The 70649-nt window shown below is 40.4% G+C and overlaps 5 protein-coding genes across 10 annotated transcripts in view; 3 read left to right on the top strand and 2 right to left on the bottom strand.

Moving 5' to 3' along the window:
* Window positions 1-1871: 1871 nt before the first annotated feature.
* On the bottom strand, window positions 1872-8824 carry LOC140947754 (uncharacterized). 2 transcript variants are annotated; one of them, XM_073396935.1, is made up of 5 exons: window positions 7851-8824; window positions 4338-4421; window positions 3644-3754; window positions 2472-2694; window positions 1872-2228 (listed from the first exon to the last, which is right to left on the bottom strand). In XM_073396935.1, exons 2-5 carry the CDS (start codon window positions 4417-4419, stop codon window positions 2222-2224), a joined length of 423 nt encoding a protein of 140 aa, XP_073253036.1. In that variant the 5' UTR covers window positions 4420-4421; window positions 7851-8824; the 3' UTR covers window positions 1872-2221. The 2 variants fall into 2 exon arrangements, with proteins under 2 accessions (XP_073253036.1, XP_073253035.1); XM_073396934.1 differs by lacking the exon at window positions 7851-8824 and adding an exon at window positions 6114-6238 and having other exon boundaries at window positions 1875-2228.
* A 1860-nt stretch (window positions 8825-10684) lies between these two features.
* Window positions 10685-39230, top strand: LOC140947197 (tolloid-like protein 1). Of its 4 annotated transcripts, XM_073396259.1 has the most exons (17): window positions 10685-10742; window positions 11111-11153; window positions 12322-12601; window positions 12975-13112; window positions 22051-22168; window positions 23078-23256; window positions 24852-25085; window positions 25880-26212; window positions 26857-26966; window positions 27584-27815; window positions 28638-28760; window positions 30367-30533; window positions 31340-31511; window positions 33683-33808; window positions 34482-34621; window positions 36121-36331; window positions 37666-39230. In XM_073396259.1, the coding sequence occupies exons 3-17, from the start codon at window positions 12487-12489 to the stop codon at window positions 38052-38054; spliced, it is 2787 nt and encodes a 928-aa protein (XP_073252360.1). In that variant the 5' UTR covers window positions 10685-10742; window positions 11111-11153; window positions 12322-12486; the 3' UTR covers window positions 38055-39230. The 4 variants fall into 4 exon arrangements, with proteins under 4 accessions (XP_073252360.1, XP_073252361.1, XP_073252359.1 ...); XM_073396260.1 differs by lacking the exons at window positions 10685-10742; window positions 11111-11153 and adding an exon at window positions 11927-12045; XM_073396258.1 differs by lacking the exons at window positions 10685-10742; window positions 11111-11153 and having other exon boundaries at window positions 12076-12601.
* Window positions 39231-47463: 8233 nt separating this feature from the next.
* Window positions 47464-51716, top strand: LOC140947905 (monocarboxylate transporter 10-like). Its single transcript, XM_073397122.1, has 4 exons — window positions 47464-47719; window positions 48577-49157; window positions 50553-50925; window positions 51253-51716. Exons 1-4 carry the CDS (start codon window positions 47515-47517, stop codon window positions 51432-51434), a joined length of 1341 nt encoding a protein of 446 aa, XP_073253223.1. The 5' UTR covers window positions 47464-47514; the 3' UTR covers window positions 51435-51716.
* A 3799-nt stretch (window positions 51717-55515) lies between these two features.
* LOC140948332 (monocarboxylate transporter 10-like) lies at window positions 55516-64716 on the bottom strand. 2 transcript variants are annotated; one of them, XM_073397561.1, is made up of 6 exons: window positions 64586-64716; window positions 63933-64071; window positions 61366-61583; window positions 58406-58980; window positions 57231-57603; window positions 55516-56563 (listed from the first exon to the last, which is right to left on the bottom strand). In XM_073397561.1, the coding sequence occupies exons 3-6, from the start codon at window positions 61562-61564 to the stop codon at window positions 56322-56324; spliced, it is 1389 nt and encodes a 462-aa protein (XP_073253662.1). In that variant the 5' UTR covers window positions 61565-61583; window positions 63933-64071; window positions 64586-64716; the 3' UTR covers window positions 55516-56321. The 2 variants fall into 2 exon arrangements, with proteins under 2 accessions (XP_073253662.1, XP_073253663.1); XM_073397562.1 differs by lacking the exon at window positions 61366-61583 and having other exon boundaries at window positions 55517-56563.
* Window positions 64717-70277: 5561 nt separating this feature from the next.
* Window positions 70278-70649, top strand: part of LOC140949046 (uncharacterized) — a 20592-nt gene continuing 20220 nt past the window's right edge. The window contains exon 1 of the mRNA XM_073398298.1: window positions 70278-70392. Within this exon, the coding sequence (XP_073254399.1) occupies window positions 70332-70392 (61 nt within the window). The 5' untranslated portion in view covers window positions 70278-70331. The remainder of the gene's footprint in view (window positions 70393-70649) is intronic.

Raw genomic sequence — 70649 nt, forward strand, 5'->3', positions numbered from 1 at the left:
TTTACAATAAGTACAGTGAACGTCATTGATGTATCTATTTGCGTTTCACTTGCATTTTCGGAGACATGAGCAGAGTTGGGACGGACGCGAAGAAAACAACATTAAAGAACATGTGCAAGACGCGATGGGTGGGGAGACACCAAGCTTACGAGGTTTTCTTCGCCCTCTTCTCGTGTATCATGCAAGCGCTTGAGGTAATGGCAAATGAACGTCTATTTGCTGGCCAATATGGCGACGCAGCATGGAGCTGGGACACAGACACCAAGAATAAAGCGAGTGGACTTGCGAACACCATTTAAAGCTTTTCTTTTCTAATCACCTTGTTGACGGCAATGAAATGCCTTTCCGTCCTGAAACTCCTGAGTGTAAAACTTCAGAAGAGAGATCTAGATGTCTACGAGGCGTACACTAACAGTAATAATGTCACGGACGATCTCCAGGACATCCGAGACAACATCGAAGACATCTGGACCTAGTGGTTCGATCTGGCGGTCACTACCGCGGTAAATGTAGATGTTGTGCCTTCCATCCCGCGCCGGACCAATCAGCAGCAGCATCGCGACAATGTACCAGCCCAGACACCATCTGATTACTATAAGAGGGCAGTTGCTATTCCCCTTCTAGACCATCTACAATCAGAGATGAAAACATACTTCAATCCTACTAATGATGCTGTCTTATCCAGCCTCTTTAATCTTCTTCCTAAGCTGGTAGCCGTCGGAGACAGAAATCCTGACATTCAAGCAGCGCTGGAGTTTTATGGGAACGACCTCATCCACCACATCTCCTCATGTGGTTGATGTTGAGCTCCTGCGATGGAAGAGAAAGTGGTGCAGCCCTGAGGATGCGGACCTTCCCACCAGTGCAGTTCAGACACTCGCAGCATGCAATCGAGAGTTCTTTCCTAACATCCACACCTTGATCCGCATTTTGTGCACGTTGCCGATAACGTCAGCTGAATGTGAGCGCTCATTCAGTACACTAAGAAGGTTAAAAACATACCTGAGGTCGACCATGTCAAGCGAGCGAGAGTCTGGACTGGCGTTGATGAACATCGATTACCACCGAGACATAAATATCGAGGAAGTGATAAACAAGTTCACGCAACTAAGGCGTCTTCTGTTTGCGTAGCGTAAACGCCAAAGTCTTGTACGCACGTAATGTAAGGATTTTAGAACAACCGTTTTCGTTGGAAGTAATTTGGAACCCCCCCTCCCAGAAATCCTGGCTACGCCCCTGTGTTTGAAGGAGGGTGAAGTTCGGCGGAAAAGTTTATCAGACAAAATCATTGTCACGCTTGTCACACAAGGTTTGCAGTCTTCTTTCCTGCGTAAGCTCACTATCTCGACATACGCACTCTGACGCATGAACCAATTGTTAAGGATAATGGCATATTGTCGTCTTAACTGTTGTTTACTTCCGACAAAGTTCTGTGTACGAATTGTTCGCCCCATGTATGGTAAGGTAATCCAAGGCAATCCTGGAGTCTGAATCTCACGCTGGGGATGCCGGATTTCAAAGGATTCCTTATCAGTGGCTGACTTAGATTTCGGAGCTCAATCGTTAACGGGATTCTGGATTCCTTGAACTCCGCAGCCCAGAGCCCAGTTGTTCAAATGCCGATTAGAGCTAACCCGGGGTTAAATTTTAATCCTGGTTTCTTCTTCATTTGTTCAAAAGCATTTTCTCAGATAATTTTCTCTATTATTTTTAGAGCATCCAATAATCAATTCTAGGCAAAAAGAATAAAACTGGATTGGTTTTTTATGCTTTCATATCTGAAATCAAATTTTGCAGTAATTCACCACTATCATTTAATGGAAATGTGCTTATAATGATAAGTAGGCTGATGACGTAACAGAGTATTGGTTAAGTTGTTTATTTATTAATTTATATATTTATCAATTTTTCTTCATTCAGTAATTCAGTATCATTTAATTGCTTATTCTTAGCACCTAAGTCCAGTAAAAGATAAGCGCAAGTGATAACCAATATCTTTGGGGGGTTTTTCTTTCCCGTTGTCGCCGAAGCAAAAAATGGGGAAAAGAGTCACAAATTCGATCCACAGTCTACAAGATTCGGCGTGAATGTGAGTTGTTTTCCTGTTTTCCGGACACAGAAGATTAGTTGAAACAGTTCAAACATCCAAAGCCGTTTAGACGCTTAAGTCCTACGCGTAGTATAATGTCCCTTTGAGTGCTCTTTTCACGCATGCCATGGTTTATTTGCTGTAAAGAAAGCAAAGTGACGTTAAATTAAATTGATCTTGAAATAAAAGGAAAGTGTTCTTTCATTTGATTTGTGTTATTTGGGGGATTTTTTCATAATAACTTGTAATGTGACTCCACTAATGATACTTACTGATTATCTATACGCGCAAGAGAAAATCGTTCAATTTAACTTTCCAACCCAACGTTTTTTATGACACTTACTGACTGCCTGCTTACATAACACTTTACCAAAATGCTTACTTTGGGTTCGAGCATGCAAATACAACTACTGCTCCGTTTTTCAAACTGTAATCGGGCCCCGTTGAAAAGAGCCCAAAGGCTGGCTCTTGATTTTCATTTGATATAAAACCTCTCTTCAAGGCCATGGGAATGGCTGCCTTCTTCATAGCATCTGGAATTAGGTCCTTTCTGTACTGAGCCTTGTAGCCATTTGTGCAGTGCAGAGTTTGTGACATTTCTTCTGCTAATAAACGTAAGTAAATGTTTCATTAAACAATTTGAAAGCGCCAACACGGGGACTAAAATAGATTCCTTTAACGACCCTTTAACGGGTCACATTTTGGTTTTTATACGGGCTTAATTTGAAGATTAGGTCAATTAATTCTGAAAACAAATGGCGTGACAGATATCTTTCTGAAGCTATAACCGTTTCATAACTTTAGATTTTTGAGCATGAAAAGATGAAATCCGCAATATGCCGTTTGCATGATGAAGTCATTAATTGCTACAACCAGAATCCTTCAGGGCTTTTTTTCTGGTTTTTGTTATTTAAACCTCACTGGGGTTACTGAATTTAAATATGAAAGAAAAACGAAATGAATTCTGCTCTTAGTAGCAAAAAGACACCATTCGGCAAATGGCCTATTCCGGAAACATTTGTGTAACAAATAAATATCGATGAAAACCTTCTTCGTCATTTGTGTTCCACTTCAAAAAAAGTTGTCATGACAACGACGTTATTGCACTTTTAAGTAAGAGAAATATAGAGATATCGTTTGGTGTCTCTGTGTGAGGACCGAATTTATTACTTTATGTTTTTTCTAAAAATGGTTTACAATTTTGGAAAACTGCGCCAGTTGGTAAAATGGTGGATAACGATGTCCAAATCTCTATCCACTAGATGATGCAATATTGGTTTTCCCAATTCTTATCCCTAGGATAGAGATTCACCCAATGAATAGCGCTTCTTTTGAACAGCCATGGCCAGGTTAAAATGGCGAATGGAAATGACGTCAGTGCGAAATTATTGTGAGCACTCTTCTCTAAATAGACGGCAACACCTTACAGACTATGTGTCCAAAAATGTAGATCAGAACAGCTATGCGTTTTTGGACATGATCAAAACGGTGTGAAGAGACTTCATCATTTATAGGGACTTGAAACTGTTATTTGTATTTCAGTTAATCACTTACATGCCGAACCACATGTGTAATAAAAAACGATATCAAGTCCAGAGGTGTCTGATCGTGTCCAGTGGAATTGCTTTGTTGGAGGACAGCGAATTGACGTTGAAAATGGCTCGACTGTGATAAAATAACAAAGGCAGAAAACAATACAAGGCAAAAGATACGTTAAAAGGTATAAATAGTAGGAATAAAAATTAACAGTATGAGTTTATCACAGTTTTTTGAAGCCGCATGAGCCATCTAAAGAGTGCATGGATTGGATGCTAGACCGTCAGCGGCGGTAATATCCAATAGAACTTATTGTGGTACTAACAGTAGTGTTTTCGACAAACTCCCGTACGTTAGTTTGAAAAATTACTTAACTTTGTAATTAACATGGAACGAGTAAGGGACATGAAACGAGGCCTCTCTTCTTAATTAGGGACAGGTTTAGTTCAAACTCTACCCGAACGTCCCTTGAGTGCCGCCCAGAGCCACCCGCACGTACAACCCTTCCTTTCAACCCCGGTCGCACGTGACTTGACTGTAAGTATTGGACTCACGTGGCGACACTGATCCAATTCACCCACTAAGGAGGATAGTCGAAAGTCTCCTGTAATGCTTGGAATTTAGACTTTGTGTTCAATATTATTCAATAGACATCATTAATTTCACGGTCTAGCTAGAACAGTTTTAAAAAGCGATTCAGTCTTTCACTTACTCAGAGCTGACGGTAAAGGGTCCGTTAAAGCAGACACTTGTGCAAGAATTGGTCCAAACACAACAATGAGGAGAAACCACATGGCTAAAAGAAAAAAATGTATTCGGAATTGGTATGATAAGTGTAACATTTCGATTTGATTTTTGATAAGAGGCTTGTGTGCAACTTGATAATTTAGATTATGCATGAATAGACTTCGAATTCAGGGAGACAGGTGTGCGCGAGTACTTACGACACAATAAGCTTACACACAAGTAACAGTGAATCATTAACTGCCGAGAATGATGTTAATATAAACTAGTTTTAAAGTGTTTTTTCTCTATTCCAATTCTGATTTTTCCGCATTATTAGTTGCCATTTCAAGATTTCCACACCATGCTCTAGTTCCTCCATAACGGTATTCTGTAAGACGGACTTTTTCCTGACAATTGTCGAGTTCCCGTAATTTACGGCAGACACACGGACAACAGATTTGGGTTATTCTTGATCCAGACAACTCGGGTGACGGAATTGGGTCAGGTTCATTAAAAGGAATTATTTTGTAGAGTTTTTGCGGAGCTCGGCACGGCGAAATCGCGAAGTAGGGTACCGCGTAAACTGGTGTGAATTTCAACTGCATTCCCGTATTGCCAGCCTGTGATTTTTTTACAGGAATCTCATGTCCAGCGGCATAAAAGCAAAATGAAAATAACTAAAGGCAAAACGTTTTTAATATCAGTAGGAAATAAACCTATATCACGGCTATCGCTTTAAAGAGGAAATTTTACTTAGTTTGCTTTCGAACGATATCTGAACTTGTATTCAGAAAGTTAATCTTACAACTTTGAAGCAACGATTGGACACCGAAGTTGAAATGAGCCGTCTTTTATCTTTAAAAATGTTAACTGAGGGTCGCATACCCAACAATTTCATAACATATTTAGTCAGTAAAAGGATTTTTTGTTAACATTTTTCACCCATAAAACAGAAAGATTATCATGAGCTTCACAGCTTTTGTATGACGTTAGACAAACACCTTCAGAACGCCTATCAGTGCACGGCCATGTGAAATTGCGAAGCAAACGATTATGACTAGTTTCACATCTACTCTTTGGCGTTTGAGAAGCACCTAGCTCTCGTCATTTTGAGCCTTATTTCTGTTTTAACATCTGTTTAAAAACGCTTTTCTCAGTTCAAAGGAATAAATACATATAAAGCACAACACTCTTTGCAAAGATGTCTAGGATATTCAGTGAGTCATGGTACCAGCGACTGATCAATGGTACCTGCTAGGCAAACAACGTCGGACAAAGTTTCAACAATGACACACTTTTATTTCACATACATAGTTTATTTCCCGGAGAAAGTCACCCAAAGAGATCAATTCACGCATTTTGTCGGTCCAAATTCGTGAATTAACATGTGCACTGTACGCTATATAAGCCGAGTTTTTAGATCGAGATTTCAAGAGGTCATTAATTGAACTTCAAGTACCCCGAAGCAACGAGAAAGATAATTTTGTCGGCTATTTGGTGATATTCTAGCTTATCGTTTAAACTGAAACCCTTTAGCTACACAATGTTACGTGCGTTAATGAAATTAGACTTCGAATCAAAATTCCCTCTGTTTGAAAAGGACAACTGAAGCAGAAACAAGGAGGAGGAGTAACTAGTCCCAGCGTTAAATAACAGCACACGAACATTAGCTTGGCAAGAACAAATAACACACTAGGGTAAATTAAAATCACGAAATTTTGACACTTGAAACGAAAATTAACATCGATCGTACTCTACTCACCTCCAAGGAAAATATTTTTATAGAGGATTCCAGCAATTATCAAAATAGGTCGGAGTCGAATATTTAATAAGGAAAAAAATCTGATCTTAACCTTTGCCACCTAAAGCGCAAGCTCGCATGCGCGATGCTAGCTGCCGAAGCTCCACCGTCATATTACCTGACTTAGTCTAACATTCCGCAGTGGGTCTTTTACACCCCGGAAACAGTCAGAACAGCGTAAAAACTGAGACCAACAGACCGTTACGGGTTTCGATAAAATGATATCTTCACCGTTCGCGGTAATATTTATCTCCCCCTTACGAAAGAGAAACTATTGGTTGTCATACAAATTTAGACATCAGGGTAAATTTATATTACTCTAAATTTCAAAACAGTTAACTTCACAATAGTAGAACACGAAAATCGCCGAGACTTCGAGGGAAGTAAGCCAGCCCAGTATTATCTCCGGAATTTGCGAAAATTTCATGAATTATTTTGCTGTAACTAGCGAATCTGGATTTCCGTAGAGATATATATGTGCATGCTAAATATGTGCATGAATCAATGCTAAATAAAAGTTGTAACACCGTGCTTATGACAAATTGTCGTTCTTTGTCTTACAAGTGGTAGGGTTTTGAGGTCGCCGTACGTCTACTCCAGATCTACTATGCCTCTTATTAGAACAGGGGTGAAATCAATTTTTTGAACGGCTCCAGCGCCGGAGCGATTTTCCCCTAGAAATTCGCATTGCTTCGCTATGAAACCCCACAGCACAAAGGCTGTACTTCCCGATCAGGAGTCCACCCAAATGGACCGGAGCTAGCCCCCGATAAAAATTAAAATCCCACAGTTTACGAGCGTTCAAAATGCGTTCCAAGATTTACGCGAGCCATCCACAAACTGACCTGCTGATTTTTTCCCGGCTCGTAACTACAAAAGATGCATCTATAACTGAATGCGATGACCTTTTACCTGATTTAACTCTTCGTCCTGCAGTTCTGGCATGATTTTCTATTTAGTTAACTCTAGACCTCGCCTTGAGGTCACTCACCTTGCTATTGCGATACCCCATGCAATAATAAGGACAGCAGCTTAATCGCTGGCAAAATTAAATTTAGTCATACATTTACCTGAAACATTTACGTACTCTTTCTATAAAGGACACCAGACCTGCAACAACGGGATTTGGCTGTAATTTCAGCACAGGAAATGCTGCGTGCAGCCAAACTTGAACAGATTACATAAATGGACTTTTGTCAAACCCCAGTTTCCTGTGGAGTACCACAGGGAAGCAATCTTGGACCACTTTTATTCCTAGTCTATATTAATGAGGCCTTATTGCCTCAGTTTACCCTAACTGGGAATGTTCGCCGGCGGTGACTCATATAAATTCTCGCTGCAGGTATAATGACCGACCTCGAAAATGTCGTAAATTTTGAGTTACGAAACCTTAATCGCTGGCTTATATCCAACAGACTAAACCTTAATCAGGTTGCCAAAACTGAATTTATGGTAATTGGGTCAAATCAAAGAGTATGCTCTTACGAATAATCATATTAATATCGTGATCGACGGTAAATCGATCCAAACAGTTGATGCAGCCAAATCTCTGGGCTTGTTAATTGACGAACACCTTTCATGGTCAAAGAAAGAACAGCTCTCCAAATGAAGAGCCATAATGGCTCTTGTCCAAATCTAACAAGAGTTCATTTTAGCCCACTTTGACTACTATGCCTTTTGGGATGGACTCAGCGTTACCTTGAATGATGAGCTGGAACTCCAATATAGGGCTTCAGGAGTCATAACCGGGTCAAGTTACAATACGAAAGCCAGCTTTCTCCTTAACAGAACCCACTGGGAAAATCCCTCCACTCTTCGAAGGTAGCTTAAGGCCATGTTAATATTTTAAACAATCAAATGAAGGGCTTTCCCCCTTGTACTTGCAGGACTTATTTAGCATCCGGGAACAAAATTCGACTTTCCCAAAACAGCCACAAACTAAAACCATCGTTTCACTGTTCCACCACTCTTTATTATCCCTGAGACACTGTTCCACTGTTCCACCACACTATACTATCATTGTGACTCTGTGCCGCTGTTCCACTGTTCCATTATATTTTACTATCGTTTTGACACTGTGCCACTGTTCCACTGTTCCACCACTCTTAACTCCCCTCGTAAAACTGAGCCACTGTCCCACAATTCCGCCACTTTTTACTGTGGCTGTGACACTGTGCTAATGTTCCACTGTTTCACCACACTTTACTATCACTGTGAAACTGTGCCACTGTTCCACTATTCTACCACCCTTTACTGTCCTGTGATACTGTGCCACTGTTCCACTATTTCACCACTCTTTACTATCACTGTGACACTGTGCCACTGTCCACTGTTCCACCACTCTTTACTGTCACGGTGGCAGTGTGCCACTGTTCCACTTTGCTGTACTTGTCACACTGTGCCACTGTTCCACTGTTCCACCACTTTTTGCTATCCCTGTGACACTGTGCCACCGTTCCACTGTTCCACCACTCTTTGCTATCCCTGTGCCACTGTACCACTAGTCCACCACACTATACTATCGCTGTGACTCTGTGCCACTGTTCCACAGTTCCATTACACTTTACTATCGTTGTGACACTGTTCTACTGTTCCACCACTTCTTGTTATTCTTGTGGCACTGTACCACTTTCCCACTGTTCCACCACTTTTTTCACCCCTGTGACACTTCGCCAGCGTTCCACTGTTCCACCACTTTATACAATCACTGTGCCTCTGTGCTATTGTTCGACTGTTCCACCACATTTTACTATCGCTGTGACACTGTGCCACTGTTCCACTGTTCCACCACTCTTCGCTATCCCTGTGAAACTGTACTCTCACTGTGACTCTGTGCCACTATTCCACTGTCCACCAAACTGTACTCTCACTGTGACATTGCGCCACTTACTGTTCCACCACACTTAGAAACTAGTTTCTAAGGAAAAAGCCCCTGGGAATCTGGGAAAAAGGCTGGTTCTTTTTATAGGTATCCTCAGACCGCAGGTTAGCTTTTGACTGCCTGAGTAGCAAACCTCTTACCCTAAGGTAGCTTATTCACTGCAAAGATTAACAAAATAGAAAGTATTAAGTATGATGGCATTACATCAAAAATAATATGAAGGTTACATAGTTGAAGATGGGAATGTCACTACGTGTGGATGTGCTACCGTTTCAGCTGTAGATGTAGATAAAGAGGAAGTCGTACTTAACCGGACATGTCATTTGAAATGCGACAGAAGATGGGCCACACTGTACAAACCAAGGAGCCAGTAAGGGAATCCATATAGTGCCGTGTCAATAGGTAAGCAAAATGCTATTTAGAAAATAGATGGTATTTAACACTTCGGTTCCTAATGTGTGACCTAAGACAAATTCGAAGCCTACCTTTCAAACCTTTTTTTTTTTGCTGCGTGCCAAAGTGGGACAACATCCATATCACAGTGCTTTTTAGCAACTTTCACGCAAATATAATACGTATCTTTACCATTGTCTTTAATTAGCAACCCTCGTAAAAATAGTCTGTGGGAACGTTATTCAAGAAACTCTCTTTTGCCCTGTAGAGTCTGGTGTTTACTTGGGGAAAAATTGAACTTTATCCGTCGATGTCACGCTGAAGTTAATGATGACGTCCGGCTTACCACTTTAAGTCCAAATTTAGTCAGATTATTTTTAAGCTGTTTAGATTAAAAGAAAAAAAACCTGGTGGTTTGGCGGCCTTAGTAGTCATGACAGTCACTATTAGAAAAAAGAAGAAGAAAGTGTTTCACCGATTCATCAAATTTAATGGCCTACGCACACTTACGTTATGCGCGACATTAGTTTCCGCCTCATGCTTGAACTTGAATGGACCAATCAGAAGCTTTTTTATTGTGTTTAATAAAGCCTACCTGACAGTCATGCGCACAAGAGCTCTTGGTCGGGATTGGTCGTCTGGCTAGTTCTTTTGAGGCGCATATGCCAAACCCAGTGGACAAATGACGTCAAATGACCACAAATGTACAGCTAAATTAGACAACACAATTAGGCAGGACCAAACAAACCAATCAACAATTTGGAAATGAAGAGCCATTTCTAGCGACGAAAGTGCCTACAGAGGCTCCTTCTCGAAAGTTCCTTATTCTTCCGGCCCTGTTAGATATTCATAATCTTCAGGGAATCTAGCTTGCGTGAGCTGTTACACCAAGGCATTTTCACGTTTTTGAGGAAGTTTAGGCCAAGAAAAGAATGGTAAGACATAAAATTTTGGTTGCATGTTACGTTAATAGACACAGGCCGCCTCAATAGGCGTACACGTGTGGGTACAAAGGCAAACGAACAGGCACGAGCTGTAGAGTTTTCCAGACTTTTGATTCTGTTGACGACACCCTATGGTGTGACTATTCACTTTCATTTAGCTCGAATCCTATTAGTACCTTTCTCCTCACGTGTGTGTTCATTTTCGCGCGCATCACTTATCTCGCGCCCCAAATTCCTAAACATCTTTCCCGTAGGCTGCACTTTCATCTACCACAATTTATTTTTGTGTTATGTGTTGTTCTGGGTGAATCTGTCGACGAATCCTGTGGAGTAACCATTGAAATAAATCCTCCTTGACAGCTCTCACACAAGGTAGCATCTGTCCTTCAGAATTATACTATATGAAGCTTCCACTTTTTTTTTTACTGCAGGCCACACGCAAACACACGGGTCATCAGTACTCCCTTTAACCCCTTTTAAGCCCTTCTAACCGTTCTAAAAGCGTAAACCAGTCACAATTGGACACTGACCCTTTTCAGTGTCCACAGGAGCCAAAACACGAAGAGACAACATGCAAATCTTCTACAAAAAAAGTATATTTCTTTGATTTTATGTGAATATCAGTGAAGCGAAAAAGTATTGTTACTAAGTGATAGACAAATTGTAATTAGTACGGAAGTAATTCTCTCCTGATATACGTCAATAATATCGATTATTTTTTCATCCTTTACTTCCTGCAGTTGCTTCCATGAGAGGACACTTTCCATATTTATGAGCCCACAGGTAGGCCTGATTCCGAAGTGTCCGCTTACTGGACATTAGCCCGAGACTTCACGTTAGACTTCATGATCATGGCAGACGGTTCTAAGCCCAGTGACTCGAGCAGTTCTACGTAGTCCGCTTCTTTGAAATGAGTCTCTAACTGGTAGAAGTTTAAAACGTCGCTTTTTCAGATAAATTGCCAATTACTTCTAGGACAAAATTTTCTAATTTGAGCATCAGCTTCCCAGTGGTGTTGGCGCAGGCTTTCTTTGGATCAGTTTCTGATCTCCTCACTAAAATTCCGCTCCAGTCAGTGTCTCTGTTGCCCTGATTGACAGATGTCAGCCATCTTTCCGATGAGCAACAGAATTCTGCCGGTTACAGCTAGTATTTTGTCAAAAACAATATTTGGGGTAAATAACTAAGACAGAGGGAAAAATACAGATCATTGCCAGAACCGCACTTTAGTGGCTTTTGTGGTGGATGACCGCTTAAGAAGATGTTTATTGAACAGCGTGAGGATGCAGGAAATCTTGTCAGTTTCTAAGAAGTTGGCCTCAAATGAGGGTTCGTCAAACTTTAAAAAAGGCATGATGCCATTAAGCAAACGCTGAAAAAGGAAGTGCTAAATGACATCCGGTGTTTAATAACCTCGTATACTTGCGTTATTTCGTGTGGAGAGTGTCGACAGCATTGATCGTTCAAAGATTTCGCTATTTCCTTTGCAGACCTAGCGCTTTGTTCAATAGGAATAGAGCGGAGTGATTGGAACATATACAGGGATATACATGCATTCCACGCGAGTGCGTCAAAGACGCAGTGTGACTTGGAGATAGGCACGAATCCAGATTGAAGTTATTTTTAACGCAGCGTTTTAATTGGGTGTCGGGTTTCAGGAGAAGTGGGTGTTAAGGCATGAAACAGTCTTCTATCATTTGTCATTTAATCAATTAAAAACGAGTAGCTTAGTTGATTAGTAGAGGAATGCGATAACTTTTCGCACCTAAGCCGCACAATATTTCGACTGTCTTCACGTGAACAAAAAAAACACCAGTCGGATATTCTCATTACAGGCGACGTAAAAAGGGGATTGTCAAAAAAATCAGTCTTGAACGCCCAAGACACTTTAAAAAGGGCCTATCCCATTAAATGCATCATCAGTTGAAGTTTCGTTGAATCCTATCCATAGGCAATTGTCTGAAGATACAGAGGGTGTTGAGAGAATCCGGTCATTGAAAGAAGAAGCCTAAAGCAAAAGTCGATTCCTCTGCCTGCAATAATTTGAGGAATTCGACTTCAAGTTGTAGAGATACGGCAAGCCTTGGAACTTAACCCAAATTTTCATCTCTGGAAAATGCTATTTCAGACTAACAATATGCCTCGCATGTTGTTTTCTTTGACGTTTTTTTTTGCATTTTATCTCTGCGTGGTTCACGCTGGCGATGATGACTACGACCCTTGCAAGGCGGGTAAGTTTTCCAATCTTAATTACCTCCAACCACGGCATATTTTGTCTTCGTACACCATTAATTTAACCCCCTTCGTTTGCGAGCCTGTGGCAAATCCTTAGTAATTCACAGGAGCAATTTGGTAATTGATCGTTATAGAAGTTTGCAGAAAAAATATCTGGAAAATGTCTGACAAATTATGAACAATAATTGCATAATGGTTTTAAGACTATTTTGTGTTCTACACGGTCTTGACACTACCCTATTAATTGTAATAGACAGTTTCCTTGCAAAGCCAGCTCTGTTCGAAGCAGATTAATCTCATTGAAAAGATGTTATCTCCCTCTTTGTAATGATACGGGTCGTTAATACTCCATCGTCATTCCTTCTAAAGACGGCATTGTCCAAGGAGATATAGCAGTATCAGCCGATGAGCTACTTCGCCACAGACCGAAAAGGGCCGCAACTGCTTACAATAAGAGGCTATGGCGAGACGGAGTGATCCCGTTTATAATCGACCAATCCTATACAGGTTAGTGTAGTAAAATTTATTGTCCTGTTGTTTTTAACCTTTCTGTCCAAATAATGTTACAGAAGCACAATCCCTTTGACAAGTAAGCTTATTTTCCAAGTGAATTTCGATTTTCATACTAGCTTTCTAATGTTATTATCTACGGACCTCAGTTATCATCAACTTGCATGGTTCAATGTTTGTTTCATTTTTTTTCTTGTAAACAATCGAAACTTGAAGCCTGCATTTCTTCGCACAGATCAACAGAAATCAGTTGATCGTAATTTTATTATCATTAAAAAATGCGCTCTCATCACCTTCGCGACATTTTCAGCTTTTCACTATCAAATATATATCAACGAGCGCATGATCGTGCCGACGCACTGGAGGATAACTTAAAAACAAACCTGGGTAAACGGTTTTCAGCAGTGCTGAAAAAATTCTTCCGTTATCAAATTCCTTGTGTCGATCAGATAGCAGCTGGAAATTTTTGTTTTGCTGAAAACATAATTAATAGTTTAACTTTGATAATAGAGTAGTATATCGATTACATGGCACGTTTTATGGAACATGTACTCATATCTTAAAAGCATTTTCACGCTTCTTGGCCATTTCAAGGGTTTTCATTGTCATGCCGGATTGAACACGCACATCATTTTTGTTTATTTAAATTGAGTACTCTACCTAATCAAGTATTACAGAGGTGAAGCCCTGTAACTAGAACGTAAACAACAAATGTCGTTGATTTCAGTCATTAAGTGTGAAGGTCTATTTGAATGTGTCATTTTTCCCACCTTTACCCTTAAAATCAAAAAACAGAAACACCAAAGAAAACAGAATTCGATGCCCATTAACAGAAGGTTCCAAACACAATTTTAACCATTTCCCTTAGTTTATTCCTGTTACTCGACAATCATTGGCTCAGCTGGATTTGTCCTTTCGTATGCTGAGGAAGGGAGGGGGGAATTCGTCAAGAGAATTCCACTACTAATTATAACTGTCCAGCCATCTGTTTCTAAATAATATGCACGGGAGTAATGGAGTTTTAGTGAAATCTCTCCAGCTTACTTTATTTTCAAACTGACCGGTTTGGTCCACCAGTTCTGACTTTAGGAAGCGCCCTAAGGGTGATATTGCGACATTGGACATTTTCAAACGTGCGGGATCAGGAGCCTAGCTCCTGGCAGGATGTGGTATTTTTTCGTCGGGTCGATTTTGTCGGAGTTGCACTTGCGGTAATTGCCTATTTTTCTCTTCGGTATTGCGATGTTCCGGACCCCTCAATACTCTCTCAATACCCGGGCTGAAAACGAGATATCAGAAACTCAAAAAATATTTTGTGAAATCGTTTGTTAAAAGGTTCTAGCAAGGAAGTGGTAAAAGTGAAACCCGAAACGATTTTGACTTAGCCCTCACGTAATTTTTTTAGGCTTTTTAATTAGGTTTGACACCTTCATAAAAGTTTCATTTTTCTCCATTTCCTGGAAGGCTTTTAAAAGGAGGAATTTAGAAAGTTTTCCGTGAAAGAATTTTTAAGTTTGGTAATTGCTTTTAAATTGATCTAAACAAATTTTATTGGCTATTGATCACTGTGGCGCGTGCATATAAAGAGTTATAAATATTTATGGTTGACCTTGGTTCACCTAAACTAAAAAGAAAACGGAACACCAAACTCGGTAAAAAGGAAATATTGCCTGCAGTTGTGCTTATTTGAAATCCGGTCTTTTTTTGAGGAAGAGAAAAAACAAATGGTCCGCTGTTTTTTAGGAAAATGCTGACCCGATAAAAGAGGGGTATCCGCATTTGCTGCTTCCAGTTCATTGGATATTGATATCATAGGCGTTCAATACAACATCGCGAAGCTGAAATCACGATTGAGGCCAAATGTTTACAATAAAAACAGCATTTTTGTTTCTTTTCGTAGGGATAAACATAGTAATCTGAACTTCATCGGATTTTAGACTGATAAGCTTCTTATTCAGGTCTTTATTGAGCTGCCTTTAAGTTATGCAATTATTCATAGTCCAATGTCCTCTTCCCTTTCTTGGGGGTGGCCTTTCTTCTTCTTCTTCTTCTTCTTCTTCTTCTTCTTCTTCTTCTTCTTCTTCTTCTTCTTCTTCTTCTTCTTCTTCTTCTTCTTCTTCTTCTTCTTCTTCTTCTTCTTCTTCTTCTTCTTCTTCTTCTTCTTCTTCTTCTTCTTTTACTTCTTCTTCTTCTTTACCTCCTCCTCCTGCTCTTTCCTTGAACGAAACAGCTGTCTATGGCTGCAGCCCTAAGGCCCGTCGATGTCTTGCCAAATATGAAATTCATATATTCGTTATTTCATCATCATCCTTCCCGGGTATATTACGAACCAATATAATGACCATCTCCCAGTTACCGGTATCACAGCGCGAGGTCAGGATTCGAAAAGGCCCAGCAAGCTAAAATTTATTTTTGCAACAGCATAAGTTGGGTCTCTAACTGTGATGATCTTCTTTACATTTATTAACCTAATTGTCGGCCTCGTTTCCTATTCGTCATTCTTTTTGAATGATGAGAACCCGTGTAGAATCCTAGTATACATACAGCATTTTCGTTTGTACTCTTTTGATTACCTTGCTGTCAGTTTCATATGTCTAACGGCCGCCATATTCTTCTGCGCTTGGCAGCACGCCCGAGCCCGGCCAATACGCCCAAAGAACTGAAATTCATCATGGAAACAAAAATTATAAGCACTGGGTGAATAGTCGAAACTGCGTCACTTTGGTGTAATTTACAGTACGTGTGGTTTTGTTTCGCGACAATTTGGTTGGGAATTCCTTGCATGCAGTGTGTCAGTCTTCTTCCGTAAACGTTATGGAAAAGGCGCATATTTGACTAGTCAAGGGCTCGCACGGCCGTTCATAAACCCTGCCCCTTTTTATCGTAAAGTTCTGCTTTAACTGGTTCAATTCGGTGCTGCGTTAACACTCAAGCTAGTCGCCTGAAGAAGACTTTATTACTCTGTTATTTCTATCGATAGAGAACGAACTCCTAAAACAGACTTTGGTGAGATTTATGGCCTGAAAACATTAAATGAAGGGACGAATCTGGGAACACTTGAATGCCTGGCATTTCCACATATTTTGGAGAGTGAACGGTATGACTTGCCAAGAAAGACATAGAAAGCCTCTGATCGAGATTTTTCGAACGCCCTCCCTAATCACACAATCTTATAGGTTAGTTGCAAGCTAATTGTCCGTTAAATTTTTTGCCCGACCTTTTTATCGAGTGGTGGTCTGCTAAAAACCGTTTTAGACTACTTTAAAGCTAATGACTTAAAACAGTGAAGAGACGGGATGCTATTTGCTCGCTTCCGACGGAAACGTGAAGAAATTTCTCCTGTACATGTGACTTGCGCAGGTCTTCTTACTTGCTGTATAATTGACTACTGACTAATTTCGGACAAGGTTAACTTCACCCTACCTCTTGCGAAAAGGCGGGCTATGCCCCTGCTAAACCATTATAGTTCCTTATTCTTTGTTTGACGAAATTCATTTTAAAAGTTTCCTTAATTAAATACGATGAGAGATACTGAGTACTTAAAAATACCGTGACTTAGACCTAGTAACTGGACCTCCAAAGTGTAATTATAAGTGGGTTAGTGTAGCATGCTGGGCTACTGAAACAACTTGATTCCTTTTCCAGCCTGCTCTATAAATATGCCTTCTTAACAGCGGTCATAATAAACAATGTCTTATTAGGATTGGCCAAATTGAAAAAAAGAATTGTGCTGTTTAACACTTGCTTAACTCATATTAAATTGCAGATAATTTAGGTGTTCAAAAGTAAAAATGGTAGCTGTAGTAAACATTTTTTAAAAAATTAGGCAAAACTGTATATAACGAAGGTTCGAGATCTCACTGGTGCCCTCTCATTGGCCTTTCAGTCGTTGCTGTTGCCATATCATCTTCTTACTCCTAACAGTCTCCTAGGCATGTTTAATAAAGACCTATGTTTTTCTCTTGTGGTCCTGACCTCATCGCAGAAACTTAAGTTACAAAATAAGCGACGAAAAGAATAAAATTTCTCTTGGCTACACAGCAATCTACAAGCATTGAACCTTCTAATTCGTCCTCACATTTGAGGGCCAAGGTCATTGTAACAACGCGTTCGTGGCATTTCCTGGGGTACTTTTCTTTCACATGTAAAAATCAACTCGAGCCCGACTGCAAGGAAAAAAATGGAAGAAGAAAATAACAATGAAACTTCAAGCTGAACAAGCAATTATTTCTTTCTATGTATGCCTGCAAGGAAAAGAGATTTATTTTTAAGGAGTTTACTTTAATATAATGTTGCAGTAGCCTTTTGACCATATCAATTTATTCTTTATCACTGATATTAATTAAGACTGGCTCCAGAGGTCCGTTCTCGAAACATCGGATGAAATAAACCGTACTCATTATCTAAGGTAGTGTTAACTTCGACTTTCCTCCTTCAATAATTTCCTGATTATCTATTTAACAACAAGTCAATTATTAAAACAAATAAAACTAATCCTAAGAGGAATTTCCTATGTACATGTATCTAAAAGACTGTTTATTTAAAAACGATTTAAATCCCAAATATTCAAGGCTAGACTGATTAGCCGGTTTGCTTGGGATTAAAAGGTTTACTGATTATAGATTTGACTAAATACAGGGGGCGGGCGGATCTAGGGAGAGGATTCAGGGGGTGCGCACCTCCCCCCCCCCCCCCCACCTCTAAGATGTTTGTAATTTTAGTTATTTGGAAATAGTTGATATACTTTTTATTGTATAAGACTCCAAATAAATAAAACATGTATGTAAGTATGTACGTGTATGCTGACCTGTGGCTTTCTTATGCAACTGTTATTCTGCAAAAAAAAATCTTTGTGGTTTACTGGTGTTGAAGTAAAAAATGAGACGAAGTTGGTACTGAGTTGATATGTTGATATGTATTCTCAGCAGTTCACATTATTTTATTGCCAAGTCAAAAGCCTCCTTCTTCGTATTCGCTTTTAAAATTTGTTTACGTCACCAGTCGGTTACGCCATTCCTTGGTGGGGCATCCTCTCCCAAGAAAAATCCTGAACTGATCAACCTATATCTTTTCAAAGGGGCTGTGATCACGGCTAGCTACAATAGTTCATTTGGCCAATGACCTGTCCTTATGTGTCAAGCAAATATGTCTTCCAAGGCATTATTTTAAACTTTTCAAACAACAAAATTGAACCTTGAAAAACTGTTAGGCTAACACGTTTTCAAAAGCCACAATTGCAATCCATTTCAATCTTCTTCAAGTTTGTTTATCCGTGTCTCTTTTTGTACTTTTAAATTCTTCTAAGATTTTCAGTATTTTTTATGTTTCACTCAATTTGGTGACAGTTCTCATTGGTTTCTCTTTTTTTAAATCATAATTTTGATAAATTCGTGAAACAGCTCCTTTAAGCTATTGACGGAAAATAGCGATCCGGCCTTGCCAGACCCTTACCAGTTTTCTTAGCAGGAGCTATAAAGACTGATCAAGGCCAAAAAAACCCTCTAGGTAGAATTCGTTTTTTCACTGTACAGTCTTGACACCCTTTAACTTTATTCGTTAAGTTAAGGCCCGGTTCAGACGCCGAACTTTTCGTGAGCCGAACCTAATTCGAATTAAGGCCGACCCAAATTATTTAGACCGGCTGAACTGAACCAAGTTAAAAGGCGGAAATGCTCATTTCGATCAAACTGCTTACAAAATAGGTTATAATAATTTATGCATTAGGTTCGGTACGTGAAAAGTTCGGCGTCTGAATGAAAGCCGTTCCAAAGTCGCTCCTAAAGCGAAATTCCCGGCCGGGCTAGGCGAAAAGAACGGCTGAGCAGTTCCAAATTAATAATTGATTGAGACGCCGAACTTTTCATGAACTTAATTTAACGTATTAGGTTCGGCTCATGAAAAGTTCGGCGTCTGAATCGGGCCTAAGTCACAGTTAATTAAGAAGGTATCGCGCCAAACAGAGTCTTGATTCCTCAGGTTACTTCCCGGGGTTACTTAAACAAAAGAAGCAAGAATATCTCAAAGATGAAAGTAATCTATTTTGAATTAATAGCCGAAATGCTATAAAAAGGTGTTTTTTCCTTAAAACTGCTTTAAGTTGGATTTTTGGATTAGTATTTCAAAGTACTTAATCCAATATTCAAGCCTATAAACTCGAGCTCCTTTTCATCGACTTTAATGCCGTCTGCAATGTAACGGTATTTCAAAGGTATATATCGTCTCGACATCGTCTGATCATTTTAACCGAGCTCTCTCAGAATCCGCTTACAGTATTTAAAACATCTTAAATCAACACTTAACATTCTTCCAGCAGAACCGTTGGCGACGAAGCCGCGCGTGTAGCTCCATTATTATTGCGGCTATACAGTCTAACTGAAAAACAACAATGGAATGAAGTCAGTCTATGGAAAACGCGCGATAAATCCCGCCACCTAACTCTATATCAACAAAGTTAGTGTCCCTTTGTTAAGAGATGCGTGGTTGACAATAATAGAAAGGTTAACGGAATCATGTTTACGGCAAACGGCACTCGTCAAATTCGATTTGATGATTATTGAAAACAGATAGATACGTATTTATTGTTATTAAATATTGTTATGTAGTTGTATTTTATATTGTACCAAAAAAACCTGATGATGTTTTTTACGGTGTTAAAATAAAGATTTAAGATTTGAGATTTAAAGATTTGAGGTAATGAACAGATAAAGACTGTACAGACCGATTATTATGGTGAAACTGGCATGAAACTACTATTTTTTTTCGCAAAGAGATAATGAACAGTAAACGCGCGATGGGTAAAGGGTCACGTGGTACAAATTGGCGTTTGCAATAAACGCAATTCTAATAGTTTCTAATGGAGACTAACTAAATTAAATAACGTGTAGAGGGCCAACCTTGCATCATAAGATATATATAACTCATTATGACTATGCAGGAATCCAGAACTTACTACACGTATACCTAATTCATCTGTTAGGCCAGTGGCCCATAACTGGCTCGGCGTTTGAACCCGACATGCGCAGTTTCCTGAGTCAGAAGAGGCTGTACTGGTAAAGAGTTTTGTAACAAAATGCCGTCAAACCCCTATAAAATGAAACTCCAGTATACTCCAGTGTTGTTCGGCTTCAATAATGCTAACATGTATGGGACTGGAGCCTGCAATAGCTTAGCCTGTACAAGGGCGTTTCTGGGGCCTTAAGGCTGGTTTGGGGCGCGTGATCGAAGCGCTGAAACATGCGAGAGGAGGGAAAAGAGAAAAATAACTAGTAGGTTTTTTTCTTTTGCTGTGATCCATGCAGGCTAGTAATAACGTTTTCACGTTATAACGAACATTATTCCGGGAGGAACTCAGGTGTTTTCGAGATATTTAAGACTGGTATCAGTTCGGATATTCTTAACAGTTTTCCTTTTCTTTTCCCTTGAGCTCGTAGGTTATGTAATTGGTATTTTAAGGCTGCTTTAAATCCAGTTAAGCTTATCCTCCTAATTTGTTTGTAATCTGCGCTTACCGACAAGCTATCGTCAATGATTGAGAAGAATTTGGCGGCATTTTATTTTAGTCTCGTCAAATTCTTTCACGAAGATCAATTATCCGTGATGACGTATTGCTTTCACAAAGGATATCATTTGCTGGGCTTTTGATGTGTTTAACTTTCAATTTTCGCAATGGTATTTTGTTCGTAGACAAAATACAGTCATTCCTTTCTCGTGGAATCCAGTGAGGAAAATCGTTTTTTTTGTATAACCTACAGCTTTTATCAAAATAACGTTGTTGCAGCGATCCCTTGGCAGATAACTCCACTCATATATTGTTTCGGGGACTGAGCAGAAGCTAAGGTCAACTTTGACTTCGTTTTAGTGCCACGGAATTCCACTGATATGATAAACTATACGTTCAACACTTGCATGGCCAAACTAAATGGCATCACAGGAAAGTTCGGAAGCACAAAAACTTGGCATATAGGTTATTTTATACCTGGAATTCGCTCTCCCTACTTGCCGCTATTATTATTTTCCAAAATTTAATTTGTTTAAACCTTTGTTTTTATAAGGGCGTGATCAAGCTCACATTGACCTTGCAATTCTAAAAGCTTTGTATTTCTCCGCGTAGCTAATAAAAGCATGTTTAAGAACTTTCCTGGCCCGCGCGTACAAATGAGTGTACATGATTGAAACTCACCCCACGTATGTCTGTAATTTGTATGTTTAATCAAATGGTGACGAGTGAAAAAGACTCAGGAAATTATCAGAATTTGCACAAAACGTGAGTGAAATTATTTCCTAATAAAAAGGAGAAAAAAGCATTGTACACAAGGGTTTGTGTTTGTACATGTGGTTTTTTCGAAGAACGCACACTCTCATTGGTTACTTCGAGGTCACATGACATCTATCAATGAATCTGTTTCAGCCTAAATCTCCGAGCGGGGCAACATTTCAAAATCCATGACGTCAGAGGATACCGCGAATGTTGGCCGGTGACCGCCGTTACAGCGAGGTTTCAGTAACGAATTTCCAGCTTCAAAATTTCGAACTATATATATAACAAAACACTTGAAGACTGGTCCCTCGTAGACTGCGAGCAGCCTCTCTTTTTCTTCAGATTTAGTAAGAGGAGTGCACGCGCGCGAGCGTTTAGCGGTGAAGCCGCGAGAAGCGAGAAACGTGGGCGGCAGCCCGGGAAGAAAAAACAGAGTATCTCTTTTGTTGTGCCTCTCCCGTCTCGCGCCTTCAGTCACGCGCGTGGTCATTTTTATGTCTCGGGCGTTTTGGTCGACGGACCAAGAAAAAAGAGAGGCTGATCTTAGTCTAGGTCCCTCGAGAAACAGTTAATTTTGTTTCTCTCGAATGTCGATGTTTCCCGAGGCGGAGCCGAGGGTAACGTTGAGACTCTAATTTTTCTCAAAAACGTTAAGTGATAAGTATTTTTACTTTTCAGGTGACCAGAAAGCCACTCTTATTCAGGCAATGCGCCACTGGGAAAACTTTACATGTTTATCATTTATTGAACGAACAACAGAGAAGGACTATGTCTTTTTTCACAAAGGTCGCTGCGGGTGAGTAATGGGATAGTCAGAGTATACAGTCTTGGAAAGTGCAATACAGATTAAAAACCGTAAACTGAAGCTTAACAGCGCCCCTGCCCCTCCCCTCCCAACTTATAAGCTCTCCAAATTATAGCCCATCTACCTGTAGCCTGTGTACAGACACCCTTCCCCCCTCCCCTCAGGAATAACCCCTTCTCCGATTTTTTCCTAAGGGGAGGGGGGGGGTCTGTACACAGGCTAATCTACTTGTAAACCAAAAAATACATCCGATTATAACCCCCCTCGTACTAATTGAAGCCTTGCTTATTATGACGTTTTGAAGCTTAATCAAAAAACAAGTAAATGCAAAACGTATTTTGATCATCGCTGCTATAGTTTGTTTCAAAGCGCTTTTTCCATTCCGGTTATAAGCCCTCCTAGTGAAACCTCTTACGAAGATGTATAAGCTGCAGTTTCCAGTATAATTCTTTAAGATCACTTATGCATTGAATTTGATCAATGTTCACCCAATTTCTTCAATTTCCCGACATGGTAAATGTCATATATTATTCTCACTCGGGGAGAAACACGCACAAAAGCCAAAATAAGCATCAATGCACTTCCTACCATTCTCAGCGTGGCCCGGGAGAATACAAGGCCACACCCACAGATCATGTTCCTCCTTTTAAAGGGCAGCCTCAGCTTGATTATTCAGCCAGTTCTGGTAAAGTTTAGGTCTCGGCACCCTCGAAAGCAGTTCTCGCCCCACCCTCCTCACCGCTGCAATAGGGCATACCTCATATTCACTCCTGGTCTACAGACTCGCAAAGCCTCGGGCCGATTCTCTCACATCTTATGCATTTAGGCTCATTTCGCTTTGTGTGCTGGTGTTCTGGGTGAGAATATATTGCAAACACCATCAATTTATTTCGTAAACAGGTGTTGCTCGTATGTTGGACGGAAGGGAAATGGACGTCAGGGAATTTCCATAGGGAAGAACTGTGACAAGTTTGGAATCGTAATTCATGAGATAGGTCACACGGTTGGCTTCTGGCACGAACATACGCGACCTGACAGAGGACAATATGTCACTATTATCAGGGACAACATTAAGAAAGGTGATCTCCTTGTTGGTCACTTTGATCCTCTTCGAAACTACCTTTGATTTTTCTTTTTTGTATATCAAGCCACTAGAAGGCTGTTTTCAGAGTCATTTTTGAGACACAAAAACGTGCTATGGATTTCCATGTTCTTGTGTTTTTCTTTTCCACGCTATATGCATTGATTTACTAGGCAACTATTCGCCAAACCTGAAAATTCTTCAGACGACTTTGCTTGCTTTATTGCCACGTTATATTTTACAAAAAGACGATTACCAATCGGCTTGAAAACGGGCTCCCCAGGCAAAATACCGAGCCAGGATTCATGTCAAAAGCGTCAAGAGAGAAGAAGTCGTTATGTCCCATTACCATGCTAGCAAAATTTCACAACAATACACACAATAGGGAGCTTGAGCAACGACGACGCCGTTGGCAACGAGAACGGCAGAAAAGCATTAGGTTTACATGTATAGAGTGGTTTTCGTTTGAGTGTCGTAAAACCAAAACCAAAGTAATTACTCTGACCAATCACATAGGACACAGACAATACATTGAACCAATCAAAACTCGCAGTAATTAAATGTGGCTGACGCAAAGCGCGGGAAAATGCATGCGAGCGCGTCACAATTGGCTTTGGTTTTACTTCTGATTGGATGAAAAGGTGGCGCGAATCTTTTAAGCCAATCGCATCGTGTAGAAAGTGCAAAACCAATTACTTTTCGACACTCAAATGAAAACCGCTCTATTAACAAAACAACAACTGTACACGTGCATCACGTTTTTTTGTACATTTCTTAGCCGTCGTTGCACGACTTCGACATGAAACTTCCTCATTTTTACGCGCCCGCGGTATGGAGTAGGTAAATACAACACGAAAATTTTCCTCTTTTTTTTCTAAACTTAGAAACGGTCCTTTCGTATTCAATCCCAGAACATTTCACCAACATTTGACAGATTGAATTAAAATGAATAAGATCGATGAAGTTTGAAACTGCGAAATCACTTTTAAGGTGACGTTTGCGGGTTGTTGTCATCCAGAAATTTTGCTACCATGGTAACGTGACGTAACGACTTCTCCTCTCTATTGTCTCGTAAATTATCGACTGTTAGGAACACTTACTATGAATACTTCTTCCAGATATATACAGCTAGAAAGTACTGTATCCCTTGGGAAACAAAAGAGTTCATCAAACCAAATCGAAAAACAAATTGAGATCGTACACCCTCTTTTGGAGAAGATTTTAGATAACAAGTACTGTAATTGCAAACGCTGGCTCAATCGCATACCAAATCTGTTGCTTAAGTTACCACTATAAAATTTACATTAGACGTGTCCTTCAGTGCTATTAAGCTGATTTAGCAACAGAACGAGAACATCTGTTGACGACAGCGCGCGCAAATCAGACAACTGGCTTGACCAATAGCAGAGCAGCAAGTTGGGCACTGGAAGTCGCGTTCAGTCCTTTCCGCGCGCTTTCCCGTCGTCATCTGACGTTCTCGTTGTGTTGCTAAATCTGTTGCTAAATATTGCTTGCGGCAAATGACTCTTACAAGTCAGCTTGTTTCTGCCTGACTTTTTCAAAAGATCTTTAATTTCCTTGTTTGCTTGTTAGGGGAGGAACACAACTTCCTTCAACTGAGTTCAACAGAAATCAACTCGAGAAACGAGCCTTATGATTATGGATCCATCATGCACTACGGGAAGAGTACGTTTGCAAAAGAAGTCAATAAAGTCACTATTTTACCGAAAAGAGATCCAAGAACATCATTTATTCCTGACATTGGACAAAGAGAGCGTCTTAGTACAGGCGACATTAGACAGATATCTAAGATGTACCGCTGTACAGGTAGGAAAATGTTCTTAAAAGTCTCGCCTTAACCCTTTAAACCCTAAGATCAAAATGAGAATTCTCCTTTGTTGCCTCTATTCATTTCCTACAGAAGTAGTGGGGAGAAGTTGAAAAAAATCAAGCAGGTTTATCTTGTGTGATCATGTCCGTAATTCTCATGACCACTCTGTTTTAGAAAGCCTTGATATTACAAGGAGAAATTTGATGCTGATCACTCTTAGGGCTTAAAGGGTTAAACCACTGTCACATAGAGTCACAGTTATTCAATACTGTTCCAAAGCTGTATGTTTTGCCGTTTAATTGTAGGTTATTGTTACATCAATTCCGGAATAAACCTTATTGACTTCGTTTCATAGTAGCCTCAATTTGAATCACGTAACGGTAATCAAGGGAGAAAAGTTTAATCTCTCAAAACAGATACCTCTTCTGCTAGTTCAAGACGGAAAGTCCAAGGAATATCACCTCCCTAAAAAGAACAATAAACAAGAAATACATGTATCGAAGAACCTCGCGAGGCTCGGCGGGGGATAAATAGAATAAATTGGGTAAATGGGCCACACCCTTTTCTTTGACTCCTAATAAGGCAAATACTTTTCTTAGACAGACATTTAAGTGCCACAAAAGGTCATATTCATTTTCAATTGTCTTTATCGACAGAAATCTTCCAGCCAAGAATGTCACGTGATCTACAAAGAGCAATAAGCTTTTAGAGCCAATGAGGTCAATTATCCTACCATATCTTTTGCTGGCTAGTGTCACTTATCACGCATATTTATTACTTTTATCTTCAGAATGTGGAAGAACACTCCATGAGCACTCTGGTACATTTACATCGCCTGGTTTTCCTAACAGTGGAAAGTATAAATTCTGCGATTGGCGTATTTCTGTGACACCAGGCCAGCGTATATCTCTGAATTTTACCGCATTTGGTCTCAAGCGATCTGCTAAATGCAAAGATGAATACGTGGAGTTAAGAGACGGTCATTCAAGAACGGCACCTCTGATTGGCAAGTTCTGTGGGAAAAAAGATCCACCTCCTTTAATGTCTACAGGAAGTAGATTGTGGATAAGATATTCTTCTGGTGATGCTGAGACTAGGCAAGGTTTCAAAGCAAGTTATAAAGGTATGTCATGTAAGAATCACAGGCAATTCGCCAATTAAGGAAGGAGAACGAAAACTGGGCTTAGTTAACTTTCGCTAAGACTTCTTTTTTTAGTACAATGAATGCAGATCGGCAAATTTGGCGATTTTCGAACCAAAACGGCTAGGCAGCAAGAAATTTTTCAGTTATTCTGTTGGGATTTATTTGCGTTATGAACAAAGCCCACCGCTTTTTCTTTTTGGAATTTCTGATGAAATGATAAATGAAATGATATGCGTGGAGAGAAGAACACAGAAAAAAATTGAGTTCTAGATTGGAATTGAGCCCACGACCTTCCGGACACCAGTCGGATGCTCTAACCACTGAACTACTGAGAACTAAGTGGTGAGCAGGTCAATTGTGGGCTGACATAACTACCGCATCGCGCAGTCACATTATGTCAAGTGAACAAACAATATTAACTGCATCGCCCAGTCACGTAAATACTCTATGAGCTCTCTACTACATTGTTGCTCTCTACGATAGTTTGCTCCTGTTTTTCATTGGAAAAAAAACTCTCAACCTCGAGGCCCATTTTATAGACTTAATAGTCTAGACCCTTGTGATATTTAAGAAAGGAAAGGAGACTGAGGCCTAACTCTGGAAATTATTCTGACTTTTTGCAGCGGTTTGTGGCGGGCCAATATCCGGTCGCCAGGGTACCATTCAATCACCTTACTACCCTGAGTGGTATCCGCCAAACACGAAATGTACTTGGACAATTTCCCTGCCACAGGTATGTAATGCGTAATAATGGGGTAATTAGGCCAAAAATATATATATATAATTAAAGAAATCTCCATTGAAAATGTCAGTGGAGGGGCCCCCTGGGGGGCCGGCCCACCCCCCTTCTTTTTAGACCAAATTGAGGCCTAAGGGCCCAAAAAAAAGTTTTTGGAGACCGCCCCTCCCCCCCCCCCCCCTCCCCGAACTTACCTCAGAGTCTGGATGACCGGTTGGATTTTTGGTGCCAGCTGGTGTAGAATAGGGTAACAAAATTACAGCTGACCATGGTCTAGTATACGGTAAAGGTCCCATGGCCCTCCGGGCTCACATAACTAACTCCTCCTGTGCCAAGCCATAATAAAAACTTTTTCCTCCCCTAACACTGTTGGTTCTTCAAACATGATGTTCCGGTTATGGGCAGCTAGTCTTCGCTAGCCATGATCATACAATTCGGGAGGATGCGAAGCCAGGTGGACGTGTAAATCAGGGGTCATTTTTGTCATTGTAATACCCGCTCTGACCATTGGTCCGAAATTTCCTCTTGGCAGTATCGACTTCAATGGTAATGAGAGACGGAACGATGAAAAATAGTCACACAGTATTCTCTATTTTTTTTTTTTTCTTTAGCATTTTAGGGTAGGGATACGCTTCAATGCGTTTGATATCGAAAGCCACCACAAATGCCTGTATGATTACCTCCAAATCTACGATGGACCTGACGTATCATCTCCAGTCTTAGGAAGATTCTGCGGAAAATCTCTTCCCAACGAGCTAAAGAGTAACTCTAGTCAACTAACTATTCAATTCGCCACTGATGGAACTGTCATGAAACCTGGGTTTTATTTGGAATTTTTCTCAGGTACTGCTTTTTGTCGCCCCATATAAGGTAATCTAGGGTGCGTACCATTGACAGAAAAATCCGGTTGGGGTGTCGAAAGCATAATGGTAAGCGATTTACTAGTTTACCGGAATTTCCAAAATTTTATGTCAAATGGTAAGCACCTCTGGATTAATCCGGACTCCTGGACTTTGGAATCAGTAATTCAGCTCAAGGAATCCGGACTCCGCTAACGATTGGAATCCGGAATTCAAGCTCCACTGATTAGGAAACTATAATCCTGTACCTGGAATCCAGAATCCAAGAATTTCTTGGTCTACTTTACCTGAGGCAATTTTCGTGTTTTTTTTTTGTCTGTTTGGTTTGTTGGTTTGTTTCTGTTTGAACTTTACGTTAAAGCAATACAATTTAAGGACCGGGAAGATATCGAGCAAGAAGGCCTATCTGGCAATCAACAAAGAAACTATTTCTTTGTTGTTGACAAGACAGCACTCTAGTATTCTAAAGAAGAGGAGCAATCGTATATGAGTGAACAGAGCGCTGGACAATCAGGAGTTCTCGGGCTACTTTCCGCTCTAATCACTAAAATTAGGTATTTCTCGGCATTCCCCTAGTTCAAGCGTTGGCCAACTCTCGCTACAGTTTGCCTCCTACCTCATGCTTAACTTTGTTTTGTTCATTCAGTTTTGGTTTACTTATTCCAAGCGTTTGCATTGCTTGGCCCCTTTAAGCTTGTGTTATGAACAGTGCCGTGGAAAAATGAAGATTTTTTCAGGTTGTCTCGCCAGTGCTTCTATCACTATCATCTCGCTTCTTACACGAGGTGTCTATTTCCTCTTTTAGAGATTAATGAATGCAGAAAAAACAATGGCGGATGTCAGCAAATTTGCGAGGATACCCTTGGTGGATACCGCTGTGCATGTAAGCCTGGTTATGAACTCAGATCGAACAACAAAGATTGTGAAGGTGAGACAGAGAGAGAAAGAGAGAGAGAGAGAGTAACCCACGTTGGAGTAGCACGAAACTGATATAACAAAAAAAATGAAGCCTAGTAATAATAATGTTAATGATAATGATCTGGAACTACAGAAGTGTATCTGTCATCCCTGTCGTAACTGGAGCTCTTAGGATTGTAAGTAAACACCTAAGGATATAGATAAGCATGCTGGGAACACCTGGGATCATTGCATTGCTCCAGAAAGCTTGTTTGTCGGGAATAGCTAAGATCCAAAGAAGGACCCTAGACACCTAAGGCCATAGGAGATAGCTTGATGTTTCGGGAAATAAGGCCACCTATAGGTGTCAGACATGAGCATAATAATAACTAGAAATACGTTTTCGCAAAAAATCTCGCAAAGCTAACTGGGCCAACAGTGAGACTAGACCGTAAAAAGCCAAGGGGTAAAAAAAACGATGAAAGAAAAAAGAAACTGGAAGTTGCCGCGTCGGGATTTGAACCTGCATCCCAACTTCCTCCAGCGAAAAAAGTGCGGCCTTTAACCACTGGGCTATGTAATTAGCTGAAAATCAATAGTCTTGAAGTATCTTTTTCTGCTATTCACACTGTTGAACGTTATGGAGCTGTATTTATCATGAATTCAAAGATACTTTTGAGGAGAATAGCTCAAACGAGTATTTCAAAACCATTTCGCATTATCTCCGTGTTTATTCGGGCTTCATACAGGCCGCTCGATTAACGGACTGTTCTTCTTCTTCGCTGCTTTCGCTGAAGTTCAGGTCACCGTTCTTTCGGTGTTAAACCTTCCACGGCAAGGATTTCCAGCCACTTGTCCAATCGGGCACTGTTGTGTTTGCAGCCCGCGGTTATTTGCCTCAGAACTATTTAGCGTTTTGCCAAAGTACAATAAACAGAGGATGAATAAAATGTGGCCAAGTCGCTGCACTTGTTGCCTGGAAACCCAAAATGCACGATGACGTCATGTTGAATGGCGTCTTTAAAATTTGTTTATGGCTTGTTGCTAGGCAACTGCGGATACCAAACCGATAGAAAGATTTATAACCAAGCGAAATCGCAGTTCGCTTGCGATCCTCGCGTGATACGCGCGCTGCGCGCGCGACAAAATTATAAACTCGCTCCGCGAGAATAATAGCAATAATGATAATAGTAATGATAACGATTTTCGAGGTAGAACATCCACACGGTGGCTCTTCGTGTACCTGATTCCTCGTCGGTTCTCAAAAACCAAATACGTACCCAAAAATCCTTAGATCTACTAAGACCTAGAACCTTCTCAATCTCAAAAACTAAGGTTTTGTCATCCCAAGAGGGGTTTAGGTGATGTAGTTGTTAGACTCCCCGGGCTACCGTGTCTATCAAAAAATCTATCTAAAAAAAATGTCAAAGTAAGAATGAGAGCGAGAGTGTTTTATAGAGGAGAGAGGAGAGGAGTATATATATTCAACCACAGCTTAGATAATCTGTGTTAAGTAAAAGATGAAGTTTAAGTAAGTAAAATTAAAAGCTTACTCCGTTACACCCTTGTCTTCCTTGTAAGTAAGAAAAAACTGTATTTTTTATTCGTCCTTGATTGTTTTATCATTGTTCACCCAGCCGCATGCGGTGGAACATTAACAGCTCCAAGGGGCAACATTACGTCACCAAGTTACCCGGATGTCTATCCCAGAAACAAACGCTGCCTTTGGAAGATAACTGTACCCGACGGACAAAGAATTTCGCTAAAATTTAATCACTTCGAGTTGGAAGGAAATGGATATGGGGTAAGCTTATGGGGAAAATGTCAAATTATAAATTCTTGAGTTGTTTTTATTTTTTTTATTTTTTTTACAAACTCGTGGTTGTTTTCTTACCAAAATGCGATACGCGTACATGTACATGTAGTTCTATGTTGGCACTAAAAGTTCTTCCTGTGATTTAAGTAGCGTTTTGTAGTGCTTGAAGCGAACATGTGGAGTTCAGACCACGCTTACAAAAGGCTAAAGACAATGGTACATTCTAAAACAGTCGACCCAAAAAGCAGACGCTGTCCCTTAAAATAGGTTTGTCGTTTACGGGAGGCTGGAAGGTTCAGGCCGGGAAACCTTTTGCTGTTTTGAATAGGTGTCTTCAATCTGTTGGCGTCGCTTTTCGGAGTTAGTAAGTCGCTTACGACAGGTGGTCTCACATATGGTATATATTTGGCTTTCAGACGAAACGGTTTTCAATTTTCTTTTTCGTACCTTTCAGCCTGTAGGTTCTTAATTCACTAGGTTCTTATATGCGGGTTTTTACTTTATTGTACTGACTGAATTTTGTGAATTCAAAATTGTGTAATAAAGGGGGTAATTGAACTTCGCGTCTTTCCTTTTTATCTGAAATTATAAATTGTGATTTCAGACCAAATTGCACACCACTCAGTCCAATTACCATTAGTAATGTAGTATGATAGGGCTTAGGGCTGTATGATAGGGCGTTTGTCGTTTGTCTCACAATAATGTCTTGGGTACTGATCGCGAAGTTTCGTCTACATACTACTGGTCTTCATCAAGTGATGGTATTGTTTCCGTTTCATTTTGTTTTCTGTTAGGTATGCCGTTACGATTACGTCGAAATAATAGAAAAAGACGATCAAGTTCTTGGCAAGTTTTGCGGTCGAAAAATTCCCCAGACTGTAACATCATCGTCCAATCTTATGTGGGTGGAATTTCGATCTGACCACACCCAGTCAAGAGCGGGATTTGTTGCTGAGTATTACGCAGGTAACTAACAATGAAAATCACAATGGATAATGTAACTAGGCACCCTCGCATGCTTGTGATATTCTGGGCAGTGTGAATATCGACAAGCCTGCCTTTCCCTTATCAAAAAAATGTGACGATTCTTTGATATGGGACAGAGTGGGTGTTTCTTGGTGTTGCCAGAGATATTAAAATGGAATGGTTGTAAAACCCGTTAGACTTCTTTGTTAGATTTTTTTGTTAGATTTTTTGGACCTGACCGTGCACAACCTTCAATAGCATTCCTATCATTTTGAACTTACTGACCAATAGAAACATCACAATAATTTACTCAGTCAGAATTTGTGAACAAAAAACAAAGCATTGTGCACGGTCAGGGAGCTTCCAACATAAACTATAGCACCGTTGTTTCCAACTTTGATGTTTGCCGGCGTTCCTAACCAATCTCCTCTACTAACTATGGTGTTGCGGAATCTTTTTAACAATTATTCCTCGAGCCCGAATGGGCTCTGAGTCAATAGGGCTATTGACTCAGAGGCCGTGAGGGCGAGAGGAATAATTGTTTTAGTAAAATCCAACTATTTGGTAAAAAATATCGAAAATAAAAGACTTTTAGCTAGTTAAAGCTAGACTTTAATCCTTTTTTTGCCGCCAAAAAAGCTCGCGCTTTTCGCTACTAGTGGGCTATAACATATAGCCTAGTAGTAGCTCAACCAATCAGAACGTAGCATTGACAATAGACCACTAGTTGGATTTTACTAATGTTGGTTAGTTATTGTTTTGTTGGTGTGGTTATTGTTCAGAGTCTTTTCAATCTGTTGTACTACGTCATTGGGTGATTGCAACTATCTGCAACATCAAGAAACTTTGAAAAGAGTTAACCAGACTAAATTAAATTAAATTAAATTCTTAGAGAAACTATTCCACTTGAAGGCACGCTTCTTCAAACAGGCGCCTTTGTCCGCTACCTTTTTGTAAATAAAGATTTTTACAATAATTGTATCATTGGTCTGTAGACACTTTTGGACGAAAGTAATGTTAAGTTGCCAAACAGAAAAAGAGGTGTGTTCATCTTATTCATTTAAAAGCTGGTATTTATCAATAAATATTTAAATCTGTAAATGCAAAGGGCACCAAGCTTGTTTAGGGCAGGGCCACGAGTTGTAGGGTAGATAGCCCTTCGGATCTTTCGAGACGCCGCACGCTTATAATGCTTCTTTATAGGGAACAGAGGCAGGATTTACTAAGCAGTACTTTGGTCTCCCGACTCCAAATTACCCTGCGCGCTGCAAACAAGGGCTTAAGCAATGATTACAGCGAAAGCAAAAAACGTCGCACAAAAATAGGCATTTGCCCTGTTTCAAACTTCATCGCTCTTATTCTGTCTCGAACAATTTGTCAAATGTTGGCAAATGTTTCTGGTGTTAAACTCTAAAGGACTGTACAGACTGCATCCAGACTCAAAAAAAGAAAAAGAAAATCGTTGTCGCGGCACAGGACGAATTTTACACCAGTTGAAAATTATTGTGTTTTGGTGTTCTGTTCAAACGGAACCACCTTATGTATACGAAAATAAAGATGCCTAGCCGCATGGATGCGGGGAAAATCAGCTGGAGGACGCCATTTTTAATCCGCTAAAGAAGCGCTCTGCGCATGGGTAGATGGTCAAACCAATGACAAAAATTCAACCTGGTTCAGTCGTCAGTTCAGTGCGAAAGAAGAGTTCAGTCAAATTTTTCAACCGGTCGAAAATTCATCCGGTGCCATTGGAACGTTGACGTAGCCTAGGACGTTTCACATCGTAGTCGTGTAATGACAGCAAAGAAATGTACAAAAATGCGTGACGCACGTGCAAAAATGTTCTTGTTGTTGCTGTTGTTGTTTGTTTTTTTGTTTGCTTGCTAATTTAAACCTCTTGTTTTTTTTGCCGTTCTCGTTGCCTTCACCGTCGTCGATTCGTAAACTCCCTAATAGTGTAGTGAGGGTCGAGGTTTATGTGAACGGCTTTGACACGGGCACGAAAATCAACCACTAGAGCCTGCCCAAGCCTATTCCAAATAGCAACTTTTTACAGTGCCATTTGAAAAGTCAATGTCTTTTCTATACTAGTTTTAAACTCTGTTACTTGACTTGGATGTCTTTATTAACAAGTGTTAATTCCTTATAATTGAACACTACATTGGTTTTGGTAGATGAGGATGAATGCCAGAATAGTAATGGCGGATGTCAGGAAAAATGTGTCAACACTGTCGGCAGCTATATCTGTTCTTGTAGAGAAGGGTTCGTGCTACAAAATGATAAACACAGTTGCAAAGAAGGTAAAAGCATCCTTTTAGTTAATTTGGTCTGCACCGGATTTGACGGTTGCTTGCGCGCGCCCTCCCACGGAAGGATGAAAAGAGCTCTACCCCCCGTCCTTTCCCTAATGTCGCAATCAACTTAATGCAGATATGATTCTTACCAGTTATGTAAACTAGCCTAATGAGTGGTTCGGCAGAGATGAAACCCGTGTCCACGACTCATTCTCTGTGGAAGTCCAAACGAAGCTGGCTATATACGTGCCGTGGATGAGCAATAGCAACCTGGAGTTTTCATGGTCCTCTTTCCTCTTTGTCAGTGACACCTAATAAAATCCAAAAGGCGTTTAGTGACTGAGTTTGGCCACATTCAGCCGCAATCTGCCTCCATTACATGGTTTTAAACCGAGGGGGAGTGGTACAAGTCCATTTATTATGATAATAAATCATAGTCAGAAGGGTGCGTGGAGATTTGGAATGGCTGTATCTCGTTTAATATTTACCCAAAAACATCAAACTTGAGGATTTTATAATGCTCGGTGCGTTCTTTCTCAATATGACAATCATGAGTTAATAATCCCGAAATACACGGACTGGTACCAAATCCCAATCGATTTCAAATAAGGCACGGTATCAACCCTGCTACATGTGACAAGACAGGGGCTTAATATACTGTGTCTATTTCCGATTACAGTGAATCACTGTGGAGGTACTCTGAATGCTCTATCAGGGGAGATCACCTCACCGAATTATCCAGGAACTTACCGGTCAAACAGAGATTGCACATGGAAGATTGTGGCTCCTGCAGGAAATCACCTAGAGCTTACTTTTAAGGTAAGATGCAGTAAACTTCTTCGTAGATTTATCAAATTTGTTTCTGTAGCTTATCTCCTAAGCAGGAGTCAAATCCGATCAAATCCAGGAGACACCTGATCGCAGTCTTATCCTCTACGAAAAAAAAATAGAAAAAAATTAGGAATATCAAAGGCATGAAAATCTTTGTTAACCAGGGAGTCCGGATTCTGGAATCCGTGAAATTTTTGGAATCCTGGGCTTTGGAATCCTGAATCCGGAATCCGGAATAGAGGTCAAAGAATCCGGAATCCTGAATCCAAGTTCCCCTGACAAAGACTGAAATCCAGTTCTGAAATTCAGAATCCTAGACTGTCTTGCAATTCCTCACACGAGGCGAGCCCTGCCTTTCACAACTAAACCACGTTATGGCGAGATTTTTTGTCACCCCAACTTTTATATCCTGTAGAGTGTTGCTAATGAGATAAAAGAGAGCTTAGTGAGCGGTCATTATTTATTGCCTGGGGTGGGGAGGGGGCCCGGAGGATTTGGGGGGGGATCACTTCATTTTTAGGAGAACAAAAGGGGGGATCAGTCGTAACTGAGATCACTCAAATTTGCTTGGAAAATGAAGGCAAAGGGGGGGGGTCGTGAAAGTCATCAAATGTCATCAGGGGCGATCACTTCACTGAAGTAACCTTCAAAGGGGGGAATCGGCTAAATTTCACCTTGTTTAGCCCCAAATCCTCCACCCACCCCCCACCCCCCTCTCCCCCCAGGCGATAAATAATGACCGGTCCCTTAAGCAAAGGTGGTTTTGAGAATGAAATTAACTTTTTTGTTGTTGTGAAATTTAAGCTGTTTAGTTTTTTTTTTTCTAGACACTCTTGAGATTGTGCTTGGTCGGCATGTTTATTTTACATTGTACATTATTTTAGTAACCTTGACCATACTTACCATGAGATAAATACAGGTCGTCACTTTAAGAACTAGGTAGATAAGAATTACGTTTTGAAACAACTACCTTTATAAAACCAAAATACTGAGCTTTAACCACGAGATGTGCTTTGTCTAGTTTAGTTGTGTAACATAAACACTGGATTAGTTTTATCTGCTCTAAAACTGAGGGAAAGTTACCTTTGTTATTTGTTTCCTCTCTCCCACTTCGAACTTAGTTGTAAAGCTACACTAAGGTTACAGCTCAAGTTGTGGTTTGAAGAATCTTACTAAGTAACAAGGTCAGGAAAGAAATCACTTCCGTCAGCTACACCTTCCCATAAAAAGTTCTTCTGGACAGCTTGGCTGTAGCCTTGTGCTCGCCCAAGAGCTTATAACTAAGACAACTGGTGCGAGAAAAAATAACTATAAACGAGCCTCAATCCAGAGATCTAGAGACCCGGGTAGTGCGTAATTAAAATTACACCTTTTTGTTCCGACACATTTCCTTGGTAGTATAGATGGATATAGATACGACAAAATTTAAATTAGTCAGAAATTTTTTTTCAAGAAATCAGTCGACTGATTCAATGTTTATTTTACAGGAAATAGATATTGAAGAACGCAAACAAAACAAATGTCCATTTGACAACGTTGAGGTGTTCTCTGGCTCTGGGAAACAGAGCAATAGTCTTGGAAGATTTTGTGGGAGGCAGCGTCCTAAGACACTGATATCACGAACTCACAAAATGGCAGTCAAGTTCCGCTCCGACAAAAGGGTGAACGCTAAAGGATTTAGAGCGGAATTTAAAGCAGGTAAATTTTATCATCATCATCATCATCATCATCTTTGACCTGTAAGGCCACATTGGTCCAACATGCAACCGCGGTTGAAATCTGAGAAGCTATTCTTTTATTTATATTCTATTATAATTTTTTTAAATTGTATTAAATTATGTTCGGCGTCATTTCATATACCACAGAGTATAAAAGGGTAGTTCGTGCAAATATTTATTTCAATTAGTTTTTTTCTCAATTTGGGTCCTCCCGCTTAAAATGCCCGAACAATTTTTTCAAAATTGTCAGGGTGCCGATCGTCGACAACTTCACATACGACTTAAAGGCTTTTACTGATCCCAAGAATGGTGATACTTAAAAAATAGTAAACCAACATAATATTTGCAAAATAACCTTTACAAACTGTTTTAAGAAACTCTTGTCATATTTTATTACCACGGGTCAAAGTCTAACCTAGTCCCTAGTGTTCTTGCGACTTTCAAAATGGCGGCAACGAGAAGTGGGTTTCTGTTTCCGGGAATTCATATTTAACCATTTTTGGTAATCCCGAAATGAATCAGGGTTTGCACTGGTTAAAGATTTTTGTCGTCGATACGGAAAGTTGCATTGTCGGTAAGAAAATGAAAATATTGAGTTTAAGGGGCAAGTTATAGTTTGCACTGGTTAAAAATTTTTGTCGTCGATACGGAAAGTTGCATTGTCGGTAAGAAAACGAAAATATTGAGTTTAAGGGGCAAGTTATAGTTAAAAAAAAGGAATAACTGATTATCAACAAGCAACAATACTTTCTAACGGCTCATGCTGCAAAATTGACTTCTTGTGCCTTGTTTTACACTATGAAAGTCAAACCCACTAGGTGATATAAGAGGGAGGGGGGGCTTCGTAAGGTCGCAGTTAAGGGCTTTGCTCAAGTTGGACGTCAAATTTTTAGGTCTAATCGGCTTTGAAAGAAGATTGCTACTTTTTATATATTTTTGTACAAACTCGTGCGCAAACATTCGCAAACCCAGCCACTCCCCAAGATAGTATATCAGATCTAGTTTCTCAAAAAAAAAATGCGACCTGTCCTACTGGAAACTTGTAATTTATCTTTGTCAAAAGCAAATTAAAACATAAAACCCTTTAAGTTCCAAGAGGGACTAGCATCAGTTTTCTCCTAACATCACTAAAACGTTATTAAGAGAAACGATTATGAGAATTAATGAAATGATCACCAAATGGAAAATGGTTTAAAGTAACTTTAACTATATTCTAACAACTTCTTTACGGAATTAGATGGAGATGATTCTGGAAAATTTGCATGTAGATTTTGGGGTTTCAAGAGATAAATCTTCCTTATTTTGTCTCTACAGAATGCGGTTCTCAACTTCACGCCTCAAGCAATAAACGCCAGTTCGTCTCCCATCCCAGTTATGGAGACGATAACTACAAATCAAGTCATCATTGTATTTGGCTGTTAACTGCCAGATCAGGTCATGTGATTTTTCTTCGATTCAAATCATTTGACGTGGAAAACGAGAGGAATTGTGGGTATGATTACGTGGAAATCTATGATGGAAGCAATAGTACCTCGCCAAAGCTTGGAAAAATATGTGGGTCGGAATCGCAAGTCTCCCCCCGCTCATTTACGTCAAGCGGAAATCGGATGTTTATCCAGTTCCGAACGGATCTGACCAACCAGAAGAAAGGTTTTGTCGCGGAGTATTGCAGGTCACGTAAAAGTAACAGTAGAAAGTGTTAATAGTTAAGTGCAGCAAGTTCGCTTCACCGAAAAGTAAATTCGCTATCTTCGAACTGACCATAAGGCACTTTGCTTGCATTCCCCCTTCCCACCCCCCATGCAATTCTGGGCACTTCGAAAATTGCGAATGAAAGAGGAGAAAGGTTTTGTAACAACACAAAAAAAATAACTTAAAAAAAAACGAAATAGATGGAAACAGAATGTTAAAATACGCTTGTGTATCACATGTAACAGGAGCCATAGGCTTCAACTTGTGTACAAAAAACGTAAGCAAGACCAACCTTGTTTCCAAGGTCTCTCTTCCCCTCCCCTGGTCTTCTGCTCCAGGTTCTTAGATGGTTAACAAATCAACAACAATCAATCAACGTCAAAATCTCGTCATTTCCATAGTCTGGACTCTTATCAAACCACCCCATCCTCTCTTGATGGAACATAGCTTTTGACCAATCAGCGCGCGAGGAATCGTTTAGTTATTGTAAAAATGGAAAATGGCTCTTTCCGCTGTTTTTTCCCAGGGGGGTACTTAACAAAGTTTTACGCGGGGAGGCTCCGCACTGAGGGCCAACACCTTACCCTTTCATGACCATTTTTTCCAAAAACAGTACTCCTTTCGTATACCTTCCAATGATAAATAGCACCCCTTTCACATACCTAGTTTACAACTTTGCACCCCTTTTAACTGCTGTAAATGCACTGTCTTCAAATATGAATAAATCAAAAAGCCAGAAAACTTTCTCAACTTTTTCACATCAACAGCATTCTTCTGTAGCGCGTTTAAGCAATTTTACAGTCTGAAATAACAGATATCCCTACCTTTTCATATACCTAAAGCCTGAAAAAGGTACCCATTTCGGGGGGAGCCTCCCCCCCCCCCCCCCGGAGGGGTTTTCCTTGCTCATTTTCCTGTGCACTGTCCTCTGGAAAAGGCTAGTTGTCTCCTGGAGCAGGGGCAGAGGGGAAGAGGTAGACGTGAGACCCTGGAGACGAGGTTGAAACAAGACATAGTTGGCTTTTAGAGACATGTTCTAACAGAACACAGAGCGGATTGTTTTGATTGCATTTAGAACATATATTTTTTGTAGATGTCCATTTTTCAGTTGAAATGTTTTTATTAACTCTTATTAAAATAGCGCTAATAGGTTGAAGTTGCTAAATAAACTCTGGGAAACAATGAAATTTCTCCGATTTGTTACTTATAGTGATGTAGTGGTACCTTACTTTTTCGCTGACGGGTCGTACTCATCATACTGTTGCAAAGTACTTTCGCGGACTTCGTTTTAGCTACATTCCAAAGTACCTCAGGTGCCCTGCACTTTCGTCACAGTCTTTAGTAATGTACTAAATGTATGACGGAATTTTAAAAAATAGACAACACTTCTTCATGGTCTAAACTCTATATATTGTGACGTCATCAATTTTAATCATGGTCATCTACAATTTCGTCTCCTAACAGAGCTTGATCGGAGACTAACATTGGGAGTCATTGAGTGAAACAGTGAATACCTTTATTTTACAAACATAATTTACACGCATTAGTCATATCATCAGTGACAAGAGTGGCTTTTAACTTGGAAATCTACGGTGGAACATTTTTTTTTCTCTCTCTTCAAAAGAAGTGATCATCCATGTTGACTTTGTATCCGTGAATATAACCTTAAAAAGACACAAAAAGCCAACTTGTTATTCTAATGTCGAGACTCAAAGGTATCTGAATTCAAAGCGATTAGATTTTCATAAAGCTTATCTGTCCAAGAATAATTTACTTTGAAGAAATTAAACTTTATTCTCTAGATAATCCCAAAGAGCAAACGATGCAGCTCTGACGCTGCCTGACGAATTTGGCTCCTGTCCCTGTCTCTCACGTGACGTAGTTGAATTTAAAATAAGAAACCAATAAGGCATGAACTGACTCTATTTTGAAAACCTACTAACCTTTCGAACTACTGTCTGGGTTCAGCAGCTCCTTACTGTGAAAATGGGGAATATTTTTAACCGCGTTTTTGTACCCTAAAAAATAAAACGTAAACACATGTCACGTTTTAGTTGATGGATAAGTGTTCCCAGATAGAAATGCACAGGAAAAAAAACAGTATGAGGCGCTGTGGCCCAATAATTAGTGCCTTGAACTCCTTAAGGCCGCCAGAGACTTGGGCTCAGGCCACCCAGAGATATTGCAATGGTTTGCAAGAGATGACACATGCAAAGGAATCCAGATTCCGGAATATGGGAAATTTTTTGCTGGTGGAATCCGGAACCGTGGGCTTTGAAATCCAGAATTCAGCTCAAGGAAACCCGGAATCCCATTGACGAGGGAGGCCGGAATCCAAGTTCCACTGACAAAGAACCGGAATAATAGGAAATAGGAACAAGCTTGAAGGAATATTCCGTCCTTTCCTTTTTCACCAGACCCCTATCAGGTGGCATTTTTTGCTGTTTCTCTGACCTCTCACGGTACGTTGCAACTTTGCAGAGAGTGGAGCGAGGCCAGGGCTTAATTTTGATCTTCGCGAAATAGGCGGGGACGAGAAAGCTACGACCGTTCACATGCGTTAACGCCTTACTATTGGTCAGACCCTACCTCTAACGCTTAGCTTCAAACTGGGCAAAAGTGAAGTTTCGGGGAAAATTATGTTGCGGGAAGCGAGGAAACATTAAAGAACATCAATTTCGTGTAGAGACCTTCATCAATCAACTGCCATTAGCGAATCAGGCATTTGTACCAAAAGCAACAAGATACAAACCGTCATCCTCGTGTCGCGTCGATTTCCCAGTTTCGCTTTTATTGCTCTTTTCAGCAATCAATTCATCCAACCATGTTGTCTTTGATAAAGCTTGTTCCCTTGCCCTTGCCAGAACAGTGGCTTCAGCAGAAACGTCTTTTCTCAATTCCTGGAGCACTTGCGTGTCTGGAAAATCCTAATGAAGATTTCATGAGAAGCTCAGTGGCTCCGCTGATTTTCAGAGCGTTCTGATTATTCCTAGCCTGCGAATAAATTCCTCTCTCCACACTTCTTGTCTCTAGAGAGGTTTCGTCCCTAGCAGCGAGGAGAGAGGGGCGAGGATTCGCAGGCTAGATTATTCAAAATAATACTGATATTAACGCTTATAGCTGCTGAATGATTCCAGTATCTGTTGTATGATCTAGCCGATAGGTACCTTTCATAATTAATTTTCTACGAGCTGAAAATAAATACGTAGCTGTAAATGATTCGTAGATCTTTTTTTTTTTTGTAATTTATTTAATCATGATTCAATCCCTTTCTGATTTAATCCTAAACAAGCCACGTGTGCAATGTTTGAGAAACAATCAAGGTAAGTGGTTATAGTATTAATCAAATCCTCGTTAGTTTGACGGCCGCTTTGGTCGTTTTCGTTACATATACAACAATGCTTACCGTATTTTCTTTCCTGGACCCATTACGCGTTTTTATTATATGGCTACAATGGTACGCGCGCTCTGATTGGCTGTTTTCTTGTAATGACCAGGCTTTGCTAGCTAGGTGTCCAAGGCATATACAATCTGTGTTTAACTTCATGATAGTGGACATCCTTATGGACATCCATGTTATGGTGAATTGACAGCTGTCAAAAAGGTATCCGCTGACTAGTGTCACCAGACTGATCTTCTTAAAAGTTATCCTTATGGACATCCATGTTATGGTCAATTGACAGCGGTCAAAGTTTCCGCTGACCAGTGTCACCTGACTGTATCTTTAAATAACTTATATGCTGACCAGTTGTTGGTTTTAATTGATCGCAGGCTCAGGTCCATAATAAAAATAAATAACTTATTAACCTCGTCCGTTCGGTCATCATAGGGAAATCTCAGACCTCGGCCTTGATGTATTGACCTTGCTATCGCTCAGTCAGCACATCAAGGCCTCGAGCTGAGATTTCCCTGTAATGACCTCACTCTCAGTCAATATGTAGTATATACTGACAAATTTTTGACCGGTCGAAAATTCGTGCGTTTTGGGTTTCCGCTCAAACGGAACCAAGCTAACCGTACGAAAAATTGAACGCCTAAATAGAGGTCAAATTTTAAGCCGCTTCGGTCGAGAATTTAACCGTTGCAATGTGAACACCAAGACCGTCTAAAGTTTTGTACGGCAAATTTGACCGGCACGATGTGAACACGATAACCGTCTAAAATTTGTACGCGCTGGCATGCGCATAGGTAACTAGTAAAATCACAGACAGAAGTTAAAATTCAACTTGGTTCGACAGTTCCGTGTGAACAGAGCAAAAATGTTAAACGGTTCCGTGTGAGCTAAGTGTCCGGTCAATTTTTTCAGGCGGTCGAAAACTCGTCCAGTACCGTGTCAACGTAGCCAGCGTTGGCAGGCGGCAAGGATAGATCTTTCCACAAATACCTCATTTTGAAAAATCTGACCAATCCTGACAGAGTTAACGACGAAAACCCAAGTAACATTTTGGGGAAAAATCCATGCCAATTTCGCTATTTACCTACTATTCTTTGCAGACAAACTTCGTCTATTCCCCGGAATTTCATGCGAAAGAAAGACTGTCTTGGCTACTGTCTACGGAGTAGTGAATGTGTAAATTCCTTAATCGTTCCAAAACGTCCTGCGCCAAAGGATGACGTATCGTGCGAGGCCAGCATTTAAGTTACGCCTGTAGTCATGCATATACTTTTCACCGCATTTCGCGTAACCAACACAAACCCTAGCGCCTTCTCCACTACTAAAGTATATTCTTACTTATAAAAATGATAACGTATCCTATATCAACATACTCCGCTCAAAGGTGTCTCAGTTAAATCAACTTACCGGCGGTGGATGAGGTTTGTTTCTTCGTGAAGGCGAAGTTGGTCGCAGTGCAAGCTGCCTGACCGGTTTTCTGCTGTTCTTGTTGCAGTAATCGGTAGAATAAACCGAAATCATGTTAATTCCGGAACATAAGCAGTGAGTCCGGCTACGATTTCTAACTAGATCTGCTTTTTCAAATTCGTCGAGGACTGTTGAAATTTCTCTCTAAGAGCTTTGACAGTTCTCGGCTTGCTAGCATACAGCAGACCGTCTTATTAAAAAATGCAAATTTCTTGGCTCTTTTTGACGAGCCATTAATTTTTAATCCATACTCCCAAAGGAGGGCTTCTGTTTCATTCAGTATGTTAAGTGTTATTGTCGTGTGTGTAAAGATGTTGAGGAAGCAGGACATAAATCATGAATAAGAAATAAAAGTATGAATTCTGAATGCGTAAAAATAAACAGAGTCAGTAAATAAATTACTTAATCAATTAACACTTACACGAAATTGGTTTGTGCAGTCAAAGCCCAGTACTGAACGTACTCTGACAAATAATTTATGCAAATAAGGCTATATTACATATATACTATATATACATGGTTATATGGCTTACATGTACAAATTATTATTATTATTATTTTGCCTAATATTAGCCATTCGCTTTGATTATCTTAAGTACCACAGAAATTGCGGCTTTTGAGGGAATCCGGACTCTGGAATCCAGGGAAATTCTTGCTTTTGGAATAAGGGATGCTGGGCTTTGGAATGTACAAAATCGCAAAAGTTTTGATGTGTTAGTTATGCGTGTGTATGTGTGTGTTTGCATGTAAAAAGTTTAACATGTCGCCATGTTGTACCTCGGCCATAAACTTATTTATCTTTAATGACGAAATACTTTGGCAGTAGAGACAGATAACGAAATTAATAGCCTGCGAAAACCCCGGCAAAAACATCCGTTTCTCCTCGCTCTTCGCCGCTGGGGACGTTTCGCGCGGCGAAGAGGGAGGAGAAACGGATGTTTTCGCAGGCTACGAAATTAAAAAGCTGTATACTGTCGTGAGCGGTACATATCTCGGATCATGCGAACTTTCTAGTTGGCTATCCGGATGAGCCAGTCAAACGTTATTTGGGAAAAAGAACATGGAAAAAAAGACAAAAAAGGCCAATTGTTATAAAAAAATAAAAAAAAAGGCATTAGTATGTATCCGTATGTTACCCGAATGCATCCCTAGGTTACCCGTATGTATCTGTGTTTTACCCGCACGTTACTCGTATGTATTCTCACGTTACTTGTATTTCTCCCATCATATTTTTAAGCAAATAATCATGCCTTCTGCGAAACATCCGTTCCCAAGGTCATATGAGAGACTTCCACTAATAATGAGGTGATTATATAAAGTTTATTGGCAATTTTAATTTAGCCAGTTTGACCTTTTTAGCCCAATTGAATCCGTTGCTTCTATTTTGACTATTTTTGTACATAGTGCCGCTTCTAAAATAGCAACTGTTGGATTATGTAACCGAAATGCTTTTTAGAATATTAATTCTGGGTTCATCTAACCCGTAGTCTCCCCACAAGGGGGAGGAGCGTTGAGTGACGACACTAAAAACGGCTGTATAGCAGACTGTCTAACCCGTAGAAAAATATGAAACGGCAAACTGATCCTTACGGCAAGGCGATGAAGGCGTGAACAAAAGAATAAAACAAAAAAAATGTATTTTTAAACAAACTGCCCAATATTTCGGTTTGAAAACAAACCTTCTTCAGGGGCTAAAAGAAAAATGAAAATAAAGCGGGAGCTTCTGTGGAGGAGAGAGTCGGATGCCTGAAAGGATATCCAGACCGGAAATTATCTCCTGCAAACAGTCCAATAAAAATGTCAACAGGTACAGCGATTTTTTTTTTTTATCAGCTGGTTATTCCTATGACCTATTGTTTTGTTTTTAAGTAGTGATATCAAAAGAACAATCTAGGGCCGGATGGCCACTACATAAGGAAAGGAAGAGGTTGTTACCGGTGAAAATCGTAGCTCACACGGAAGGTCATATATCTTCCAGAATCCGTCCCTAGGATTACTCACGGATTACTAGAGAGAATTTTTCGTAAATTGTTGCACTAGGAAAAGCAACTGAAAGGAATTCGAAATAATAATTTTAGTTTGAACAAGCCCGTAAAAAGGGAAATTTGACCCTGAGCCAATCTAACCATATATGACGGTGTTCAATTATTTACAACAAAAACTTAGCCAAAGCTTATAACTTATTGCAACGCAACTTATGACCCATTTAGTGTGACCATGAAAGCTTATAGTACTGCCGTGAGAGTGCGAACGTTCATAGCATGACCCCACCACCTCCCAGTTTCCACTCCCCCGGTTTCAAATAGGTCTTGAGAAATCGAAGAAGTATAGCCAAAATGGTGGAACAGACCATCAGAGGCCTCTGAGGCGTCGTGCTCAGTGGTAAGTATATTATTCCGGGGTAGATATTCCTTAGCATTTACTTGTATAAAATAGTTTATGTTTAGCAAGCGATAAAAAGAACTGTTGTGATGAAGTTGAAATGAAAAATTTCCCAAGGAGATACAATCCTTCACGGGAGTGGACGACAGAAAGCAAGATCTAGAGCCATAGTAAATTTTTGCCCCTTTATTTACCTGATTGAGAACATCGGCGGCATTTGTTTCCTTGAGTCGCTGAATAAGACTGTTACTTACAGTTTGAATCTTTGCATGTAAACATCATAAGTCTCAAGTCTCCAAACCTCCGAATGCAAAACCACTGGAGCATCGTTCCCTGAGAACCAAGGCGAACCCCGGGAGACGAACCAACATTGAAGATTATGAATTGTACCAATTGGCATTTCCTTTAAAGTTTCCCAATCTTGCGACTAACATGTAGATTCGAGCTGTGAATGTGGAGTGAATGTTTTTATTCGCGCTGTCGCTAAAATTTTGCACAGTATTAACTTTTGGTAGCAGCAGTAACTAAATACAATATGTTTGTATGTGGCTATATGGCCCGGCTATATGGCCGGTAGCCGGGAAGGGCTTCAAATCCCGGGGGGGCACTTGGGTATTTTTTGGGCGGGTATGTGCCGCCCGGGACTCCAAATTGGCACCCCGTTCTAAAAAAAATTTCCCCTAAAATCGATACCCCGTTCTAGAAATGGGCCAATTTTTTATACTCCGTTCTAGAAAGTTTGTAAATTGAAATAGCCCTGTTTTTTTAAAAAGATATAATTATTTGTTCGACTTATACATCAAAGAAATCCTTCTTCATAATCATCCGGAGTACGTTTCCTGTGCATGTGGATACAATGCGGTTAATTATGACGCAAAATCTCTCACCACGCACAGAACCATTCTCTTAAATTTTTCTTCTTCTCCCCCGTCCCTTTCTTTTGAGCCCGTCTCCATCTCCCTCGGCTGCATTATGGACTCGTTCCGATCGCTTATTTATCCAAGATGGCGGAGTCAGCCCTCACGGCTCGCGCCAAAATCATCCGCCTTGCACGCTAAAACACAGGGTGTAACAAGAGTACAACAGTTTGCTTGTTAACGTATTGAACCGTATTTTTAAAAGCAATCTGTCATTGAATAATTTCAAATGGCCGCTTACAACACTGGAGCTTTCGTGCGTTCTAAATATTATACCCCGTTCTAGAAAACGCCTCTGAAATGGATACCCCGTTCTAAATCAGGAGCTTCAAAATCACGACCCCGTTGGGCGGCACATACCCGTATAGGTAATGTATGGGAGTACCCCCCCCCCCCCCCCCGGGCTTCAAATAGACTAAATATCCTGCACTTTGGAAAATTTAGAGAATTTCTACGAAATCTCTTTTCCCTAATCTCTTGAAAGTGTTATACCTTCAGTTAGAATTACCCAAGGGTTTATGAAAACAAGCTGAGTCGTAGTGGTTTATCGAGTGATAGCTCGTGCGTGACTCAGGGGCACGTTAATCAAACCGGATAAATCAGATACCTGACGTTAAACTGAGTCAGGTCTAACAAGTCTAAGTCGAAAAAAATGAGCTAGAAATCTACATTTGTTCTTTAGGTTACTAATTGTGCAATTTCATACATGAGAGGAAGAATTTTGCAAAGCGTTGCAAAGCCAAGTAAAAAATCAATACACGAGCAAAAACGAACAAAGGTCAATTTCCCCCGTGCAACTTCTCTATTACAGCAACCATCCCCCAGGTTTACGCTACTGTATTGCAGCCATTGAATCTCCCGTCAAATGTCAAAATTTGAATACCTCTATTAAGCCCCCCCCGGGGAGGGGGGCTTCTTTATTTTAGGCCCATTTGAGGGGGGGCTTAATAGAGACGGGGGTGGGTTATTTAAGAACTAGAATACAAAGTGGAAAAGCTCAAGTACAAGAAGATCAGAAGAATAAACAAGTTATCCTGGATTAGTCCACTCGATGTTTTACAGTCGTGTTTGATTTATTAGTTAAGAATAATCAGGGGAGGGGGGAGGGGCGAGGGGCTTAATAGGCCTTATCAGGAGCCCTATTAACTTCTTCCCCTGAAAACTGGAGGGGAGAACTTATTAGAGGGAGAAGGCTTATTTGAAAGGCTTATTTTAGTCCCAAATGTTACCACTATAAAACAGCTTAGAATAACCTAGTAAATCCGAGGTCATTTTAAATGATTTTCTTTCAGCGCGCTGCTAGACACCACTATGAAAAACACAAAAGCACAGCTATGTGTGGAGCGGAAAGAGGAAGTACAGGAGCTCAGATTATTGCGTCCCGATAGCTGTTGGTCCTGGCTGGTGTGTGCCGCCTCAGCAATAACAACTGTTCTTAATGGGGGTATCTTTGGCAGCTTTGGTTTGTTATTATCTCCATTGATGGAAGATTTTGGAGTGACCCGTTTTGATGCAGGTAATAACCTTGATACAAGCAGTGCCGCTAGGCAATTAAAACTCCTTATTACTGCCCAGGCCAGAAAAGAAACCTGTGATAAGACGGCGGAAAACCCTGTCATGTCTAATCAGTGCAGAATTACTGTTTCCCTGCCTAGTTCCTAGTGTCTCAAGTGTTTGGAAACCTGAAAAAGCGACCGCGAGCGATCAAGGATTATCGCGCAATGGACCATGGGAACGTCTAGCTTTGACGCAAAGGACGCTGGGAAGGGTAAGCGAGATGTTTGCCTTTCCCATGATACATAGCGCGGAACCAAAATCGCTGCAGTCCCTCTCGAATCCGCTAGAACGTGCCTGGGTACGAGGCAATCTGTTTCCTCTTTGGTTTGTGTTCCTGACTAAGGCCCAGTCTTTACTTCGTGTTTCTGTTGGCCGAACTCAGTTGTAATTGGGTCCAAGAGAAGCTTAACAGGGGAACGTGATATTAAGGCAGTTGTAAATAAAACAAAATAAATACATTTCCAAATTTTATGAATCAATTTAATTCAACACGGCATTAGCACGACGTTTGAATCACTGCTATGCCAGAGTCGTGTAACACGGCAGAGCCGGTCCAAATTCAAACCTTTATTCCGACATTGTGCTTCTGCCGTGCTTTTGTCGAACTTAATTCAAGGGCTAAGGTCGGAACGACTAAATCGCGACGTATGAACAGAGCGTAAGGCACCCACCGGCTAGATTGTGCAACTGTTTTTCAACTTTTTATTAAGCTTTGCTTAAGCTCTCCAAAATAAGAAGGCGCAGGGCTAGGGTAGAATGTCCATGCAAGTTTTAGAGAGGTTCACTGTGTATGTCTTTCTTGTGCCTGTATTTCAGCATGGATTGGTTCTTTACATCTGGCATTTGGTTATCTCCTCAGTCCTCTTGGTTCGTATCTCAGTGATCGCTACAGTTACAGATTCACTTCCGCGCTGGGCAATCTGGCAGGAATGTCCGGTTTTCTCTTAGCATCCTTATCTTCTAAGCTTTGGTTAATGTACCTCACGTATGGATTCATGTCTGGCTGCGGACATATAACTTCATATAATTCGTGCAGTTTAGTAGTTCTCCAGTATTTCATCAAATGGCGCTCGTTGGCTGTTGGGATTGTTCAATCGTCACCAGCAATTGGTGTCCTTGCAGTAACACAACTCACACAGGCTTGGTTAGATGAATTTGGATGGCGATGGGCTGTTAGAGGCCTTGCTGGCCTGTATTTTGTATGTGCCTTGTGTTCAGCTGTCTTTGTACCGCTGGACCATCCGTCAGAGGTAAATAACTGGGACAAGGACATGATTATGAAGCCACCGGTGGAACAGACAAGGAGATTATCTCTACTTGGAAATCGGCCGTTCTTAATCTTACTAGCTTCCGTAGCTGTCAATCATCTGGCTAACTACGTTCCAATCATGCACATAGTAAGTACTCGATACATACACTCATTACATTACATCCATACATCCATTCATTCGGGATTGAGTCAAGCAAAGTTTCTGGCTTCCAAGAAGACTAATTCTCTATGTGACATAATTTTGTATACAAAATTGTCATGTGGTGGACTGTAATTTAAGACTGCAAGAATTAAAAAAGGGATTACTAGCCTGAGAAAAATGCAGCCAAAATTAAGTGATACCACCGACGGCTTTCCCTCGAATTACGTCTAGCGATCGAGTGCAGAAATTCCACACTGATGACGGGTCAATTCCCAGATCTGGGTAAGGCCTCTAATCTAGACTGCGAACAGTCTCTCTTTTTCTTGAAATTTAGTGAGGGGAGTGCACGTGCACGCGAGCGTTGAGCGGCGAAGCCGCCAGAGGCGATTTGCGTGTCTCGCGCGCTTTTCGCTCAACGGACTAAGAAAAAAGAGAAACTGCTCGTAGTCAGGAGCCCATAATCTGGAGCGATCAACTCTCGTAATAGGCCTATGTCACATTTTAGGGCACTTTTACCCGCGAAAATAGATATGAACAAGGAAAACTAAACGTTATTAAAAGGCAAAAAAGGAAAATTTTTTAGGCCTGTAGGTTTCTGTTAGTTTTGCTGACTGGTTTTTTAAAAGATATCAAGAGCCAAAAAATTTGCACCAAAACCGTTCTAAAAAATAAACTGTTCCGTGAAAACACTGTGACACGAGCGCAGGGAAGTTGCTCGCTCCGGGTTATGGGCTCCTGTCGTGGTCCATTCTGATCTGTGGGTTGAAGCAAGTTTTCAACCAATCAGAAGCACTTCTCAGTTTCTCGAGATAAGGTGGGTTATATAAAGGTTTGAATGTTTAAAATTCAAGGGCGATTTGTGTAAGATGCCAGGAATACTTTTCTTTTAGCATGCTTAGAACATCCTCTCACAATTAAAAGTCAGTGTGTTTTTCTTAACTTCTGACAATTATTTTCTTTTCATGTATCTCTTCACTGTCTTCTCGACTCAAACGGACTACATAACTGAATTATCCGACAGACTATCCAACTACTGACTTGACTAACTGGTTAAATGACTGACCTTACCCAGTACGGAGAGTACGAAGTGAAAGAGTGACTCAGTGACGTAACCACTCACACAAATTGACTCGCCGACTACCTAACTGAAGGCTTGTTAAAAAGAAGATAAACTAAAAAACTCGCTGAGTGGCTGCAAGGCTGATGACTGGCCAGTTGATGGACTAGACTGACTGCCCATATTTCTTTTTGTCAAACAGATGAACTGGTAACTGTCAGACTAAAAGGCTCCGTTCTTTATCTCTTTCTTAACAAGAGTATGATTGAATTGTTATAATAAAAGGTTTCTTCTAACTTGTCCTCTGCCCCTTAATTTTTCAGGTCAAACACTCTGAGCAAGAACTTCATATTGCAGGAAACAAAGCTGCAACGCTGTTTACCTACTTGGCTCTAGCATCTATTCTCAGCCGCTTCTTATTTTGCAAGTTAGGAGACTTAAATTGCCTCAAGAGAATTCGTCTTTATCAATTTGGAATGACCATCAGTGGCCTTTGCATCATGTGTCTTCCGCTTGCGAGATCATTTGGTTCTTTGGCGACAATAATGCTAGTCTTCGGACTTATGGAAGGCGCCATGTTAGGGCAATTGACTTTGCTCGTTTTGGAATGCGTGGGAAGACACAAGATCAATCAGGCTTGGGGTGTGATGCAGTGTTTTATTGGCATGTCTGTTTCTATAGGACCACCTCTTGCTGGTGAGTTTAGACTTATCATTTGTTCCAGCGTCTTTTCGAAAGGCCCTGTCTAGACGTTACGGTGACGCAGTGTCTCAAGGGCACTATTCACGCCGTATACATAGAGTAATAAAAATTGCCCGTTCTCTTAAAAGGCGACCTTGACACACCTCTGCTTGTATTGATATATTCTAACACATACTATTTAACCAAGAAAACCATTTGCATATTCTAACGTTACACTGAGGTTATATGTGGAAAGTTCATTGATCAATCACGAGCAAACGCAGTGTATGGTTTTAGCCCTGCATACTTTGATTTTCTGAAATCCTCTTTCCTCTTTTCAAGGTTTTATGGCCGACAGACTTGGTTCTTATAATCCTACATTTTACACCACGGGCGCAGTGATGATAGCGGGGACATGGATTACATCACTTATGGCATTTGTGAAACAACAACCAGAAAGGACTGAAGTGTTGCTGTCCATCGGAGAAGAACTCTTGGTTACAGAAAAAGTGTCAGTTGTCTAGAATCGTTTCATACTACGTTTTTTAATTCGAGGACCGAGTTGTTCAAACCTGCATGGGTTAAGATAACCCAGGGTTAAAGCGAGTTTGATTTCAAATATGAATGCTTAAGAAGTAAATTCAGTTTTTTGTCTACAATTTCATGATTGGATGCTTTAAAAAGAACAAAGAAAATTAACTGAGATAACTCTTTTAAACAAAGGAAAAAGAAACCCAGATTATACTTTAACCCGGGTTAGAGCTAATCGACTTTCGAACAACTGGGCCCTGTTTAATATGCTGACTTATATGAGGGTCTCAATGGGGTTAACCGATAGGCGTAAAACGGCCAAAAATTTAGTCGATAGCCGTAAAAATTGAAAAATTTTAACCGTTAGCCGTAAATAGAGTAAAAAAGAGTTAACCGTAAAAGAAACTGTTCCTTAGATTTGCTACTTTTAAGGAAGGTACTAAACTCAGCCCTCACTTATGGTTGCGTTTTTTATTCCCGGCTAGTGTGGCTCCGTACGCACGTTAGGTAAAGCGCCTTTTAGGTATTGACCAAGACCTTGGCTCCATTTCCGCCACTCTCTCGGGGAACTAATTTTTTCCATAGCGAAAGTGTGGCTTCTTGCTGGGGATTAATATTTGCGATTTTCAGGAGGTCGTGCCCTCAAAACACTAGTGAAACAACACGAAGAGATGTCACTGTGTTGCCGATAAAAAACATTTCCCTGTTTTTCTTTGACGCTATGGTAGACATTGCCATGCCTAGTCCCTGTACGGCATATTCCCGCCCAATCTCGGTCAAGGCATTTCGGTGGCAAACTCGCTAGGACCACGTGACCCGAAACACATTAGCCGCGCGGAATAATGAGGCCTACGGACAAGACAACGGCAGACAGTCGATCCGTACAGTCCTTCGCTATCATTCAAAAACACTGGACACGGGAATATTGTTATTGGCCGTTTTCACGCTAGAGCTAGAGATGGATTATCCGTCTGAGACTAGCCTGTGTACAGTCGCGCCCTCCCCACAGACACCCCTCCTCCGATTTTTTCTGAGGGGGGGGGGGGGGGGGTGGGGCTGTACACAGGCTATCTGGAACGGATATTCCCGTCTTGAAACTGTCCGTCGAAATTGACGGGTAAAGTCAGGCGGATTGTTCATTCAAAATTAAAACTATTCCAGTTTCAAATTAAGAAGTATTACCTATCTGACACGAATCATAAAACGGATAACCCGTCTCACACGAGTAATACGTCTCTAGTGTGAACACGGCCATTTCTGTTATAATGAATGTCGCGCCCCGGCCATGAGTTGGACGTTTGCGTGTTCGCTTTTGCTTTTTCACAAGAATATTTTTAATTTGACTATTGACATTTCTATGTGTAAAATAATATTAGAAGTGAAATACTTTATAAAAAGTGTGATCTATCAAATGTTAAAATTTTTCAAAAGAATAGTTTGTTTCATCCCGAGATGATCCGAAGACCTTTATTTCGATTTAAAGATAGAAAAAAATACAGGTTAATTAATATTTAACTTTTTGAAACAAAAGAAGTTAATTTTTAACTTTTTTGTTAACCGTAACTGAAAAAAATTAACCGATAGCCGTAAAAGAGCCAAAATTTTAGCCGATAACCGTAAAAGCCACCACCCCATTGAGACCCTCTTATATGTATTTATTTACTTCCATGAGGTTCGTTGGGGAAGACAGGTTTTGATTATGATGTATCAAAAATAAAAGAATGCATAGCAAAGCTACCATACTTAATACGTTTAGGATATAAAGGGATGTTTATTGTGGCAGATAGTCTTCACTCTTGAAATAGTCTTGCTGTTCTTGCTATGTTTTCAAACAGTAGTTCAACTGTTTCTCCTAGCTTGATATTCGCGAAACGTGTGAAATCCGGTTTCATCTTTTGTTCTTGCTGTACCTTTTTTCGGTTGTCGTCCCTATTTGACGATTACCCTGTACTCTTGACGTCATCTTCTGAATATCGCAAACATCTTCCAAATTTGGTCAATGCTAGCTGGTTATGAAGATTTAGCCGTGCCACTTGAGCCAATCCGCGGAAATGGAGAAATAGTTTGGATGAATAATAATGGCCGATCCTTTAGGTTTTTTGGCAAATTTCTTTAGATGAAAGGGTCTGACTGTCCCACAAAGGTTCCTGTTGTTTGAGGAGGACGTCAAAACGTACAAAAAAAATTGCTTCAGATCGCTCCTTCCCGCCCTAAATCAAGCACATTTAGAGCTGCAAACCAAAGAATTTACCGCTAAATATTGTTGTATCAAGAAAGATGTCAGGGTTAATTCCTTCAATGGGAGCAGGAAAATCCTTTTAAACAGTTTCCCAGCACGTCCCTCATATAGAAACCAGAAACAGATATTTAATAAGTCACACACGTCATTCTATCAGAGTCGTTTTGAACGGTTTAAATATTCACAGATATTCAGGAGACCATAAGCTCCAAAAATACAAATGACTGCACGTTTAGAAGAAAGAATGAAATAGAGGTCTGTTTTGCAGTGCAATCAAAGATTTCACTATTTTTCTGAAAGTTTAAAATTTTCCTTGGAGATTACAGAGTAAGATTTTACCTGCTTCCAATTTTTCCTCAAAAGTAACTTTTACTCACGTGGCTAGAATCTATGCTACTAGTAATTTATTGGAGCAAAAGAAAGCGTTTGCATAAGAAAAGAGTTCAACTCCTCCATGATTGTTATGGCCGCCGTTTCATTGAAACGCAAATAGAGACCTTACCGTCCGACAACAGCGACGCCAATGAAAACGTCGCTGTAAAAAACACTTTGCGTCGTTTTAAACTTTTTTCGCCCTAAAACCAAGATACCCAGTTACTTGAAAGGAGGGAAGTTAGGTTGGAACTGAAGAGAGGGGACTGTGTCCGAAATCAGAGATAGTAAACAATATATCGCTTGGCCGTTGCGGTTCCCAAGTCAACTCAAAATTTGGTCATTTCACGTCGTAGTTGTGTAAAACCGGCAAAGAAATTTACAAAAAAAACGTGACGGACGTGCAGAGTTCTTGTTTTGCTCATAGAACCTATTGAACGTTCCCCTTGCCGTCGTTGTTGTGCCTTATGTATGGCCGCCGTGACGTCATTTCAAAACGCTCTATTTAGAATTTTGTAATTTAAAGGGACAGGTTCACGGCTCAGCGCATGCTCATTAATCAAAATGCCATTTTTCTGCCGGGACATGCTGTATCGCCTATGAAAGCAATATGATCATGTCGTAATGTTGTCAAAGAACCAATCTGGACACTGCCCTGGCAGTCAGTTGATCAACTTAGGTGGAAATAGCTGTAAATTAATCAATGGAATAAAACCCTCGGGTCAACAATAAATTCAACGTTGGTAGTGTTGGCATAATCCACTAATTTTTCTGCGATCTTAGTACTCCTACATTCTACTTCACGTTACTCTGAAATACACTTCTACTTTGAAATACACTCTGAGATCGCTGAGATACATGTGAGCGGGATTATTAAGCGATAGAATTAATAATAGATTGGAAAAACGTAATTTAATTAATGAGCATGCGCTGAACCGTGAACCTGTCCCTTTAAGTTATTAAAAACAAAGCAAGACAAAACCAAGTATTGGATGCGTCACCAGTAACTATCTGACCCAAACAGCCAAGAGCCATAACCTCTTTTAATAGAATACCGGGATCTTTTCTATGAAAGCGCTCTTGGCAATATTTTGAGAAAATTCCTCGGAGCTTTGCTGTTAGAGTGAAACAGTTGCTCGTAAATGCAAGTTAAGGCGCCCTGAACTCTGAAACTAAAATCGAATAGCTTCGGAAGGACAAAGTTTGGACCATATTGGAGGGTCAGATGTCATTGCCTTTTGTCCTTACCTTAAGGCTATGCTACACGCAAGGACGATTTTGAGCGCAACAGAGCGATGCACATAGTTGAGAACATTTTTTTGAGTTGGTACAACATTGTTCCAGTGTTGTTGCCGTATCGTCGTTGCAAATCGTCTCGGGTAACACCTCACCTTTAGGTCATCATAAAAAGGCTTGCATAGCAAAGAAAAGACTCGATAAAATGAAGAAATATCATATTTACTAGGAATTCCGAAAAAAAAAGCTTAGCCTCCAAAAAGATTGTTATCATTGTCTTACCATTTAAGTATCTGTTTAGTTCATAAATGCTTACGTAAAAATGTGAGCAAAAAGGCAATGAGAGATCGAAAAGAATCTTAAAGGAGCTGTGTCACGGAATTTAACAAAATCCGAATAGTAGGAACCGTCACCAAACTGCATAAAACATAAAAATAACAGCTCAAAACATTAGAAGAAGGTCGGGTACACAAAAGGAGCCACAGATGGACAAACTTGAAGAAGATAAAAACGGATTGAGGTTGGGGGTGTTTGAAAACTTGTTAGCCTAACAGTATTTCAAAGTTCATTTTTGTTGTTTGTCACGTTTGATGCAAAACACTTGGGGAGTATATTAGTTGGACAAGAAGCTGTGATGTACAGGTGATTTCTTCGTTGACTTTTAGCTCCAATGCGTACAAGGAAGCAAACTTGGCAATATGAAGTATAGAGCCACAACACAGCCCCTTTAAGGCAATTGACCTATGATTATTTGAAGCTTACAAAGCAAGGTGCCAGCAAACATTATTTTGCTTTAAATCAGGGAGGGTATACTCTACCCAATTTTTCTTCAATGGGATGTACATTCCACTACTTTTAATTTTAAGCAGATTGTATTTGACTATATTCTCTTCAATTCGAAACAGTTGTACTCAATGAAAATCTTCGAGACGAAGATTTTCATCAAGCTGGACGGCGCTCAACGGAAACAGAAAATCATGCATGGCATATCTATATGGTAGCCAAATGTCTTAAGCAAGGTTCGTCTATTAATTCAAAGGACAGTTACTTTTTCTGTAACCAGAAATTCTTGGTCGTAAGATTGCTTCGCGTCAAAGTTTTCAAGTTGCCCTTTAACAAACAGATGTTCTTCGTCATAAGATTGCTTCACGTCATAGTTTTCAGGTTGCTTTTTTGCAAACATCATAAGTGATGTAATCGACGCTCCGACGGTTACAACTGCCCCAGCGGTATAAAACGATGGGGTATACGAGCCAAACCTGTCCGCCATTAAACCTGCAGAAGAAATTTTAATAATAACCAATGAGTTGTAAGCAAAGAAAAGAATGGTCAAATATCATCGCGACACCCCAATGTAACCTTTTTCATTTTTCATTTAAATTTTTTCCGGTGTTTGCCAGTGTTTTCTTTGGAAAACGGCAAATGCCCTACGGTGGGGCCAGCAAATTCATACAAAACCCTATCGTGGGGCTTTAAAAAGCAGTCCACCTAGGGGGACATAGCAAAATTATGTTTCCTGACAGAGAAACCACAAACACCTTTTTTAAAATTAAAATTGCTATCAGGCGACACTGTCAAGCGGGATATTCTCGTTTTCCTCTCGTATACTCACCCCCCTTCCAAAAACTGCATAAAAACAGGCTATTTTCAAGAGAAAATCAAACAGGTTCTATTACAGTTATAACACCACGAAAACCCTTATTCCCTTAGTTTATAACTTAAGTTATCTACAAAAGCCATACGCTAACTAAAACGAAACTAACGTAGAAAGCTCCCAAAGCCGCTTAATTTGCCTCCTGATAGTCGGTCTGAGGCCATTTTCTTTTGTTTTACCCTTTGTTATCTAGAACGAATTTTCATTTTCGCGCTAGCGCGTGCAAAAGATCCCGGATGCATGTCGCCCAATTCTGGGCGATAAATTAGATTAACGTTTTCAACTCACCAGCAAGCGGAGGACCGATACCAACACTCAGTCCTAAAAAGGGCATTAGGTAACCCCATGCTTGGTTCACCTTGTCGTTTCCAACGCATTCCAAAACCAGCAAAGTCAACTGACCCATTTGAGCACCTTCCATGAGTCCAAACACAATGAAAATTGCAGCAATGGAGTGGAATGATTTTGCAAGCGGCAGGCATATAACACACAATCCACTGATGGTCATTGCCACTTGATAGAGATGAAATCTGTTGAAGCATCTGAAGTCGCCCAGCGTGCAGAAGATATGGCGACTGAAGAATGATGCTATAGCCAAATAAATGAACAACATAGATGACTTTTCCCCAGAGATATGGAGCTCTTGTTGACAATGTTTGATCTGTTGAAAACAAAGACAAAAAGAGAACATAATTCTTTACTCCATCTTAATTGCTCTGGGGAAGGAGACAGGATGTTATTTCCACAAAGCTGCTTAGGCAATGCTCAGCTCAGTGATCGTCGTTTATTAGAAACGAACGTTATTAGTCCTGGGATGTAATTTGAATACTAATTACCCAATCTGGAGGGGTGTATTTTGATAACATACACTTCTGCATACTTGTTATGAACTAAGTTGAACTGGCCAAGGACGATCAAAACTGCAGAAAATGATGCGAATTAGCATGGAAAATCTTTTTCTTAAAGAAAGGGCACTTGAGCTACTCCAAATTATATTAGAGGCCCTTCTTAAAATTCGCTGCTCGAAACGAGATGAAAGTAATTAAAAATAAAATTAAGGAAAATAAAAATTTCATAATCTTCTATAACCGCCAATTTTTGTACTGGCATACAGTCCAACCTCCAGTAAACGTCACCTCTCTACAACAGCCACTATTTTTGGCAGACAGTCCATACTTTAACTCGAACTAGAAGAAGACATCGAAGAAGAAGACTGTTCTTTAATAGTTGAAACAATTAGTGCCCCACCTAACTGAATAGACTGCCGCCAGTATCGCGATATGAAAAAAAACATTAAAAAATGTGTCTGCGTTAACCAGCAATAGTTGCACTTACAGCCGTCTTGATTATTCGTTGAGACAATTAGCACCTTAGGTTAAGCTGGATAAACTGCCAAGTATTACGATATTAATGTTGAAATGCTTGTAAATGAAGGAGGAGAAGAAGGAAAATCCTGTACTCACTATGTGGACAGTTGGAACGTAGTATCCCAAAGAAACAATAATCAGTGAAATCGAAAAAATAATAAAGAAACCATTTTTATGTAAGGGTTGACATCTCGTTTCCTTTTGTCTTGGCTTCGTTGTTAGGTTTTCGGCATCTTTTTCTAATGCTTTGTCAAGAGGCACAAAGACAAAAGAACACAATCCACAAATAACGTAGAGAAGGGCAAATCCTCTTAAAGTTCCTCGCCATGAAAATGCACTCAGAAGCGCTTGGGTGAATTGAGTTATTCCAAGCATGCCAACAGCCGTTGCCGACGTAATGATCCCAACAGCCAACGAACGGCGTCTGACAAAGTATTGCAGGACCACCAGAATAGAGGAGTTGTAGACTGCGCGATGACCACACCCAGATATGAGGCTAAATGTGGGGTACATCATCCATAGTCGGGAAGAAACTGATGCAAGAAGGAAGCCGATTATTCCAAATGATGAGCCCAGCAAGGCGGTGAATCTGTAGCTGAAGCGATCGTTGATATAGGAACCGAGAGGACATGTGAAATAGCCAAAGGCCATACTGAGTGAACCAATCCATGCTGAAACACAACAAAAATAACACTATCATTAAAAAAAAGAGTAACAAGAAAGCCAACAATCGAAATAAGACTAAAACGGAAAATTAATACAAAAACTTCAACGTAAAGTATGTTAAATGTTGCTGAATTTGGAAGAAAGGCCTTCGCAAATTAAAATTGTACGCTATTCGCACATAACCCTCCAGTCTGCCAGTTTTTTACGTGAACACCCTCTCTCTTTACGCCCTGCAGATCGCTGTCAGTGCGATAGATAGTTTAGGTGGAAGGCTAATTTCGAGTTTTTCAGTCACAAACCTCGCTTTTACTTCATAGAACGTCCCACTAGTTTGAATTCGTTTTTGAAATCGGTAGAACCTTCATTCGGTTGTGACTTGGTTCAAGATATATGCCAGGTGGTGTTGATAAATGATGATGATGACGATGATAATGATGATATGGATGATGGTGACGATGATGATGATGATGATGATGATGATGACGATGATTAATTGGTTCAAAATTCGCCATCGTTCAATTTTATTACCAAACAAACCTTGCCTGGCAGGCCTTTTTTGCACCTGCCATGCAGGCTGCACCAAAAAGGTCAACACGTCCGTTATTCGAGACACCTCAACGACATTCACAGGTCAAACTGTTAAATATGGGGAAAAGCGGTGAACGCGGCTACTGAAAACTATCTGCCATAATGATCAGGATCAATTGCACAGCTTATATCAATTTTTTGATTTACGGGAACTTTACTCCCTATGCAGACTCCCATGCCATGTGCAAATTGTAGATGTTGGCATCACTTAGGTGATCAGGATGGGACGTCGATATTTTGTACCCATGCGAGTACGTCATGGATGTGCGTGAGGAAAATACAGTGTTGATAGGCTAATCCAATTACATATGAAATCTAACCAGACTGGCATCCATTAGAAGGGTTTATTAAAGATCAATTCACCGACGATACACCCCCGCCTTTTTTTACAAGGCAGCATCCCTCTGAACTTACAATCCCTTTTTCTTTGAAGAAAAAAAAAACCCACAGAGTCCCTTCCGGTTTTCAAAATTGACCTTGGAATCAATCATGTGATTTGCTAATGTTTGCGCAAGAATTACATATGCTTTTTAAAACAATACTCCGAGAACTGCATAAAATGTTCTAGTCTGTGAACAGGCTCTCTGTCACAGTTAGTACATTTCAATTCCGAAAAATTCTCTTAAGGTATCTGCACCGGCAAAATTTCAACATTTTTTTTGTCCTAAAAATCCATCTACGGTAAGGTTAGGTCGTGAAATATGCTCTTCTAGTTTTATTTTTTCAATTTACCTCCGCATCAAAGTAAAAATCTCCTTAAAAGTTTTCTACAAATTGAACACCTATTTTTGACTCTTGCGTTTTAATGTACACGGTTGTGGTTAAGAGATCAGGTGTCGCCATTAAAACTATTTCATCGCTATTGCCGGGCAAGGTCCATCAGGGACCGTACAAATTTCATTGTGAAGAATTCAATGATATAAAATAAATAATAACACTGAGAGGTACTGTCAAATTTCATTTCAATAACCCTTTACATTCTCCAGCTAGCTGTCTAGGGTCGCCCCAGCATCGACATATTACAGAGCCCGGGTACAAAACTATTGAAACCCGTCCATTACGGTAATATGATATAAATATGCGAATACCAAAAAAGATACCTGCATTTGCTATCACATCCCAAAATTTTGTATATATTCTTCCATAATTGTTCGTTAAAAGAATTTGTCGCTCGGTATATTGCAGGGTTTTCCCAGCATGGCTCCTACCTTCGTTTGGATTTTGTTTCGATGATTGCTGTTACCTACCCAGGGGGGTACTCCGGTGTTAAAGTAAAGGGGATGATCGAAAGAGGGCAAAACCAAAACCTATAATAAAAACCCAAATAATTAATCCCTATGGCTACTAAGGAAACCCAAACACATCCCTGGACCAAACATTAATCCCCAAAATATCCTTTGCCCATATTCTATAACCTTGACCCCTTAACTATTCGAACAGCAAGCGGTGCCACACCAATCTTCAGAAACATACGTACTTAAATCAAGGCTTCCCCAAAAAAATACTTGCCAAATTTTCCTACCCCAGAAAAAATCCCGGAATCGAAAATTTTGAACCCACAAACAGGGATGCTGCTAAGAGCAGGCTGCCAACTAATTTCAACGGCTGAAAAAGAGCTACCACCGGTTCAAAATTTCTTTGGAAAACAAAGACATGGATGAGTTTTAAAGGTACACTTGTGAAAGAAAAAGCCGGCTTGACTGATAAAACAAGCCAGCTTAGCTTTTCCTTAACTATATCCCTGGCAAAAATCTGTCGATCATCCCCGTCACTTTAACACCGGAGTACCCCAGTGGGGTTACCTGCCGCTTGCCGAGTTGTGTCAAAGTGTTCTACCAAAACTGGCAGCAGAAGTCCAAAGCTGTAACCAATCCCCGAGGCAATAACAAGCGATATTCCAGAAGCAGCACACACCAGCCAAGACCAGCAGCTATCAGGACGCCATCTGGTAGTTTCATGTTCTGAATCTCCTTTCTGGGAGACTTGGACTCGACTGTTCATGGCTGGTTTCGCTAGCTATCTGCGAAAAAGCAGCCATAGAATATAGAATTGCCCTAACTCTCCCTTGGCAGAGAAATTTTACGTTCTTCCAAAGCTTTTTCAGACATATCACCCAGTTTGCCGGCATGAAAAGGTCATGCAGGTCATCAACTTGTTTTTCCAGCTACCCAGGACCGGTTGTTTTTACTAATTTTACAAACTTTACTGGGCACTGACCCGCCCAGAGGGGATAGGCACTAACAGGAATTATAGGTCTCAAGCAAGGTGCCCTCCCCTCCCACAACCCATGAAAGATAGAAAGTAGGGGTGGTAACTGCTAGAGGTACACATGCACTAGAGTGTTACGTTACAAGAAGGGGCCAAGGGGTTTTCAACTTCAGTTATGTGCCAAGAAGACCAGAACCTCGAAGATGTCAGAGTGAAGGCAGCGAATTGGTCCAGCCTGGAATTAAACTGGGCATTCCGTGTGTTACTCAACCAATTGAGCTCGTAACCAGCCGAGTTTAAAACCACAGCAAGGCATGTCGAACAAGGGAGACGACCAAAATAATTTTCACCCTCTAGTGAGAGCGCCCGTGTGGATCTCTGTCCATTAAGAGAATTTCAATTGCGTGTGGCTTCAAATGGAGAGCTACAGTAGCTCGTAGGCTAACCCTCTCCGTTCCAGAGAGACGCGTCAATCCGTTATGAGCGCTGAGTTTGGTTTTCTTTAATGACTTCAATGTGAATAGGAAACATGTACCGCGGGTAGCACTCTCGTGCCCCGCAAATATACCGCTCGCATGCTACAGTTTCGATAGTTTATCGCAGTCTTTATAATATTTTGAGAGGATATATCGTCTTGATAGGGAAAAACAAGGAAAAAATTTTACAAAGTCATAGATGAACCTGATAAAAATGATAAGCAAACGAACGCAAATGAAGGTCAAGGTTACTTTAGGGCTTTTGTAGCCTGCGCCACAGATCACATCTGGGCATACATTGAAATCGGCAAATGACAAAACCAAGCCGGCCGAGATACTATCGATCCCTAAGAACCGCTGCGTAGGAGACTAAACGTAATCTTACACGAGAGGATTCACCGCGACGATTTTTAGCGCAACCCAGCGTCAGTGCAGGTTAAACCAACATCGCAACCATTCAAAACAATGTTGTGCTTTGTTGCGATAAAAATCGTCGAATTACACCACGAGCGGTCGTCCTTCTTTCCTCAGAGCCACTCGCGGTGGGCGAAAAAGTAAAATTACTTTTTTTTTTTTTTAGCCAGTCAGTGTCATGGATAGCCTGCAGTGCAGGCGTTTTCTTTGAGCGCGCAATTTGCTCGCGAAAGCGCGATGTCGAAACTTCCCGAAGAGAGAAGGAAATGAGGCGAGTCACAAGGGTTAATATTTCTACTATCCCCAATCTTCCACTGTCATAAAATCAATGATGGCGGCTACTGACAACATTACGAACACGAACAAGGTTTCGCCCACCCAAAATACGCCTGCACTGCAGGTTATGTCATGGATAGTCTGTTACACAGCCGTTTTTAGTGTCGTCACGCAACGCTCGAGGAACGTTGCGTACCGACACTAAAAACGGCTGTGTAGCAGACTATATCATGGATAGTTGGTTCCCACTTACGCAGGTTCGAAAAATTGGTCACTTGAGTTTGCTTGGGTTCGTCGCGCAGTATAAAGGAAGAGTGGTAAAATGTGAATATTTAAAAAAGCAGATGTAGTTCAGTTGAAATTCTGTTCCAAGACAATAATGTGTGCATAATCAACGTTATTTAATGCCACCCAAGTGCGCCCAAAATTGCAGTCAGAGCTTACAGTCACCGTAAATTACATTATCCTTCTCTTTCAGTTCTTTTTTGCAATCGTTGTCGTCAAAATATCTACCATAAATATTGAAATTTTCACCTCCTGACCACTTTTTTACATCTCAAAGTTTTTTGTTCATGAAATGCAAATGACTAGCAGGTTATTTTGAGCCCGTCTTCAATCACTCGAACAAAAATGAATCTAATTTTTTTCAAACATTTACTTCGCACAGAGTATTGATGTCCATTTAAATTGTGTGTATTTGAACCTTCCTCGAAAAGCCCGTTTAGGTTGAAATTTTAGGAACCTTTAATCTTTAAATATAAACATCGCGTGAGAGCAGTTAGCGAATCATATTCTCCTGACACATATCCGTTTAGCCCAAAAAAAATACAGTGCCTCTAGATCACTCGCTGGATCTGCCGGGCATATAAAAAATATAGCCACAGCGTTTTTCGCTAAATAAATATATAAAATAAAAGCTCCTTTGACTGTTTTCTACCTATGAATCGTATTTCTGTACAGTGAAAAAGCACATTTGCAGCCGCAAATAGACTTACCAGTCCAACTAATATCGATCTCGGAAGGAAAATCCCAAGGTTTTTCTCGCTACTAAATCTTTCCCCATGAACCAGGAAAGCCATTTATACAGTTCCTTCTGCGTCTCCGTTACTCCCTTGTTGCTGACAGATTTCCTTGCTATAAAATGAACAACAATTCAGTATTTTATATCACAACCACGATTTCATCAGCAGTTACTTGACACCCGGGCTTGACACTTGATGTTTTGGACGGTATATGAATATTCACGACAGATTAACACGCTTAAAAAATAAACATAACCTGTGTAGCAGGCGCTTGGAAGTAGTGGGCGAAAGAGAGAACGGGCCCGCGCGAGGGGTGAGCAGAGCCGAAAGCTGTAGTGTGGTGATCAAAATTCATGTTTCATGCTTTTGATTTACAGCAGATAAGTTTACTTGTTTTGGTTCAATTAACTCTCTGGTATAAAATTATATTCTTCTTTGTTTAAAACTCGTTATCATAACATTACATTCCCACAAATAAGAAGAGAAACTAAAACAAGGACATTTACGCCTGCGAACACAGCCGTTTCTCCTTGCTCCTATTGTAGCCATTAAGGACGTCCCTGGCGAATTTTAACCTAAAATGAAATTTAAACTGGCACTGAAATTTATAAAATACCGTAACTTACCTAATTTGCTTCAGATCTGTCAGTTTCGTTGTTTCCTACGCGGTATTTTTTATCCTTTGTAACTTTCTATGCATGTGAAGACAGCGCAGCTAACAGCGGAGACCAGTGGAACATAAAACCATTCAATTTGCCATTGCATAAGTCGACCCGAAAACAGAAACCGGAAAAAACCGGAAAACCCAGCTCAGGGGATGTAGGTAAGCAAAAATAGCAGTGTATCCTTTCATTTTCGTAGGTTACGGAAACAATAGGTTTTTTTTTCATACAAATCCTTATTAACGGGTGTAGTACCACCAATTTTTTTCCCCAAAATTCTAATTCTGTATTGGAGGAACGACATTAATCAGGGTCACGAAATAAGCAAGATGGTGAAGTGAACGATCTTTGTCTCAAACAGAGTCAGGTTTTGAAGGCCTCGGAGGCACACCTCTACCCAAGTTTCCGTTGAGCACCCCCCTAGTAGCCTCCTGGGATCCCAAACACACGTTATTTATAGGGGCTTCGTCACGCGTTCCTGCGGGGAGTGGTAAATCCGTAGTGTGAGTTGTTTGGGGACCCGGGGAGTATGAGAAACGTTTTAGTATAGAGAAACCACTTTCCTGGGGGGTACTCCCATGAAAGTGACTGGGGTACCTGTCATCTCACTTCGGGGTAGACAATGCAGCTTTTGGTCTCGCTTTTATTAAAACGGGTTATAGTCTCCTGAGGTGTTCAGGACAGAAAGCCAACATTTTTACCCCTAAAGCTATCGCTTTGGGTTATGCGATTTAAACGGGGAAAATACAACTGTTATACTCCGTTAGAGTATCGTTCAGGGGTTTCATTCCAATTTTCCAGCGAGCATCTTCAGGAGAAGGAGTGCCCCTAGAGAGCTTTTATGAAGGACGACTCTTAAACTGAATATTCGTAAGTGTGTAAGCCATAATTTCACGTTGGATCTAAAGAACGATGTGTTGTATAATAAAAACAACGACAGTACCCAAGAGGAGGAGGACGGGGGTAGGATCCCAGAAGAATAGGGGAGGGAGGGGTACGGGAGCTGGAGCCTGAAAAGGGTGGGAAGCGGTAGAAATGAAGAAATTAAGCAACAAAGTTTAAAAAAGGGCTAATGGGAGGAAGGAAAGAATAAAGTGGCGAGAGCCGTAAATACATGCCACCAGGGGCGGGAGGCTTCGACTCCCCTGAGCCCCAAAGCTGGATACAACACACCCTGTTTAGTAACACGTCCCGTCCCGAGACCGTCGGGTAGCCAACCTCGTCCCCAGGGCGCTTTTCCCTGGCTTAGCATGTGTGGCGGGAAAAGCGCCCTGGGGAAGAAGTTGTCGGGTACCGGGGATCAAAAAGGTACTCCACATTGGGAATTATTCTTTTTTATGTAAAAGGGTTACTAGGTTTAGTTCTAATCAAAAAACAACAAAAAGAATAAGTTTAATTTTATTTTGTATACAAACAACTGATCCAATGAGGAGTGGCAACAAATGAATCCGGTATTAGGAACGGTGCAAAAATGCAAGCCGGAAATTGAAATGCAGGATAGGTACAAATTTTTGTATTCTTTGTTAGAACGCGATATATATGTCGAATGAGGGAAACGGTAAGTAAGAGTATTCTCTCTTAAATTTTAGCACATCTGTTTTCATTAAAATTGCGTGAGTATTGGTAACCTATAATCATGATAATTATAAATAGCCACCTTCAACGCGCCCGCTTCTAAAGTTTCTCGAAACTTCCCCGGCAGCAGAGCGATGAGAGACGGATGTAATCGCAGGACATTAATGAAATGGATTATATTATGCTAGTTGTTTTGCTTAAGTGATCCCCGTGGCCCCTAAAGAGGGGCAAAAGCCTCTGGTACCCAGGGTAGTTTATCAACTGTGAAGGTAAGGGTACTGGTTTTACGTTGGGGCCGTAGATCTCGTATAGATCGGATATGCTGTAATTTTTGCATTGTTCTGTCCATGTTTTTGAGGCTGGTTTTGGCCAATCCTTTATTTTCTCTGCGAAACATCAACTTGACACTTGGACTCTTGCCTCCCAGAAGACACGTGATGGCGTGATGGTGTTGAGAGTTCTGGGTTAGGGCTTAAGTCAGAGTGCGCGGATATTTTAGATCAGAGCTTCTCTGGTTGTTACACCGTATTGAAGAGCTGCAATAATAGCGTAACAGCTGTCTATGGCTACAGTCCCGCTCTGTTTTGAGTTCTTTCGGTGTGGTGTTGATGAATGTAGAGTTAATTTTCACGTGGTACGATCAGCATTGCAGTATTTTGCTTGCAGAATTTTAAATGTCTCTACTTGTTATTTTTGCTGATCAAGTCCTTATAGATCCTACGTTCTCCGGCAGATTCGTTTGCTGTCCTGTGCAGTCCTTTAATTTGAGGTTAATGTTTGTACTTAAACTGACAAACCCCCAAACTTACAACAAGGGTCACACATATACCAACCCATGACCTGGCCAGTTCCTCACGCCTGCGCAGAGCCATACCATCCAGGCAGTGGGAGCCAGCCGTTTCGCCCTTATTGGGACTCAATAGCATGGCATAGTCGTCAAACACTCCGTAAAGGCAAAGCTGTCTTCAAAGGTCCTTTACTACCGAGGCGATTGCCAAGTACTCCTTTAAGCGCCAGCTCCACACAGCACATGATGGAGCTGTTGGCTCGGCTTGGAATATGTGTGCCCCTTGCTTTAAGATTGTCTTTCTAAATGTTACACGGAAAGGAGAGAAGTCGAAACAAGGATTTTGAGGTCACACGTGGGAATCAAACTGGACACTTCCCGCACAGAAGGCTGCGCACACTAACCAACGGTGCTCAAACCAGTGTAGACTGAGGGAGATCGATTGAAGATCAAATTTTGGCTTATGCGCATGCGCGAAAAAGCAATTTCCTTTTTAAAAATAATGTTGCAAAGCTCATTTTTGGCCATTCCCATGCTAACTGGCCAAAAACCAGTCCAAACAAGAGAAACTGATGGAAAATGCAACTCGCTGGCAATCTCCAAAGGATAAAACTAATCGGAATTTGTTTTGTTTCAAGTATCACTCGTATTATTACACACGGAATTTAACTTCAGTCCTATAACCATTATAAATTATGTATCCACTGTAAAAAAGAAATATTTGATTACACAAGGTCGGCACTTTTCTCTACTTCGAGTAACACACAAAAGAAGGTATCCCTTTTAAGAAAGAATCAGATAGCTCAGTCTGTTAAGGGAAATCTCTGTTGAACTGCGATAACAAAAATATGAACTTCGAAAAAACTATTTTCCATCAAAATTTCCATAAGAGTGGAAAGGACAGTTTTAATTCAAGAAAATAATAGACTGAATATTGCACTATATATCTTTTTTTTTAATTTATCTCGCGCCGCTATTTTAAAGTTCGTGACGTCATTTGGTCACCTCGGAATCAACGTTCTTCCTCTGTATTCGCTACGGAGGGGTAGGGATTATATGGGCATACGAGAATTATCCGCACTGTTTTATCATTTGTAGGAGGAGAGCGAGATTTGATAGAGCAATTTTGTTGGTAAGTGACCTTTCACAAGACAAAAAAGACTCACCAGTAAACACCAGAGTTAGTTGTTTGCTTTTCATTTTTTTTCCTCTCTCTTCAACAAAGCTATTGAAAATTTCTCTCAATTAAAGTGACTGCAAAATAAAAAAAACACTACCACTAATTTTAGGACTTTGGTAGTGTGAAAATACCTCTCAAAAACTTAAGAGCAACAGAACCCACTTTGAATAAATATTTTTAATGAAAATATAAAATAATTTTTCTCCTCATCTCACTTGATCATTGTTAGTTCCTTATACCACGGGCTGCTCACGCTTCCGTGAGAAGTTTCCCCATTGTTTTGCGAAATGTGGTCATACTGTTCTTAAACGCTTCAGCGGGTAATCTAATATTCCTTGTCTCAGAAAAAAACAAGGCAAGCGTAACATTCTTTGAAGTATTCCAACGAACACGAAAGCCTATAGTTTCATTAAAGCGATAATCTGTTGAATGTATGTATCTGCTAGTCCTAATCAATTATCGTGGTTCAACAAAGTCCTATAGAGTTTTATGAAGTGTGACTACTTAAACTTGTCAAGATGCATTTTGCGTTATTATGTTTGTTTTGATACATTGCGTCTGACATGGTCTGCCTCTGTTTCTGATTTTCAGTTAAGCATTGAGCAATTCTGTCGAGTAAGGTTTAAAAATCTCATCTCCCTTTGTGACGGTCGATTATCACTGATTAGGAATGTTCAACCGTATCCGTGCATTTGCAGTGTTCGGTTGATCTTCGATCCCGAGGGCTGCCCATAAAGCAGGTCTCTAACAAAGGAGCTCCACCCATTTTGAAAAATAAAACACAGGAGATCAATGAATTTGAAAGTTATTTAGCAGGTGGATTGTCCCGCTAATTGATTTTCGTCAAACGCAACAGGTGTAACATCGCTTCCGACTGGTGGCGGGAAATTTGTGTCACGTGACTGGCTCGAAAACAGGTATTAGTTTAGACCATGAATAAGAGATAAGATTCATTTTGCCCCTGGATTGATCGTTTGGTGTTGTGTTCTCCTAGCGTTTTTTCTGTCTTTCCACGAACTTAAATAGTTTTATTTCATTTAAAAGAGTTTTTAGGAGGAGGTTTGTAATTTTACAACATAGTAACATGAGGATTTGAAGGCGACGAGAAAATATTCATCGATAGCATCTCTGACTAATGATGCCAGGACGAGAGACCCGTCATCGCTGAATTCTGGTGTCGGTACTCCTTTTATTTTCGTTTGTGTATTCTGATTATAGACCAAGACTCTTTCAAAACCAGGTAAGTGCGTGATGTTATCCTTTTAGGCTGAATTTCCTGATTTTTGTTCTGGTTGAAGTAGAAGTAGGGTTCCTCGAGTCACGTTTGTTTTGAATTTAGTTATAATCGAAAGGCGCATCAAGGGATGCTGTAAGTTTGGCAGACGTTTGCCATTGTCGTTGACAGGTATAATGTCATCAGAAAAGTAATTGAAAAGATTTTGACAACTGAACTTACTGGAAGATTACCTTAGCTCTCTTTTTACAATAAGAAAGATATTTCTCAATAAAACGCGCGTACGTTTATAGAGTATATTTTGCGTGATCGTAAAACCGGGCTGTAACCTGCCGGCACAGTTGGGAGCGGGAAAGGTTTTTAAATTCTTAAAGTTTATTCAACTCATATATCTTACTAACAATCATGAAAATGTTAAGGTTAAAACATAAATAGAAAAAGATTAGAATACTTTGATAGTCCGAGTTAGTGAAATTTTAAGTTGACGATTTCAAATTGACAAAATTGCCTGACAGAAGCCAATATATCCTAAAAGGGTTTTAATCTTTATTTTAACAAATCCTTAATGACTGCGGAGACAGAATTGTAAGATTATTCTTCTTCAATGAAATAAGGATGTTGAAATGCTTCCTTTCATCCAAGGTAGTTAACCCTTACTACAGTGACTCCAACTTAACAAAATCATCTGACTTGAGACAAAACAAAGTTGCCAAAAGTACTCGCTATTTTTTCATTGTAAAGGAATAGTTGAGTTACTCTTTTCTCCTTAGTAAAAAAAGGTACTTATATTTTCATTTTATCTTGTCAAAGTCCTCATATATACATACGTAAGCGTTTGAAAGACGCTTTGAGTGTTACTCTTTTACTCACTGATTTTTTTTCTTTCATATGACAGCCCAAACCAAGCTGAGAGTCAGCGCTTACCCTAAACCAAATGAAACTTTTTACGTTTGGACTTATCCTTTTGATCATCTGGAGGGCAGAATCATCAGGAAGTAAGTGCCGTATTTACCGTTTTCTAAGAAATATTGCCGGCTTCTCATGCAGTATCATGATGAATTCTACCCCTATCGCCCCGTATACCCGTTATCGGTCATAAAAACGTTTTTACAAACAAGCCTCGATCAGTTAGTTGAACGAATCTTGAACAGAATTATAAATCCTAAGCATTGTATCTAAGCAATTTGAAAAGTTAAACCCGGATTAAATAAAATAACCTCCGCTGACTCTAGATTAACGGAGTTGAATATGT

The sequence above is a fragment of the Porites lutea genome, chromosome 9 (assembly GCF_958299795.1).
Source record: "Porites lutea chromosome 9, jaPorLute2.1, whole genome shotgun sequence".
In the NCBI taxonomy this organism is placed as follows: Eukaryota; Metazoa; Cnidaria; class Anthozoa; order Scleractinia; family Poritidae; genus Porites; species Porites lutea.

Bases quoted from the DNA above. Each gene is read 5' to 3' on its own strand.
- LOC140947754 (XM_073396935.1), bottom strand. From the start codon at position 4,419: ATGTGGTTTCTCCTCATTGTTGTGTTTGGACCAATTCTTGCACAAGTG. The intron at 3,755-4,337 runs GTAAGTGAAAGA...ATTTTATCACAG, and splicing joins CCCTTTACCGTCAGCTCTGA to TCGAGCCATTTTCAACGTCA. The intron at 2,695-3,643 runs GTAAGTGATTAA...TACGTTTATTAG, and splicing joins TTACACATGTGGTTCGGCAT to CAGAAGAAATGTCACAAACT.
- LOC140947905 (XM_073397122.1), top strand. From the start codon at position 47,515: ATGAAAAACACAAAAGCACAGCTATGTGTGGAGCGGAAAGAGGAAGTA. The intron at 49,158-50,552 runs GTAAGTACTCGA...TTAATTTTTCAG, and splicing joins ACGTTCCAATCATGCACATA to GTCAAACACTCTGAGCAAGA. The intron at 50,926-51,252 runs GTGAGTTTAGAC...CCTCTTTTCAAG, and splicing joins TATAGGACCACCTCTTGCTG to GTTTTATGGCCGACAGACTT.
- LOC140947197 (XM_073396259.1), top strand. From the start codon at position 12,487: ATGCTATTTCAGACTAACAATATGCCTCGCATGTTGTTTTCTTTGACG. The intron at 33,809-34,481 runs GTAAAAGCATCC...TTCCGATTACAG, and splicing joins TAAACACAGTTGCAAAGAAG to TGAATCACTGTGGAGGTACT. The intron at 36,332-37,665 runs GTAAATTTTATC...TTGTCTCTACAG, and splicing joins TAGAGCGGAATTTAAAGCAG to AATGCGGTTCTCAACTTCAC.
- LOC140948332 (XM_073397561.1), bottom strand. From the start codon at position 61,564: ATGAACAGTCGAGTCCAAGTCTCCCAGAAAGGAGATTCAGAACATGAA. The intron at 58,981-61,365 runs GTAACCCCACTG...GTTGTGTTTCAG, and splicing joins CACAACTCGGCAAGCGGCAG to CATGGATTGGTTCACTCAGT. The intron at 56,564-57,230 runs GTGAGTTGAAAA...TTTCTTCTGCAG, and splicing joins TATCGGTCCTCCGCTTGCTG to GTTTAATGGCGGACAGGTTT.